At 40.4% G+C, this 72089-nt stretch overlaps 1 long non-coding RNA gene across 1 annotated transcript; it reads right to left on the bottom strand.

The window, feature by feature from the left end:
- Positions 1–6392: 6392 nt before the first annotated feature.
- On the bottom strand, positions 6393–39445 carry LOC143136778 (uncharacterized). The gene is made up of 4 exons (XR_012989452.1): positions 38947–39445; positions 19404–19547; positions 7447–7560; positions 6393–6605 (listed from the first exon to the last, which is right to left on the bottom strand). It is a non-coding gene; the product is annotated as an uncharacterized LOC143136778 (long non-coding RNA).
- Between the last annotated feature and the right edge of the window lie 32644 nt (positions 39446–72089).

A 72089-nucleotide genomic window follows, 5' to 3' on the forward strand; every position in this document is an offset into this window, starting at 1 on the left:
GTTCATTCTAACAACCTTTGCGGTGGTGAGCGACGCAGGCATAAGAGACACAAAACTTTGAAAGGTTTACGCCGACGTAAAGGCAACTGCATTGTGTCGACGCAGAAGCATAAATTCTATTCACCAGCACATCAGTGAGGGTGTTTACGTCGTATGCATCCACGCACAAATGTATGGGCGTACAAATAGCACTCGCTTTCAAAATAAAAACAACGATATTGATTTGCATGCATTATCTCTATGCTAAGCTCTTGACTATTGTTCTTTCACGGACCTTACGTGGGCCAGTCAGGCAAAGCCCACGGGCCGTATGTGGCCCGCGGGCCGTATGTTGCCCATGTATGGCCTAGGAGGTCCACCTTTTTTTTGTATGTTGGTCTTAAGGGGGCATGTCAACCCATCCCATTACCACTTATTTCATGTATAGCGCCACCTAGTTAAAAATTAAAAAGCAAAAAATTAGGTGTTTTCATCACAATATCTCTGGCTGACATGGTGAAAACTGCACGAAATTGAAAGTGTAGGATCATTATGACACCCTCCGAATGCATGCCAAGTTTTGTGAACTTTCGTTCATGGGGGGCCTTACAATAAAATAATTTATGTGTACATTTAGTGACCGTACACCAACAAGGATTCCCGGGACACTGAAAGACCGGGGTACACGAAACTTGGTGGGCATGTAACCCCACATGGATAGCATGGAACCGTCGTTTTTCGTTTTGATCTGTAGCCCCCCCGCTGTACTGGACCCCCCGAAAGGGCAGACACAGTTTTCTGTGAATATCTTGAGAACCGTAGGGCCTAGGATGACCAATTTTTTCCGTATGTTTGCCTCCAGGGGTCATGTTAACCCATTCCATGTGCACACATGTGCATAAACAGATACACACGCACACACATGCATTCACAGTAATCATACGTATGACACATACTCACACAGTAGACATATGTACGCATGCATGCACATGCACAAACACACATACACAGGCAAACACACAAGCACACACACACACACCCCCACACACATAAACATAAACGTGTACACGCACACATGCACACAATTCAAGAATTTCTCAGAATTATGAACAGGCAAGATGGGGGTGGGGTTGTATAAAATGAATTTTACATGTGAAATCTATGAACTAATCATGTTTTGGTACTTGTTGTCTAGCAGATACCAGTGAGAATTGAGTGTGGCTAATGCAATTTAGTGAGACAGTTAGAATCATACATGTATAGGCCTTTCAGCGTGATTTATTTTTGTGGAAAAAAGGTGCTGGACTGGGCGGCGGTCATATTTTGTACCGCTCTGCGGTACATCTAGTTTAATTGTGCTTTTGACATTAAATAGGCTATCCTAAACGTACGCATTTACACGGTCAGGCTATTCTCTGCCAAGCAAATCCCATCTGACATTAGCAGCTAACATTATGACTAGGCCTACTTTTCATTCAGTTTCATTCAGTTATTGAAACCTAGAGCTATATCTGGCCTAATCAATAGGCCAAAATCATAATTGTGTATCTGTGCCGAATTTCGTAATTCAAGTCCAGTGCAGAACTGAATAAGAAAATCATAAGGCTATGTATCTTGAACTTCCAGTATCAGCTAATAAGGAAATATAATTATTTAATTACAGTTTTTTCTGAATGCTTAAACACAACCGTAATTCTTATAGCACAATTTCTAAAACTATTAATACTTATAGCAAAACCACTCACTGAGTTCGCAAAACTAAAAGCACAAACAATGCTTTGCACTCAGTTTGCAATTTTGTAACACACACTTTGCACAACTGTAGGAACAATTCACTGCACAGCACTCTTTTTGCGGAACTGTAAACACATCTCATGCTTTACACTCAATTTCCAAATGATCAACACGCTCCTAGCAAATCTATACACATGTATGGCTATTATTTTCACTATTTTGCCAACTCTCTGGCACACTTTCTCATGTGAAAACTGTTTTAGTTAGTTCACTTTGCAATCAGCCTAAGCACTATAAATAAGCCACAAGTAATGTACAATGGGTACAATAGAGGGAGCAGGAAAAGTGAGAAGAGTAAGAATTAGAGGAAGCTGAAGAATAGGACGTGGAGATGAAGAAGTAGGAGGAAGAAGAGGAGGAAGAGGATGTGGTGGTGAAGAAGTGAGAGGGAGAGGATGACAAGGACAAGGAGGTGAAGTTAGAGGAAGAGGACAAGGAGGAGCAAGAGGAAGACGAGGGGGAAGAGGAAGGGTAAGAACAGAAACAAATAGCCCTTTTACAGGGAAAAAAATCAGTCTATATGTGGGGATATTGTCATGTCAGGCCTGGATACGGCATTCCAGAATATATTTTCCCCGGTGCCTTGGACTAGGACATTGCATGTGATGTAGACAAGATTTTGTGAGAGACGACCCAATGTAGACTGATTTGTTTTGTTGCTATTTTGTGTTTTGACTTGGAAAAACACACTTATGTTTGTTTTGATGTGTGTAAAAACACCTATACTTGAAGTTTGGATCCCTGTATGTTTGCAGAACTATGACAAAAGTATGACCTCAAACTGACAGTCTACCTTGTGCACAGAGAAAGCAAAAGAAAGATGTGTTTTTTATTCATACCATCAGTGTGTAGTTGGCACATTGTGTGCTTTACTATTTTGATGGCTTGTGTCTACTGTTTGATACGAAAACATCATTTTTACTAAGGTGTGAAGAGTTAAGCAAGGTGTGTTAGCTTTTGCAAGAGAACTACAATGTGTTGCTGATTAGGTGAAAGGTTTTCCTATTTGTGTGTAAAAGTTTTGCAAAAAAAGCCATAGTAGCAAAAAATGTGCTTAAGCAATCAGAAAAAACTGTAATACTGTATTTCAGCAGTTAGGGCACCAAAATGGCCAGCAGCGGCACTGTGTAGCCTATCTTGACATGTCTTTAAGTTTTGGGTTACAATATACAGGTAGTGGGCTCTCTGTTGATTTTAATGAGTAGGCCTAAGCCTAAAGTTACAGCATTTCTATCACAATTGACCAGACTTTGACCTTTGGTCTGCTTTTAACAAAATTCTGTCTATGATTGTTCCTTGTATTGCATCATGAGCCATCACTGCGCCTATTGCATTCTACTGTTGTTTGCCTTAAGCCTAGCTTGGTAAAAGTAACTTAAAAGTAATACAATAGTAGTGTAATGCCTTACAATTCAGATACAGTAATATTATAATGTAACAAATTACTTTGAAATGACAGTAATGAGTAATACATAATACATTACGATTTTGAAGTAACTTGCCCAACATGACAACCATCACTTTCTATGTGTGTGTGTGTGTGTGTGTGTGTGTGTGTGTGTGTGTGTGGAGGGTCAATCAAATTCTATAATTGCCACTGATGTGAATGATCTCACAAATCACACAAACCAAATCAAATTTAAAAAAATCGCAAAAGTATCAAAATCGAGATTCTTCACTTAGTATTGGTATTGAAACAATAATGTTGGTATTGTGACAACAGGAGTTGGGGGTGTGTCCCCACCAAAGCTGAGACCAAACCTTGGTAAATAAAAACCAATACTTGACGTTTGGATCTAGGGATGAGCATTGTTAAGAAATTCTTGTTATCGATGCCATTGTCGAGTCTGCTTATCGATGCGATTCCTTATCGATTCCCATATTGATTCCTGTACCATTTACTGAACACTTATAGGATGGCTTCGACAGTTGTTGGCTTTGAATGTCTAATTTAAAGTGGTTTTAGAGAATGAATATCAAGTGTGCTAATATCAATACAGAAGTTGAATGCTTTAAAATTTCTAATTCTAATTCTAATTTCTAAAACAAAGCTTTGTATTGGAATCGTTAACGTGTGGATGTGTACAATTCCAATGGATCGGAACGTTTGGAACCGATTCCTAACCGATACCTGGAACCAATTCCCAAGCCTATTTGGATCCCTGTATGTTTACAGAACTATGACAAAAGTATGACCTCAAACTGACATAGTCTACCTTGTGCACAGAGAAAGCAAAAGCCAGATGTGTTTTTTTGAGACCATCAGTGTGTAGTTGGCACATTGTGTGCTTATCATTGTGATGCCTTGTGTTTTCTGTTTGATACGAAAACATCATTTTTACGAAGGTGTGAAGAGTTACTGTAAGCAAGGTGTGTTAGCTTTTGCAAGAGAACTACAATGTTTTGCTGATTGGGTGAAATGTTTTCCTATTTGTGTGTAGAGTTTTGCAAAAAAAGCCATAGTTACAAAAAATGTGCTTAAGCAATCAGAAAAAAACTGTATTGTGATGGCTTGTGTTTACTTTTTGATTCGAAAACACCATTTTAATGAAGGTGTCAAGAGTTAAGCAAGGTGTGTTAGCTTTTGCAAGAAAACTACAATGTTTTGCTGATTGGGTGAAATGTTTTCCTATTTGTGTGTAGAGTTTTGCAAAAAAAGCCATAGTTACAAAAAATGTGCTTAAGCAATCAGAAAAAAACTGTATTGTGATGGCTTGTGTTTACTTTTTGATTCGAAAACACCATTTTAATGAAGGTGTCAAGAGTTAAGCAAGGTGTGTTAGCTTTTGCAAGAAAACTACAATGTTTTGCTGATTGGGTGAAATGTTTTCCTATTTGTGTGTAGAGTTTTGCAAAAAAAGCCATAATTACAAAAAATGTGCTTAAGCAATCAGAAAAAAACTGTATTGTGATGGCTTGTGTTTACTTTTTGATTCTAAAACACAATTTTAATGAAGGTGTCAAGAGTTAAGCAAGGTGTGTTAGCTTTTGCAAGAGAACTACAATGTTTTGCTGATTGGGTGAAAGGTTTTCCTATTTGTGTGTAGAGTTTTGCAAAAAAAAGCCATAGTTACAAAAAATGTGCTTAAGCAATCAGAAAAAACTGTAAATCTCAACAAGACTGTCCATTTAGATCTTAAAATCCATAACTTTGTTGAGATTTAAACAGCCTACAAAACACTGATTTGGCCCAAACTGTAATACGAATATGAGCCGAAAGAAACATTTTATCACAGCAGGCCCATGTGGTATTAATGACATAAATTAAGGGGCTGATTCTGCTAAATTGAACAGTGACTCCATTAGTAACACTTGTCCTTTCCCTACTTCATTGTCAACTGGTTGCTGTGGGAAAAAGGCAGGCTATTTTGGAATGGCACAAATTTAGAAACCATGAGGGTGCACTGTGTGCCTACTGGTCACTTCATTTCTTGAATTTCCCCTTGGGGATCAATAAAGTATCTATCTATCTATCTATCTATCTATCTATTTCTAAGGCTGGAAATTAAGCTATATTGTGATTTTGTTGCCTCAGTATTGCTCAAATGCTCAGAGTCGTTACTGTTTGTTCTTCTTCTTATTATCTAGCAGTGGTAAAAGTAGCCGATTGTTGTTTGTGTCAAATCTAACAGACATATATGAGACACCCCCATATACTTGCCATGCATGTAGAAATTCGAGCACTAATGTTGATCTTTGGTTTCCTCACCATCAATCTTTTCACATGATTGGCCTGTAGTTGACTAGTAGCCTATGCAGCCAGACTTTTCAAGGTTAATTGTAATAGCCTTTTAATTATTAACATATTCTTGTTGTTTGCTTATTTTATTGAAAGACATTTAATGAATAGTCTACTGCAGTAGTTGATTGGAAATGGAGAGTAATTCTTTCAACAAATTCGGTTATTAAGACAATATAGGCATAGTCACACTTTGTGTATATTTTTGCAGTGCCAGGACTTTCCTAATGACATTGCAAGCACACGTGGGTGCATACGTAGATTTGCATTCAGTTGGTCCACCACACCTACTCTCACTGTTTTACAGACATAGCCATATTTCCCCATTAAAAAAGGAGAACTTTACTTCATTGTTTGTCTGTATCAAAGGCGTTGTTCACTTTGTCTGAATGACGCTATTTTCTGCGTCTTGTTTATTCCAACCATGAGCTCTTTGGAGGAAAAACGAGAATGCATGTATCCTCAATTAGGCTACTTACACCTTCATTCCTACTCATCCTGGATTGGTGTAGATGAAACGAGTTGAGCTAGGATGACTCACTTATCTTGGATTTCTTAATTCTGCCTGTAAAATACCCATCAGATCTGGACCACGTCAGTAACACAGAGTAGCCTGTCATACGGAACTGGGCCATTGGCACCAGATCCGTCAATCGGATCCAGACTAATTTTGAACCAATGTGCGTTTGGACGCTGGATCGGGTCCATTCTGATCCATGCCGAATGTTGTGGTAGGTGTGGCCCGATCTGGGGTAGAAAACTCGTCACGGTTTCACTATTGAATTCTAATGCATACTGTAAATCACATTCCCAAACAAAGAAAATGCAAGGGTTCCTGGAAAGAATAAAATCTGTTTTATCACAATTTTTATAACCCACCATATTTACAAAGCTTTTCATGTTACTGAGTATTCTTAGTCACACTTAGGTAAAGTGTTTAACTAAAGTGTTCTTATTCACATATCTCCTGAGACTTTTAGTAGCCTAAGGGAAAGTAAATGATACAAGAAAGGCTCCGTTGCTTGCAGTGTTCACTGTGATTAGCTGATGAGTGACAGGTCTTGTGCTGATCCGTAGGTATGGTTTACTTGTGCTAAAGCAGAGAATGGAAGATAAATACATCAATAAAGAAGACAGGCTACAAACAGAAACCTTGACAGAGTAAGTTTGCAATGATTTAAAAATGCATTTTTGTGATGACATAACATGTCAATAACACAAACTTAACACAATAAAATGTTGCATAATAGTTAAGATTTCAACATTGATTGGGTTTAGGTTGGTGTCTCTCAGCTTTTGTTAGTGTCCTTAATTGTGACTGATTTTTTTCCCAGAGAGAAAGAAAGATAATAGGCTAGACTAAGACAGACAGGAGAACACTTGATAAATTATCTAGAAATGTGCAGGGTCAACCGCATAGCATTTCTTAGGACCTATACCATCTAGCTCACAACTGCTGTCTTTTAGTTGGGAAGATCCCAAACTCTATTATCATGTTCATGAAGAAGGTAATCCATTGTTTTAGGGTTGATATGCCATTCATTTAAAATCAGTTTTAAGGGTCATTCCGAGCCTGTCAACAGATTTTAGAAAAATTTCCCGCCTGACCATCTTGGATTTTCTTCAAACTTTAGGTCAATAATGGTGTTATACCCAGCAACTGTGCAAAATGTTAAGCTTGTATCTACTTTATTGTCTGAGATATGGAAGCTTAAAAAACAGGCTCATGAGTCTGAAAAAATGCTGTTTTTTAAAATGACTAAGCTCCTTCCGTCATTAATCTTGAACAATTCATGTTAATAATACTATGCTAATTGTCTCCAACTTCTGAAATTATTACCCAACAGTTGGATATTTGACTTGCTATGACTTGGAGAAAATATGCAAGACAGAGAGGGAGAAATACACATAAAGAGAGAGAGATGAACTCGAACCTCTGATGCAGGCGTGGATGGGCTAGGGCTTCCCTTTATGTTGCAAGTGAAGAGATAGATGAAATAAAGACATGTGGAGACCGAAAGGCCAACAACCATGCTCTTTGCTATGACCTTGGAGATACAAAAAAGACACACAATCGAAATCAGTTAGACAAATGCATATTTACAGTATTTAATTACAAGACAGGGCAAGCCAAAGCATCTTTTAAGGAATATTTATACTTTTTGCTGCTAATGTGAAAATATTACTTTTGCAGTCCATACTCATGATTAAAAATAAATAATAATGAATAAGCGTAGCAGAGTATGTACCTATTTTAGTGAGTAGTTTTTCATATTTTTTATACGGTTATGGTTATGGGATTTTTATGACACTTTTGTCCAAAGCAACATACAAATACAAAACAATATAATACTTAAATTTAACAGGGAACAATTTAAACATGTTGGTCAGACTACATTAAGGAGAATAGCAATAATAAACAACAATGTCAAATTAATCAGCAGCCTAATGAAAGTAAACAAGTCAAGTCAAGTTTTTTTTATATAGCGCATTTCATACACAGAGGTCATTCAATGTGCTCTACATAAAGAAAAGCAAAAAGTAATAACAAATAAAAACTTCAAAGGGTAATAGTGAAAGAATAGTTTATAGATCATAATAATAAATATTTTACAAATAATGAATAAATAAAAAGACAAAATAAAAGACACAAGGTAGAATAATTTTCAAGGCAGATTCAGAATTTGTAACTCTGTGCAGTTAGCAGAAAGCATCTGAGAACAGTTTGGTCTTAAGTCTAGATTTAAAACTGGCTACAGTTGGGGCCTTTGTCATCCGAAAGTTGGTTCCAGAGCTGCATGGCCGACTGATATATCGGGCCGATATTTGCGTTTTTTACGTGTATCGGCATCGGCTGATAAGCAGCTGCATTCGCAGATAGTTTTTTCCCGCATTATTTACATACAGGCGTCCACAGGCAGCTCTGTGTTGCTGGAGACGCTGCAATTCACGTGCAGACTGCCCCTCCCCCACGAGCAGAGTGCTGAAAGCCTGCTCTTCAAGACAACAGTAAACTTTAAAATTTCAAAGCATCTTTTAACTGTTTGACTTATTGCCGTACGGCAATATTGAAATATTGCCGTACACTTTGAAGGTGGAAGCAAGTTTGTGGGTCCAAATGGAAAACACGAATGATAGATAGGTAGGCTACTTTTTTTAATGCTAATGATCGTTTATAAAACTGCTTGCCATTGTAGCTGCAAATAGCTAAGTTGTAGGCTATCCATATTCATGCAGTAGCTGTTACAAACACTGGTCATATGATTAAGTAGCCTAATGCCAACCGTGGTATTTGTGGGAGTTTTATTCAGCGACCACCTGGCTGAGTGTTGGAGCGTGTGGTGTGTGTGTGTGTGTGTGTCTCCCTCCCTGAATGCCTGTTCTATAAAACATGCTTGCCATTGTATTTAGGGAGTTGCAAATAGCTAAGTTGTAGGCTATCCGTATGCATGCGTTAGCGGTAGCTGTTACGAACACTGGTCAATCATATGATTAAGTAATGCCGACGTTGTTCCGAGATATTTGTGGGAGTTTTATTCAGCGACCACCTGGCTGAGTTTTGGACGCGTGTGGCGTGTGCGTCTCCCTCCCCCTCTCCCTTCGAGCGGGGCGGAGTTGCCATATCACAGTGATATCATAGCTTTAATAATGAGAGACGTGTAGTTGAATATTAATTCGTGTTAACGTTTATCATGTACCAGACATACCGTGTATGCCTTACTTGTTTAGAGCCATTTGCTAACGTTATCATTATCAATCCAGTTCAATGGTGGTTCGTCAGCTACAGTACCAAACAGAAGTTTGTGTGTGCGTCTGGTCTGTCTCACTCAGTGGGACACACGCATCACAGCGATATGAGAGTGCTGCGCTACCTGAAGGAGAGATTTTAAAACTTTGAGGGATACGTTTTTATACCTTTTGACGTTGATGCCGTTTAGAACAGAAACATCTGACACCATGTTATTTCCACATTATTTTTCTCTGCTGATTTATGTTCTGTGGTTGACAAATCTGGCAGCTTTTTTTAGAAAAATATAGACATAGAAAAATTGAAACCATGCAGTCTAAAATGACAAATCAAGCACTTTATTGCAATAGCTACTTTTCAGGCTTATTGTTTTCTTAAATTATTTAAATGTGTTGACAAATGACATTTTGTGATGACTTGAATTATGTCTTATAATATGTCAGCAAGCAATGCATCATCAAGGCTGTGTTGTAAGATGTTGATGAAATCATTTTGCACAGTTAACCATATCCAGTGCACCCATCCATAAGTTCAATAAATGTTCCTTTTTTTAAATTGAGACTTATAACATTTGTTATCATCATTTGTGTAATTATGTGTCATTTGTATGATGTAAATTGGGAGCAAAATAAAAGCAGTATCGGCTCCAAATATCGGCTCAAGAAAGGCTGATGGAAAAAAATCGGTATCGGCACTAAAAAAATCCATATCGGTCGATCCCTAGTTTATAGAGCTGTAATAGAAACGGTAATATTATAAAACTATAAAACTTACTAATATTATTGCAAAACGTCTGCTCCACTATTTGACTCATCAAAGTGTTTCACATGCGATAAAGTCAGTTGTGACGTTAATTATGTACACTGCAAAATTGCATATTGCCTTAGTGTATATTTGTTATGTTTAGGCAGATCAAATATTAGGGGATGTAGCCTTACGTTGATTCGTAAAGGCTGGATTACACACGGTGCCTTGGAAAATGAGTGGAATGTGGGTGCAGTTCCAAGCACCCCAGGCATACATGAACGTAAAACGGTGTGGAGATGTCTCTCTGCTTTTCCTCGTTTGCCATAGCTGTAATAGTTGGGGTGAAGTGCAGCGATCAATATAATTTTCACTTATCTTCTACACAGGACGCATTCGTTGTAATGTTCTATTTGCGACAATTGATTGACTGATTTAATTTCAATAACACAAGTTGATGAGGTGATTGAAGAATCAGATTCCAGATTTCCTCAAGACTAGTTCACGATATATTGCAAAATTATTTGCGTTCTATCACTTTTAAAATTGACTTTACATTTCTGGGCCCAGTTCCCCAAAAGCATCTTAAGCCTAAGAGCGTCGTAAAGTCCCTCTTACGAACGTCTTAAGATTTGCCGACTGTTTCCCGAAACCATCGTAGCTTAAGAGCGTTGTGAAAACACTCGTAGATCTACGAGTGCTCCAGAGTACTCGTTACCGGCTAAGAGCGTCTTAACAGTACTTCTCACTGAGGTCACCAACAGGACATACAGAGGAATTACAACTTAGAATACATAATCCATTTTACGTTCCCATTCTTTATTGTGTTTACCTGTGATGAATCAGATTTTAGCGTGCAAAATAGCCTACATTTAATGGTCATAATAATGTGATGAAAAGTGGACAAAAATGCTATGAAACGTTATGAAACGAGACGTTGCCAGAATAGTTTGACATTATCTTTGCTAAGTGAATATTTTATTAGGCCTATGAGGTAAAAAGCAGAGAAAGCAACATGTGGTGTAGTCTGTAGCTTACTGCATCAAAATCTAAGCCTACACATTTCCTCTCTTTCTTACTCGACTTCTTTCTTATCTTCAAACGTGTTCTTAAGTGACACCGCGAAAAAATATAGCATGGTGCAACAATCTAATCTTAAAATAATTACAATTATTTATGTCTCTGTGTGGTATATAACCTACTTGGGATGCTTACATGCAGATGTCAAAGTGTTTCTATTTTCGTATTGATGTGAATTAATGTGTAGATCCGAAGTTTAAATGGTAGACCTATAGCTGTGACGTGTAGTCACCTGACATCACCGTCAAATCAGAGGATATTTCAGAACTATTAACGTGGACAGCTCCCCTTAAGAGCATCTTAAGAGCAGTGCACGCGCGTTCACGCTACGAGCATGTTCGGGAAACAGTCGGAAAAACCAAACGAACGATCGTAAGATGAATTGTAGAAAACCCTCTTAAGAGCGTGTCTCCGTCGTTATCGGGGAAGTGGGCCCTGTTCTGTAGTGTTCTAATGAACAAGGGCGTCATAGTGGGGGGACAAGTGGGAATAAATTACCCGGGCCCCAAGTGGGGGGAGGGCCCCTAAGGAGTTGAATTTTATTTTCCTTAATAATAAATAATTTCCTTAATTTAAAGATCTTAATAAATGTTATTAACTAATATAGATGCAAATATTTCAGGTAAATGCATCAGTTGATTGATGTATTAAATTGTGTCCAAGCCAACATTGTTTGAGGGCAGGCACCCTCTCCCTTGCACGAAATGGTTCAGTCCGCCTTCCCCTGCTAGGCGCATTTTTGAAGTAGGCCTAACGTTCATTCTGCCGAAGCGGCAATGCAGACGGTCACGGTGTAAAGATGTCTAAGTCTAAGAAAGCTAAATCCGGTTCCCAGAAAAGAAAAGAGAGGCAAGAAAGGGAGAAAAACAGAAATGAGGGAAAACAAGTGTTAACAGCCTTCTTTCCCAAGAAAGGTGAGCCCAATGTGAAAGCAATAGTCTACAAATGAAATGAACTCCTGAAGGTTACAAAACACTTCAATACCACCGCGAATCCGCGATTATCAGTGCTAAAACAGCATTAACACAAAATTAGAAATAACATGATGCCTGATTTATTGCCTACCACAACATTTCAATAGCATACTAATTCGAAAATTATTGTGAGCTAATAGCATAACTTAGTAGGCTCAATGTTATATAGGTTCATGAGGAAAGGCTGTCAAATTAGTAGCAAAGCTAACTTGTGAAACGCATCACACTCAGTTTCAGAAACTGTCACAGAGGGTGATGCAGCAGCAGCAGACCTCTCACCATCTGATGTGGACTTGAGACAAGGTGAGCCTATGGTTTAAAATGAAATCACACGAAAGGCTATACTGCAATGTATATTTAGCAACACTGTCATGCTCTGTCTTTCACTGTAGTCTAGTGTAATTAGAATAGACCATTTTTTTGCCACAACCATCAGAAAAATAAAATGTTCTTATGTTTGTATGAAGCTATGGAAGCCCGTTTGCGCCACATAAAAAAAAAATCTGATCTATTATATCTCATTATTGTGAGATACTATGTCATTATTGTGAGATAGTATCTCGTTATTGTGAGATACTATCTCACAATAACGAGATAGTATCTCACAATAATGAGATACTATCTCACAATAACAAGATACTATCTCACAATAACAAGATACTATCTCAGAATAATGAGATACTATGTCAGAATAATGAGATACTATGTCAGAATAATGAGATACTATCTCACAATAATGAGATACTATGTCAGAATAATGAGATAGTATCTCACAATAATGAGATATCATAGATCAGATTGTTTTTTTTTTAAATATATATATATATATTTTTTTAAATCTGATCTATGATATCTCATTATTGTGAGAAACTATCTCATTATTCTGACATAGTATCTCGTTAATTGTGAGATAGTATCTCATTATTCTGAGATAGTATCTCGTTATTGTGAGATAGTATCTCATTATTGTGAGATACTATCTCGTTATTGTGACACACAATAATGACATAGTATCTCACAATAATGAGATATAATAGATCAGATTTTTTTTTTTATGTGGCGCAAACGGGCTTCCATATGAAGCAAATGAAAAATGAAATTTGAGGAAATTTTACACAGAATATTTAAATATTAAAGCATGTTCAGTCACATCCATAAGGCTACATAAGCTGAAACTGGTTAAAAACTACCTGAGATCAACAATGAGTCAGGATAGATTGAACAGCCTTGCCCTTCTCTCCATTGAAAGTCAGTTGGCAAGAAAACTGGACTTTAAAGGGACACCAGGCAAGCCTGATGCTTTTTCTCTACAAAACTCCCCCTCGCTCGGTCTGAAGCTCTTTTCCTTTTCTTTGCATCTTCAGTCAAGGGTTTTCGCTGCTTCTTCGCCGGCTCTGCAATTATACACACGTTTGCAACAATCGCTAGCGCTTCGTTAGCCTGCCTCTGTGCTGTAAACTGATCCTGCTTCGGTCGGCGGGTAGGATACACCGAACTTGCAAGTGGGATATTCTTCCTACAGGCAGAAGGGGCGGGCGAGAGAGCCTTCATTCGCCCCGTAATGAGTCATTTAACCATATACCGACTTACGAAGATGATTAATTAACACGAAAACGTTGCCTGGTGTCCCTTTAAGGACCTCATCAAGGATTTTGCCACCAAAAAGACCCGTCAGTGGGCACTAACTGGAGTGTAAATTTCAGTGTTTAGCACTTTGTGGAAGTCTGTTTTTTTAATGAATTTTTTTTTTCTTTCATTGAAATGAAGCATTTTGTTAATGTGGCATTTTTCTTTAATATGCTCCTTGATAGATAGCTGTTCTCTTCAGCCAAAAGTGTTCAATTTGTATAGATAGCTGTTCTCTCAGTCAAAAGTGTTCAATTTGTATAGATAGCTGTTCTCTCAGCCAAAAGTGTTTTCATTCATTTCATGTTCTAGCTTTTAAACATTCTTCAAATAAAACAGAAATTGGGAAGTCTTGGGTAATAAGATTATTTTCTGTTATACAGTACATATAAGAGTTGTTAGATTAATTCAATGTGTGATTAGATAGTAGTTAGTTGTGAACCTCATGCTTCATGCTTACAGCCGGTGGTTGGTTGGTTGGGGGGGCATGGCCACCACTTGTGCATAGGGCCCAGAATTTGCTGCTACGCCCCTGCTAATGAATAATTGCGAGTGCAATGGACAGTGCAAGATTTCTTTTAAACTACTGGTAATTATAACACAAAAACTTTTATTTAGCTGCAACAATCATACATATTCCCCAAGATCCTGAAATGCATCCACCTTTAAGTTGACTGCATCTGCTGGGTTAAAATTCAAAATCAGAGTAGTTCTGGTTTAACCCGAGTTTAATTTGGAATTAGCTAATCCTGTGTGAGCCGTTACACAGCAATCATGTTCAACTTAGTGCTCAGCTGTGTGTTAAACTCTAAAACCTCGGTTTTAAGGATCGCCATGCTAACTGACAGAGCCCAATGTGAATGTGCTCAGCGTCAACTGAATCTAAACAAATCAGGTAAACTTTATTTGACTTTCCCATGTGCGTGACATTCCGGCACAGTAGGTGGTGGTATGCACTGATTCCCATTAGGTGTTTAAGAATTTGAACCTGCTTTCCATGTGACTGAACTGAACTGGCGTCCAAGAGGCAGATTTTGTACACTAAAATTCCAAGAATTCAAATGACCGTGTTAACCATTATTGAATCTAATAGAGTTAATCCTACTACATTTGGACTAACCTGACTCTCGCCAGATGAATTTCGTAGTGGAGCTAGGCGGAACGAAATTCATCTGGCGAGAGTCAGGTTACATTTGGACACCAATTTAGTAGAGACATTTCTTGGGATATAACTTTTGCCTAACTATTATTTGAATAATATTCATAAGGCTAAACTAGCCAAATAGTGCTAGTTAAGAAGTTTGGACCAGAGGTGGACATCTCAGAAAGTAAGATTGCTTCTGCCCTTAACAAAGATGATATTGCAACAAATTGGCCATTAGTTAATCTTACTTTATGAGTGTTAATTTCAACAATACAACTGAGTATTTATAATCCTCACGGCATAGTGATAAAGCAACACTACTGTAGACTTTATAATAGCTTAATGTTTCATATTAACTCTATCCAACACACAATGCATTTCCCAGAATGCCACAGCCCCAGTCCAAATATTCTTAAAGAGATGACATATTACTCCTTATTGAAATTGTATTTTAAAATGCAATATGATTTTTTTTTTTTTTGGGGCTTTTTTATGCCTTTAATTAGATAGGATAGTGGAGATTGACAGGAAGTGAGTGGGAGAGAGATTCGGGGTGGGATCCGGAAAGGACCACGGGGCGGGAATCGAACCCGGGTCGCCAGTGTACAGTGCAGGTGCCCCAGCCAGTCGCGCCACTGCTGGGGCCTGCAATATGAAATTTAACAGTATCAGAAGGTTTACCTACTGTAGCTGATATTTTATTGTCTATTTTAAACTGATTACACACAAACACCATCAAGTAGATGACTATCCACACAATATTCCCATGGGTAGAATTTTATAACTTTTCTGTTATGGTCAGAGAGTATAATTTCTCTGACAGTGTTGACTTTTCATGTTAAACTCGAAACTTGAAAGTTTCACTGCAAATCTGATGGATTATTCTTTTACGTACAGGAGGATTTCTGATTGCCCGGTAATGAGACATCCTTCTAAAATGAATTAGGTACAGCCAGAGCCATAGAAAAACAGAGTTGCGACACTCCCATAGACTTCCATAGGAAACAATGGCGGCGCTTTTTCTAGGCTACTTCCGCGTTATGCTGAGCTCATAAGTTCCTAACTTTGACATTCACGGCTTTAGCCCCATTCACTTTCATTGCTTTCTGCCTGATATTGTCAGTGGTAAGTAGACGAAGGTACAACGTTTTTTCAATTGGCATATGCATTTCCTATACCAACTGCACTAGTAGATACTGGTATTGTTCTTTGAGGATTTTGTGCTGCTTGTTTAACTGATATTTATAGCTTAAATGTTGACCGAAATTTCGAAGCTAAAAGTTAGCCTGCAAACCTTGATGTGGAGAGAGGTTAGCTTAAAGATAATGTTCCTACGTCAATAATGAATTTCAGACAAAACACATTTGGTTAGCCTATTGTAGTAGGGCAACTTTAGATGATAGGTTGGTTGTCAACAGGTTTTTATTATGTTTATAATGCTATATTTATCAAACCTGATTGATTGTGTTAGCTTACGTTAGCTAGTCAGCTCATTGACATAATAGTGTTAACGATAGACATGCTATGAGGGGGAACACGACAAATTACAGTTCATTCAGCATGGTAACTCTATATTTAGATGTGCTGGTTATCAATGGGTTTGTGATTAACGCTCTTCTGGTGAAAAATGGAGCAAATTAATGTGATTATTGTCTTTAAACCTGATATAGATTAGCTTGCTAGATGGCGAGTTTTATGGCGTTATGAACTGAACCGTGGCCTGAACATGACATGAAGCTAGTGTCCACGACTCGTGAAAGATTCAGTTATGAATTTCAGGGGAAGCAGTAGGAGCAAAACCTAGACTATTATAAGTTATTGTTGTTGTTACTGGTGCGTGGCTCTTGTGTCCCTTGCCAGCCCAGTCCTGTGCCACTATCACTGTTCCAAACGGGTGTGGCACAAGCGTGGTTGTGGGACAGTGGCGTCTTTATAGTAGCCTACAGTAGGAGTTTTTGCTCCAACTGATAATCGGTTTCAGGTTAGTTCCTTTAGTTTTCAGTAATTTTACATTTCGTGTTGGTGTTCTTGGTGTAATAATTTTGATTGCTTTGTCTGTCAAGTAATTTGTCAAATACATAGCGAAGTTTGCATGGAAGTGACTGACGTGACACGAGGGCATTGCCTTTCATTAGGTCAGTGATCTTTGTAAGTAGGACAAATGTATTTTTTTGGATAACTGAAAAGTGTAGTCAGGTTAATAGGGCATAGATCACTCTGAAAGTAATTCCCAACATTCTTCATGTTGTTATTGTTATAGTTGTTGTGTGGACTTGTGGCACCCCCAACCAGCCTTGCAAATAGTTGGCTGTGTATGGGTAGCCTATGTAAAACTCTTGCTGGCCTCTTGCTTAGGTTTCTGCTACTTACTTAATGTGTTGTCCCAAGTATACACTGTGCCTGTTCTGCTTATCCAGGACCAAGGATGCAGAGTAAAAGAAGGGTGTGCGATATATGACTGGAATGGACAGATAAGATAATTTTTTATGTTTGAGGTCCACACAATGGGGCCCTTACACAAAGGGAGTTGTGTTGATCCAGCATCTTCCACACCTCCCATAACACTCCTGACTCCAGACAAATGTGTTGCATCCTCCTTACCAGATAGATAGATAGATAGATACTTTATTGATCCCCAAGGGGAAATTCAAGAATGTCACCATGTCCCTCTTAGAGGTGTACAGAGTATATGGAGAGCTATCCATCCCTTCCACATTGTGTCTTTTGTGTAGTTCACACACAATTGTTGTTTAAACTTTGGATACTGAAATCTTTTTATTTTTTGGAAACCTAAATTAGTGTCAGACCTCCTTTTTATGTTGCAGTGTCACCATACCTTCCTCACAGTCTTTTTTGCATTTGTTCTTGTTCTTGTTTTAAACACATATTGAAAAATTCTATTGAAAACCTAACATCAGTCATCCTTTTCATGCTGTAGTCTCACCAGGCGGCTGAAATATAAGTTATAAGTATTTTATTGAAATAGTTGATTGCTTATTGCTTAGTGTGTTATTGAAACAGTGGGTGTCTTGCAGTATTGATCAAACTTTTCACATTTAAGTTGTTATTGATTCTTATTTAGCCTATGTGTTTTTGACATGTTTATGGCTAGTCTTAAAATGTTACTACCAAGGCCACCTTTATGCTATTTCTCTAAAAGAACTGAACAGATTTAATGCATTGATGAAACTTTTAAAATGTAAGCTGTTAGGCTACTGAATGCTATTTATATATTTGATAGACGTTTATTGCTAGTCTTACAATGATCAAAGCTGTAGATTGGGGGGGGGGTCTGGGCACCTTTATCTTCATCTCACCAAACGAACTGAGAAGGACACTGGATCTAATGTCCACACACAAAGGGATACAAAAGGCATAGCCTACATTTTGACAATGTAAGTAAAGTATATGTAGCGTGATACAGACAAATGTAGGAATCCAATAACAGCTTATGTCCAGCAAGGAAACAAACGTCCAATGTTAGAACTACCAAAGAACATATTTTAGATCGATGTTGCAGACCAATTATACTCGCAATATGTAATTGACACTATAATGTAAGCATGCTAACACGTAATAACACTCGTTTTTGTTTTGTTGTAATGTTTCCCGTCCAATAACGCACTTGCTGCTGTCTATCCCATTGAAATAACACTACACGCAAAGAGCTGTTTGGAACTGTTGAAGCGTACGTGAACCACGTGACCGCGTGGCGATGACTTCAAAGAGTGTCGCAACTCTCTTTTTCTATGGCTCTGGGTACAGCTATTTCAATATTGCTCCATCTATTTTATATAGTCAAAAAATGCTTAAATTGTAAGGCTTTGTGTGCTTTTATATTTGTAAACCTGCTCACAGTGATATGTTGACTACATGACATTTTTTCCATTAAAAGGAATATCAACCTCTAACTCTGGTAATGTGGAGACATCATTACTTCTTGAACTGGACTCTTATCCTACATAACCATGTTTAACGTTTACAGTGTCCACAGTATAGGCCTAATAATACCCTTTTAATAGGCATATCCAGATATTTTATTGTTCAAGATGTCATCACTGATTATAACATTTGGAAAATGTGTTTGAAAACCCAAACTAACAATAATACAGCCTAATGAAGGCAGGTAACTAAATGTTGCAATGCATGCTGGGAAGCAATTAAGGTTGCAAAGTTCATTTTAACTTTACTCAATAATGTAAACAACTAAAGTTAATGAAAACTTTCACCTTAACTTTACATGCACGCACATAAGGGTTATGTTAAACTTCACCCTAACATTAAGTGTCCATTTAATTATAACATATAAAGTTTATGTAGAAATGTACATTCACTTAATGTAATCAATTGTGATTTACCCAACATGATAGAAGCACATACCATTAAACTTTACCCTTTACATTATAATAAAAGTAATATAAATACATGCAAAATTGTCATCTAATTAAATTACATAAAGTCTTTGGCTTTATTGTTTAAAGTTTTTGGCTTGATTATTTGAGTGTATATATGTAAAATATACAAATATTCTATTTTTGGTGTTCATAAACATTTTGGAAACTAAAATGTACATACAGAGAGAGATGAACTCGAACCTCCGAAGCCTTGGGCAGCAGGTGTGGATGGGCTAGGGCTTCCCTTTATGTTGCAAGTGAAGACATGGATCAAATAAAGACATGTGGAGACCGAAAGGCCAACAACCATGCCCTTTGCTATGACCTTGGAGATACAAAAAAGACACACACAATCGAAATCAGTTAGATAAATGCATATTTACAGTATTTAATTACAAGACAGGGCAAGCCAAAGCATCATTTAAGGATTATTTATACTTTTTGCTGCTAATGTGAAAATATTACTTTTGCAGTCCATACTCATGATTAAAAATAAATAATAATGAATAAGCGTAGCAGAGTATTTGTACCTATTTTAGTGGTTTTTCATATTTTTTATGCGGTTATGGTTATGGGATTTGGCAGACGCTTTTGTCCAAAGCAACATACAAATACAAAACAATATAATACTTAAATTTAACAGGGAACAATTTAAACATGTTGGTCAGACTACATTAAGGAGAATAGCAATAATAAACAACAATGTCAATTCAGTCAATAGCCTAATGAAAATAAACAATGAAAATGAAGGAAAATACCAATAATAAACAATAATGTCCATTCAATCAAATATAATAACAAATATAGCTGCAAGCAGCAATGTGGGGGCCAAGCAGTAGGCCGGAGTAACCACGGCAACTCAATGCTGTTAGCTCAATGCTGCAATCAGACATATGGCCATAAGCTGTCAGAGCAAGTTTCATGTCTAGCACGTCAAAAAATACAAGCCAACTTGCATTTTTGCTATTTGCAGCGATCCTAGAGGTCAAAGGTCACCAAATTTCTTGGACGTCCTCCCGATGGAGTCACGACACCTTATGCTACAGTGGGCATCGCTTTCAAATGGCCACTTCAGTCGCGCATTACGAGGCGTGAAGCTGCGTGAAGCTTTAGTACCACTTTCAGCCACTGTGCGTCGCTCTGCCACTGTACATCGCTCTGTCAGTAGCCTGACTGCCGCCCCTTCTGAAAAAGCAGGAGGCTACCAAACATAATTGTTACCGAGAGGAATCCCAGCCTACGAATTCAATAACAAAATAAATCATGCATAATTAAACATTACCTCGATTAAGGCTACTTGGGTATGGCTTAAGGCTTGACTACACGGTGGTAGCGAAAATCGAAATCTGCTATGTTATTGTCAGTGTTGGGGGCAATGCAACTACGCAAATCAAAACAGTGTCTTAATTTACCCTACTTCTTGACTGCAATGTAGTCAGTTGACTGCTTGACATGTCATTTTTATTTTTCTGTTTCTGTACAATAAACAAATACATCTGCTTTATGCCGCAGAATTACATTCATATTTGGCTGACTGCAGACGCGCCACTTCCCTCCCGATATTCCAAGATTAAGATAGTAGCCTATACAAAAAGCATAGGCTACTATCATAAAAATTCGTTAAAACGAATAGCTATTTGCAATTTGACAAAACACTGGTCCTCATTTTGCGAATGCGAGGAAGATATGAGCCTGTTGCATTTAGTTAGATGTCCGAGTCACGCATGTTTGAAAACCACTGGCCCGTAGGCTAGCCTAATCACAATAATTTAACACACGACAGTTGGATAGCCTACTTCAACATGTCCCCATGCCTACATTTTTGTGAGTAGCATAGAGATCGTTAAAAACAATAAAGTAGCCTATGTCTCTCCGTTTGGGACATCGAAAACGTATAGCCTATTTTTAATAGGGTAGACTACCGTCGGAGATGCTGACTGGCAAAGGCCTCGGGATAACACGTTATCTCCACTATCATCAGTAATGCCCCTTGATCAAAGTGGGGAATTAAATAAAAGTTTGAGAACCACTGGGTTAACAAGTTACCTGCAGTCCAGAGCAATATTCTGATGATCGGCGATGATATCGGCAAATATTTGTTTTCCAAAGTAAGAATTTCACTTGACCATGCACCTTCGACAATGAATAGCTCATTACACTTGTTACTGTTAAACGTAGGCCTAACTGGTATCATTATAAACATTATTCTGTGTCCTAAAACTGGCATATTTTATGGCATTGTGTCATGTAAATTCGTTGCAAAATCTAGAGAAATGTGTGAGGTGGTCTGGTCAGCGGGGGACAATTGAGACACACATTGGATTGTGTTATTACTTGAACATTCCACACATATCCACAGCTGTGGTAGGCCTATCAGGGGCAGGATGATTACTGTTAGCGCAGGCTTTATATAAAAGTCTTCAACAGAAGGCCTCGAATGCAGGCTTGCCCTGTGGTTTGCGCAGCCTACAGTAAATAACAGACCCGCCACAATGTGCGGTATGATGCTTTTTTACGAGCAAGATGTTTTTGGTGCCCTACGCACACTGCATGTTCTTAAATAACAATGATCATCAGTAATATTCGACCATTCATTTGTGTAAATGGGCAAGCGTGACCACCTTGATTGGCTGATGATTGTAACGCGGGCATGATTCCAAACACCTCCCTTACGATAATGAGTGACAGGTGACAGGTCTCAGAATGCGTGCGCTACACAAGGACGGAAGATGATGAATAACTGGGGCCGTAGGCTATTCACAAAGGCTTTTATCTTACCACTAGGAGTAGGCTACTCCTAAATCGCACTAAAAGATTTTAGCTTGGAGTTTTCTCTTAAAAGTTATTCACAAAGCCTTTCAGACAACTCCTAAACTAGGAGTGAGTCTTCGTTGCTATAGATGACGTCATTACTCATGCACGAGCTTGACTGAAGTGACCACCTTGATTGGCTGACGATTGTAACGCGGGAATGATTCCAAACACCTGTCTTCCGATGATGAGTGACAGGTGACAGGTCGGAGAATGCGTGCGCTACACAAGTAGTGAGAAGGAAGATGATTAATAACTGAATAAAAAGGCCTAGCCTAAATGAATAATGAGTAAGGCAAAACAAATAGCCTAGTAGCCTAATGAAACATACGGATTGATTAAATTATTCTGTTACTATGCCTACGTTTGCAAAAGAGAACATTTTAATTTGATGCACAATAATGTTACATTTAATTTACATTTTGACAATGATTAGCCTAGTTTTGGTTGTTGTTGGTGGCGTTATTGCATGTTAGTTATCCTACAATGCAAAATTGCTTCCTCACTATTGAAAGCTGCATAGGATTTCAAAACACGGCAAAATGCCGCAGGTTTGTGAATAGGTGTGAGTTCTTTTAAGCTGTCAGAGGTGGGAAGGTGTGATTTGTTGGGGGCAGGGCCGAATTAACTGGTCACAAATGTCTGATGGCCCCCCAGCCAACGTGAATCGGGTGGTCAGTTAATAGGCTGAAGATTTTTCCTGCCATCTAAGGCAGCGTCCCCAAACACCGGGCCGCGGCCGGTACATTCCTAACCGGGCCGTAGCCTACGACATGAGTTTAAAAAAAATGCATGCAAACTAAACTCAATTTAATTCGCAATAATGTCACGTTTTTACATGGCATAGGCCTATATGCAGTTGTTTGATTGCACACATGTTTGCATTTTGCCAGGTCTATTTTCTTACGTCTGTCCCGCCTTCAACACTTTACATATTGCCTTCAGCGCTGCGCAGCCTCAGGTCAGCTCACTTCACTTGATCAGTTCTTGGCAAACGGTAGTGTAACACGAAGTTAGCTAAACTGCTAGAATGAGCATCAAAAAACAAGCATCTTTAGCAGACACTGGCCAGGGTGTTTAAGTTGCGAGAGCCGCTGCAGAGATTTCTTACAGAAAAAAAGTCACCGTTAGCTGCACATTTTAGTGATGAGGACTGGGTGTCAAAACTCGCTTACCTATGTGGCATATTTGGGTTGCTTAATGACCTCAACCTGTCACTCCAGGGGAGAATGACGACTGTATTTAAACTGGCAGATAAAGTCGCTGCATTTAAAGCCAAGCTTGATTTGTGGGGACGAATGGGGACGGGGTGTATTTGATATGTTCCAAACAGTAGTGGGGGTTTTGGGAGAGACTGAGGTAGGGCCCTTTCTCTTGCAGCTGGTGCGCGATTACCTTGTTGCGCTTTCAAATGAGTTTGAGCGTTAGGCTACTTCCCATCCTCCAAAGATCCACGGCAAACCAATGAGTGGGTCCGCAACCCATTTGTCAATATCCCGAATAGTCCTAACATGTCAGCGCAGGAGGAAGAGCAGTTGATCGAAATTGCAAATGACGGTGGTCTTAAGAGTGTGTATGAGGAAACCTCTCTGGCGGGTTTTTGGATCAAAACCAAAGCAGAATATCCCGAGATAGCCGTAAAAGCGCTGAAAACGTTGCTACCATTTCCCACCACGTATCTATGCGAGGCCGGGTTTTCTGCAATGACTGCAACTAAAACCAAATTGCGCAATCGACTGGACATTTCAAACACACTGAGGATGTCACTGTCTTGTTGCAGGGAACAAGCACAGGGCTCCCACTGATTATATTCATAATGCATGTTTAGTTCCCATGTTTTGTTCCCATATTTTGTTAAGCATGTTCACACTTGATAGATGTAGCTTCAAGTTGTTCAATTTTCATAGTTCATATTGTTACATTTTCACTTCTTCAAGTTCACGTTTTTCACGTTTTTAAGAGTTCGTTACCTTCACTGTTCATACATAACTGGAGCTAGTTCTTTTCAAGTAATGCATGCACAACACATATGGAACATGGAACCCCCGAACCCCCAATATCCCCCCCCCCCCCCCCCCCCACGGTCCGTGAAAAAAAAAATGGGAATCAAACCGGTCGTCGAATCAAAGTTGTCAACATTTTGAATATTAGTGTCGGGTGAATTGAAATGTTCTCAAAGTAGCCTTATGGCTGAAAGCTGCTTGGGATCCCCCCGTCAAGCAATATAACCATACAAACGCGCTTCCTGTTTCAAAAAACTGAACTGAAGAGCTGTGAACGGCACGGCACGGTATGCCCAATGAAAATAAATTAACGCAACGCAATGCAACACAACACAGACACCGCTTCTCTCGCGTCAGTCACTCATGAACAAAACACAGAACCCGCTTCTCTCACGGCAGTCACTGCAGTAGCCTAGAATAAATGCATGGGGAAAAACACTTCCCCATGACAAAGACATCGTAAAACACTGAAAGTTAATATTTTGTCACTAGCAACATATCGGAACTCCCCGTCGGTCCCGTATTTCCACCGTCTTGCGTGTATGTGTCACTTATATCCATTTCTATACAAACCAAGACAGCGGACTCCTAAAGAGACGCAACCACCCACACCATAGGTGTATCTAAATTAGCTATGTACCAAAAATGACATTTTACCGTGACTCAAAGAGCTGTAAACAGTGTTGTAAGGCTGCGTGTACACAACCGCTTGGAGCTCCAGTGGAATTTTAATTTCACGACAAGAATTCTCGGTCTAACCGTCCATGTGCCGTTAAGAACCAAACCAGATTTTGTTCAAATCTACACACCTATGGCTACTGAAAAATGTAAGGTTAATTTAGCAAATGTTATTTTGAAGTGTTAAAAAACATCGTTGTTTTAGAATTTCTGAACAAAAGTGGTGATAATTGGGGGTGTTAAGATACATCTGTCCTTTGTCAATGTGTTATGTTCCAAGTAGCCTATGCGTAATTCTGCTGTCTAAAGTTGTATGTTTATGACATTCAAGCAAGGAAAACGATGATTTGAAGACATCTGTTTCGTTGGAATGGCAAGGGGTAGCAACAGGGCAACACAGAGACAGGCCCGATGGCAGGGTTGTTATGAGAGTATTAAAATCTGGGATAGCCTATTCTACGGCAAGACAGCGGGGGAAAGTTAAAATACGTGATAAACACGGAAAAAGTTGGCATGCATTGTTTCGGTCCCCATGCACAGGGATTATTTGTCATATTATTAATCACATATGATTATTTGTGAAATTGTGCAAACAGGCGCAACATATTTGAAAAGGAAGGACTGGTAGCATGCAAGCTCACGAAAGATTGATTTAAGAACGTTATCACAGTGTGTGGCTGTGGCGCAAAGCAGCGCGGGCGGAAGACGGCAAGGGGAGGGTCATGTCTTTTTTAACAATTCTGTCGGAGGGTCATTGAACAATTTCTAGCAGGCAAGGGAGGGTCATGCAACTTTTGACTGAAGCACTCAAAATTCATCCGGTGGCCCCTTCAATAAATAACGAACAGTCCCTAGATTGCTGCTGGGCTAGGCTATATGTCTTGGTTCATGTCCGTTCACAACTCATTGCCGTCAAACGCGTAGCCTATCTCGCGGTTGCATCCATTACAAACAAACATGCAATGTGAACGTCTGGGATTGGGAAGAGCACTAAATGCTCTACTGAATAATCACGAAGTCAAACCTTTAAATGAAAAACACTCTTTAATAATCAAAAAAATAAACCGCTAATGAAGTAAACTTGTGACCTTAAAAAATCGTTTATGCCTGTAACTCCGTGATAACAGGACGTAACAGGAAGGCATTTGGCTGAGCAACGGAGGTTAATATGCTCTATATTTTGTCCAAATGATGTCTGTCTATCATCGTTGCACTCGGAGAAAACCAGAATGTTTAATTTGTCCTGCGTTTCTTCTACGGCTGCAAACGGGATTCACTCGCAGTTAACCAAATATTTCTTTATTAGGGCAGGGCAGGCATATTTCTGGCTATTAAATTATTTCTAAACCAGTCTGCTAAAGTCTGTAGTGAAGTCTGTGTAGGGTTTTCCAGGCTCCATTTCTTTTTACGAGACACCCTACTCACTTGAGCCATCTACCGGTTGTTTGGGTTGTTGCAGCGTCTCACTGGGAAAATACAAATTAAAGTCGCGTGATACCGCGTGATCCCACGCGCGGACCGCGAGTGAAGCTGGCCAAGTCGAAGCACTGCCCACTGTAAGTTTGATAGATGCTACGGAGGCTGAGATATGAGCTCACTTCCTGTTTGGCGGCTTCGCCACCAATTTCGATGGGTTGCTACGGGCAAATGCTTCCGTCAATTGTTACAGAAATCAATGCACTGACAAGGCATGGTCTGAAGATGGTCTGTGCCAATTTTGGTGAGGATCAGATGAAATTTGTGACCTTGGGAAATTTTTTAGTGTTTTTGATTAAATCCAATATGGAGGCCGAATCAATTATGTTGATGTCATAAGTTGCCATCTGTCAACATAAAGATGTTCCAGAGTATTACCAGACACCATTAGTACATTGTAATTCTAAGCACAACAGCAGCTACAGGCCAAAAAGCATGTTTCTGAATTACAGTGCATTGAAAAACAGTGCCCCCTAGAGGTCAAAGGTCACCAACTTTCTTGAGTGTCCTCTTGACGGCTTCGCCGCAAATTTCGATTGGCTGTTACGGGAGAACGGTAATAGTTCCGAAGACGAAAAGCACGAGCTGAATGAGGCTTGGTCTGAAGATGATCTGTGTCAAATTTGGTGGGAATCAGATAAAATATGTGACCCCTGATACATTTTAAGTGTTTTTGATGAAATCCAAAATGGCGGAAAATACATTATGACAGAAAATGACGTCATAGGGTGCGTTGAACTCGACCTGGTCCAAGGATTCCAATGGTACCTCATTTTTCAAAATCGGGCCAACGGGTCAGAAGTTACGTGCGTGAATGCATGTCCAACTTTGGCCTGTTGGTGGCGCTACAGCACTCGAGGTGCCGCCATGACACTTGGTGAAATTAATCATGGGACTGTCATCAATCAGTGTGCCAAATTTCACAACTTTTCACCAGACGGTTCTATGGGCTGCCATTGACTTCAATGGCGAAATAATAATAATAAGAAAACTGGTTGCCTCGCAGCTTCGCATGGTAAGACTACATTATAGCATGGTAAGACTACATTAACCCTTAGAACCCTAAGCTGTTTTTAAGGCATTTTCACTACCTTTATTCATAAGGATTTATTCTGGTCATTGTAAGTGCCACACACATATATTATATATTGTTTTTTTCAGGAGAGTTTAGGCTATTCAGATCTGCCATCATTTCATGTATTAATACTAGCATTGATTTTATATTGATTTTTAAAGAATTAAAATATAAAAAGTGTATTATAAAAATTCTTATATTTCGACATGTATCTCACCACTGCAAGCTCACAGCTCTACATGCATTTCATGTGTGTGTAGGGAAGACTGTCCTGAATCGGGCAATATAATTGCCATGTTGGAGGGATACTCTGGGGCTGAGCAATTTACAGAAATATTTGCTGTGTGATTTACGGAAATAAATGCCATTTTTTATTTAGTGATGAAAAATGACCTTTCTGCGCTCCATATCTGTGACACGAACTGATCTGACCTGACTTGACCCGAAGTTGCGTGTTAGCCTGCGTGCCTGTGTGTATGCAGTCATAATAATTCTCAACTCTTTACTGCATTGCCATGAACAAAGTAAAGGCAAAAAAGGTGTTTATTTGTTGAACAAATTGGGATGCAATGTGAGCCTTGAATTGGATGCCATGCAGGAATTTGCTAGGATCTCAAAACTGGAATATGAACATGCTTTGCCATAGAGAAACACATGATAGCATTGGATTATAAACATGCTTTGCCACAAGAACAGACACAAACGTGGGGTAAGTCCAGCTATATGAAGTTATTATTTTGCTGTCACTTCGTCTGTTTTATAACCCAGAAGGATGTACTTGGTATCAAATGATAGCTCTGAGTCTCCTCTTTCATCTGACATGCGTGGCATATCTATGCGATCACGGGTCCGCGAGTAATTCAAACGAGAGTAATGAGTGTGCAGCGTTGGTTTGTGTACATGACGTTATTATTTTGCAGTCACTTCGTCTGGTTTTATAAGCCAGAAGGATCGATAAACATGGTACCAATGGATAGCCCTGTGCCCCCTCTTTCATCTGATATGCTTGCCATATCGATGCGATCACGGGTTCGCGAGTAATTCAAACTAGAGTAATGTGTGTGCAGGTGAATGCAGAGAAGTATAGACTGTAAATATGATGCAATTTGATTTAATTTCATGATTTCTTTTAATTTTCATACTTGATCGTGCAGACAAGTGTGTAGTCTCGTTGGAAAGCCCCACTTCTGCTCTATCGTGCAATAAAGGTTTCATCTCGCTGCGATGAACCGTTCTGGAGCAATGTAACAGAGAAGAAAGGGTGTGTTTTTTGACGCACTTTGCGTCAATCGGGTTCTAAGGGTTAAAGAGAATATCAATAATAAACAACAATGTCAAACTAGACTGCATTTCCGGCGGGAACTGCAAAAGTGTGCTTGCCCTGGTCCGGACACCAATGTGAGCAGACAGTGGCATACAGTATGCTGAACCTGGCTTGATCCAAGCATTCTAAGAGTGCCTGTCAGTGTTGGAGCAGTGGCAATACCTCAAAAGCTCTAGGAGAGGGCTATTCAACTATTGGCTTGCAGGGTGAATGCGGTTCATTGGATTTTACCTGTGGCCTGTATTCGAATTTAGCTTATATGACTAAGATCAAATCAATAAAATAAAACGACAGCAGTGATTGGCCGCGTCTTGCGTCTCTCAAACTGGGCTATCAGGTAACCTACAGAAGAATTGAAATTATGAAATATGACCAAGGCATTAAATTGCTGCTTGTTTGTCAGGATACTTTTTCACTAACCTGACCCTAGCCAGATGAATTTCGCTCCGCCTAGCTCCACTCATCCATCTGGAACCGATCCATTGAAGTGTTGCTTCAGAAGGCTGGGCCTAATCAAAAAATGCTTGCGTATGATTGAATAAGCCACTTGTCCGTCATCTATTGACGTGCTACTTCAACCACTCACATCGAAGCCAACCCGTGACGCTAATAACAGTCTCACAGTCGCTTCTACGCTATGTCACATCTATGAAACTCCCGCCCTGCGTCCTGATTGGTTGAACCATAAAGTCGGTTGCAGAAATCACTCTCAATGGAAGAGGTCCCAGATGGATGTGAGTGAAGCTAGGCGGAGCTAAGCGGAACAAAATTCATCAGGCTAGGGTCAGGTTACTTTTTCACTGATTTATTTAAAAAATATATAAGCTATGAGTATGAATGTTATATATTCCATCCCCTAATTATGTTTTACTGGTTTATTTGACAAATAATCTATATGGATTTGCTCTAAAAAGACCTTATGTTTGTTTGGGATTGTTTTGAGAGCCTGGGATTGTTTTGAGAGCCTATGTATCTCAGATGTATAAAGGAATACTTCATATTACTCTAAACCACCTTCGGTAAATCAGCTGTATACTACTGTCTACATTGCACTATATTTCTTGACCTGTGTCTATTTCATCCCCTTTCTATACTTTGCATCACATTACGTATGCATCACAGCTAAAATCTTTGGTTGCTATGAAGGCCAGTCGTTCTAAATGGATGGTTGCTATGGCCAAAGGCCAGTTCTATCTCTGCCGTTTTCAAGGGGGCATATCCTAGAATTAACCTTATCTTATTTGAAACATCTCTATTTTACTTAGCCTACCCTACTTTCATACAGTGGGTCTCATTAAGAAGTGGCCACTTCATTCGCGCTTACCGTGATTCACGCAGCAACATTATTAAATGAATCTGTCACCATATACCTATGCCTACGTTTGCAAAGAGGAGAACATTTTAATTTGTTTCACAATGAAACATTACATTTAATGTACACGTTGACAATAGGCTAGTTTTGGTTGTTGTTGGTGGTGTTACTGCATCCCTTAGTTATGCAATGCAAAATTGTTCCCTCGCGATTGGAAGCTCCTGTAGACGCATTTCAAAACATCGCGACATGAAATGACACAAAAAACTGTTTCTGAATAGGTCTGACGGTACCGATCCACTTGCACGACACTTCATTTTGTCGTGTCGCATAGATGTCGCGCTGCCTCCCCACGTTCAGTCGTGTGTGGGCGTTTTGTTTAAAATGTCAGTTACCAGCTCATACTCAGTTCGTTTTAACGTATCTTAAGTGTTTTTCCACAAATGGACCACAATTTTAGGCATGTACTTAACAGTATACAACACATTAATAGCCTAAACAAACTATGCAAGCCATTTGGAAATCTTGTTTTATTTAAACTACTCAAGGCAATCTCAAATCCTCACCAGAAACAACAACAGTCAATATATTCATCCAAATCCTAGTTTCGTTTGTTTTATGGACTACTAGGTGGTCGTGGAAGAGATCGTTAAAACATTATTTGTCTTGTAAGCGGAACCAAAGTTTCACAGGCACCGTTGTGGTAGAACAAAGGACCTACAACCTCGTCCTTTCATTGGAGAGTCGCCTCGCGTTCAACGGATTCATTTGCATAAAGATGGGCTTCGCCCAGCTTTACATATTTTCAAATGCAGTGCTGCCTTCCCGGAATGCTTTGCGGGCACGTTAACCCTTAGAACCCGATTGACGCAAAGTGCGTCAAAAAACACACCCTTTCTTCTCTGTTACATTGCTCCGGAACGGTTCATCGCAGCGAGATGAAACCTTTATTGCACGACAGAGCAGAAGTGGGGCTTTCCAACGAGACTACACACTTGTCTGTACGATCAAGTATGAAAATTAAAAAAAATCATGAAATGAAATCAAATTGCATCATATTTACAGTCTATACTTCTCTGCGTTCACCTGCACACACATTACTCTAGTTTGAATTACTCGCGAACCCGTGATCGCATCGATATGGCAAGCATATCAGATGAAAGAGGAGACACATGTTTATCGATTGGTTTGGCTTATAAAACCAGACGAAGTACCATGTTTATCGATCTTTCTGGCTTATAAAACCAGACGAAGTGACTGCAAAATAATAACGTCATGTACACAAACCAACGCTGCACACTCATTCCTCTCGTTTGAATTACTCGCGGACCCGTGATCGCATAGATATGCCACGCATGTCAGATGAAAGAGGAGACTCGGAGCTATCATTTGATACCAAGTACATCCTTCTGGGTTATAAAACAGACGAAGTGACAGCAAAATAATAACTTCATATAGCTGGACTTACCCCACGTTTTTGTCTGTTCTTGTGGCAAAGCCAATGCTATCATGTGTTTCTCTATGGCAAAGCATGTTCATATTCCGGTTTTGAGATCCTAGCAAATTCCTGCATGGCATCCAATTCAAGGCTCATTGCATCCCAATTTGTTCAACAAATAAACACCTTTTTGCCTTTACTTTGTTCATGGCAATGCAGTAAAAAGTTGAGAATTAATGACTGCATACACACAGGCATGCAGGCTAACAAGCAACCTTGGGTCAAGTCAGGTCAGATCAGTTCGTGTCACAGATATGGAGCGCAGAAAGGTCATTTTTCATCACTAAATAAAAAATGGGATTTATTTCCGTAAATCACACAGCAAATATTTCTGTAAATTGCTCAGCCCCAGAGTATCCCTCCAACATGGCAATTATATTGCCCGATTCAGGACAGTCTGCCCTACACACACATGAAATGCATGTAGAGCTGTGAGCTTGCTGTGGTGAGATACATGTCGAAATATAAGAATTTTTATAATACACTTTTTATATTTTAATTCTTTAAAAATCAAAATAAAATCAATGCTAGTATTAATACATGAAATGATATATAATATATGTGTGTGGCACTTACAATGACCAGAATGAATCCTTATGAATAAAGGTAGTGAAAATGCCCTAAAAACAGCTTAGGGTTCTAAGGGTTAAAGTCGCTTGACGTCACCCATAGGACTAGAGTGGAATGCGACACGACAAAATGAAGTGTCGTGCAAGTGGATCGGTACCGTAAGGAGTCCTCGCGACTTCTTGTAAGCTGTCAACGACGTAGGTGCTACTTTTAGGGTTAAAGGAAAATTCCGGTTTTTAGCACTTTAAGGCCCTTTTCTGGTTTGTTTTGGATGAACTAGAGTGGTGGACACCGAAATTTTGACGATTGGTCCTATCTCGACTTTTCTGACTCATTTTGAATCGCCTTTGACTTTTACTCAGAGTGGCTGGCAATGGGCATACTGTAGTAGGCTACTCAAACATGTCCTAAAACAACCCTTAACGTTCGTTTTCAAAACTGTGCAACTCACCGAGTGGTTAGTGGTGTTCATTGATTATTAAAAGCAAATATATCGGCGCAATGTATGATTTCCAGCCGTCTTATTTGCTATTGTGGAACTATTCACAACTGCTCAATATTTGAACCTGAAGCATAGACGGTGGCGCAGCTATCAACGTGCAATAAGTCTTCCAACAGAAATCAATGGGATTTTACAAAATGCCAAATAAAACACGACAGAAACTGTATTTCGCTACGCTACTTGTTTTGGAACATCAACGAACACCACTAACCACTCGGTGAGTTGCACAGTTTTGAAAACGAACGTTAAGGGTTGTTTTAGGACATATTTGAGTAGCCTACAGTATGCACATTGCCAGCCACCCTGAGAAGTCAAAGGCGATTCAAAACGAGTCAGAAAAGTCGAGTAGTCTAGTCGTGATCCCCATAGGCCCAATAGTAAACCCAGAAATGTTGAGTACCCTAAAGTTTTATTGCAGAAATGTCATCTATAGGCCTAGTGGGTGGAATTCAACTTGGTTGCCTAAAGTTGCACTTTGGGCAATTTGCATAATTACCATAAATAGGCAATTAAGGCGAGGCAGTACAGGTGAATAGGGTAAAAAAAATAAATAATAGATATCACCATGAAACTTTCTGAGTTGATTACTTATGTTAAGATGAGAAAGAAATGTATTGCATGTTTTTTATATTTTAATGTTTACATATGCAAATGAGGCCCTATCTCATTAAAAATGCTCTAATTTGCATACACACAAAAGCAGATAGTGTGATAAAGCCAGGCTCAAAATTGTTTTTCCAAGGTAAACACGTGTACTTGGTTGGGTGAGTTGGTGAAAACCTTTAAGAAACTTGGTAAGGAGGCAGTGTAGACCTATGGACAGACAGATATTAAGTGTGCCATGCAAAACTAGAAAAGCACTCCGAGAGTGCAGACCTCCGCCAAGCGAAAACATAACCGCCTCCTGGATCCAGACGGTGATCCGGATCACTCCCAAACTTTTTGAGTTATCTTGCGAACAAACAGATGAACAGACAAACAAACAAACAGACAAACAAACCCTGATGAAAACATAACCTCCTTGGCAGAGGTAATAACTATATAACAGCATGCACACACAAACCCACTATATACAATATGCAAAATAACCATATCCAGCATGCACACGTACACAAATGCACAATAACTATATACAAGAACTATATAGAACATGCAACGCGCGCACGCACACACACACTGTAAACTATATAACTATATACAGTATGTACACACACACACACACACACACACACATTTAACAACAACCACACAATCCCACTCAATAGCCTTCACCATCTTCATCATTTCTTTCTTCATTCCCTTCAGTCTCATCATCTTCTTGATCTTTATTATTGTATTGTGAATGGGTTGCAGCATCGGACCTCACCCCCTTCACACTTGCAATAGTCAGTACAACTGACTGACTGCAACTGAGGCTCTCTCTGACCTGCAGCCTTCCACAACATGACCTGAAGATAAGCACGCAGTATGTGCATCATCAGGTTGGCATCTGTTGGAGGAAGCTTTTGAAGCTTAGGAGGCTTTTTGCTGCGACTGTAAATCTGGTAGCGAGTGTTGTTCATCGACTTGGCCTTCTTCTGCCCATACAGTGCAACAAAGAACTCAGTCCCAGTATCTTTTAGGTCACTATGAGTGGCATCAGGTTCCCCAAGCACTGTATTGAGACCAGGAATGGTATTTCCTAGAAGTACTTTCAGCGCAGATGTCTTGCCCTTCCCATGGGATGTGACACTGCCTCCTATCCCTGTGGGAAGGGTAAAACATCTGCGCTGAAAGTACTCCTAGGAAATACCATTCCTGGTCTTAATGAACAACACTCGCTACCAGATTTACAGTCGCAGCAAAAAGCCTCCTAAGCTTAAAAGCTTCCTCCAACAGATGACAACCTGATGCTGCACATACTGCATGCTCATCTTCAGGTCATGTTGTGGAAGGCTGCAGGTCAGAGAGAGCCTCCTGCAGAGGCCAGAGACATCACACAGTTTGGGTGGGAGGTTGCTAGTGAAGGGGCTGTCATGCCCGCTCTTGCCATTCAGGCAGTGGCTCCAGTAAATTTGCTTGATGTCACCAGCTGTAGCTGCAGCACATTGAAAGCCTGCAGCAAAGGAAACTGCAGCTGCCATGCTGCAAGTCTCAGTTGCACTGACTATTGCAAGTGTGAAGGGGGTGAGGTCCACTGCTGCAACCCATTCACAATACATTCAGATAAAGATCAAGAAGATGATGAGACTGAAGGTAATGAGGAAAGAAATGATGAAGATGGTGAAGGCTATTGAGTGGGATTGTGTGGTTGTTGTTAAATGTGTGTGTGTGTGTGTGTGCATACTGTATATAGTTATATAGTTTACAGTGTGTGTGTGTGTGTGTGTGTGCGTGCGCACGTTGCATGTTGTATATAGTTTTGTATATAGTTCTTGTGCATTTGTGTACGTGTGCATGCTGGATATAGTTATTTTGCATATTGTATAGTTCTTGTGGGTTTGTGTGTGTGCATGCTGTTATATAGTTATTACCTCCGCCAAGGAGGTTATGTTTTCATCGGGGTTTGTTTGTCTATTTGTTTGTTTGTTTGTCTGTGTGTCTGTTCATCTGTTTGTTCGCAAGATAACTCAAAAAGTTTGGGAGTGATCCGGATCGATCACCGTCAGGATCCAGGAGGCGGTTATGTTTTCGCTTGGCGGAGGTCTGCACTCTCGGAGTGCTTTTCTAGTTTTGCATGGCACACCTAATTTCTTAATCTGTCTGTCCATAGGTCAACACTGCCTCCTTACCAAGTTTCTTAAAGGTTTTCACCAACTCACCCAACCAAGTACACGTGTTTACCTTGGAAAAACAATTTTGAGCCTGGCTTTATCACACTATCTGCTTTTGTGTGTATGCAAATTAGAGCATTTTTAATGAGATAGGGCCTAATTTGCATATGTAAACATTAAAATATAAAAAACATGCAATACATTTTTTTCTCATCTTAACATAAGTAATCAACTCAGAAAGTTTCATGGTGATATCTATTATTTAAATGTTTTACCCTATTCACCTGTACTGCCTCGCCTTAATTGCCTATTTATGCTAATTATGCAAATTGCCCAAAGTGCAACTTTAGGCAACCAAGTTGAATTCCACCCACTAGGCCTATAGATGACATTTCTGCAATAAAACTTTAGGGTACTCAACATTTCTGGGTTCATGAAATCACGACTAGACTAACGGTGGGGCAGCTTCGACGGAAAGGCCCTCTGAACTTTAAAATGTTTGGGTGCGTATGAGAGGCACAGTGCTGTGTGGGCGCCCGTTCTAGTTGGCCTGTTGGCCGGTGCCAGAGAAAAAAAAAAAAAGGTTTGCTGTGTTGGGAGATAGCATGAGGCAGAAGAAGGGGGTCCGAGGACGGCAATAGCTCGCGAGGGGGCTGTGTAACGTCGGTGTCTTCCGGACTGAATGCTAGCCTCCCAGAATGCAATGTGTGTGAATGCTGGTTTGTGTAATGTCGGTTTTAGTTAGTGTAATTGCGTTTTCCTTGTCATGTATGTGTTAGCTTGTGTAGTCTTTCTTTAGGTTGTACCTCATGTGTTTTGCCCGGTGTATTGTATGTGACTACCCTGTTTGTGTATCGTGCTTGTTTTATTGACATCTCTTGTGGTTCCTCTGTAATGGTGTCTAGTCTTGGTCTATGTGTTTGGCTGATTCCCGCTTCTGCATTAAACCTTTGATTGGACAACTGTGTGTGTCACATCAATCGTTACAATATTAATCTTTCATGCATGAGGCTCATATAGCATCACAATGAATATGAAGATCATGTTAAAAGTTTGCTGGCAAAAACATAAGGTTAGGCTACATACCTGATGTCACTGAGCTGTCAAAGAGGCTACAAAACCATTTCCGTACGTTAAACTCAGCTGACTGATGTTAGCACATAGCCATAGTTGCTGTTAAAATGTCTACTAGGCTAGCGCTGGGAATCTAAACACTTCAACACCGACATGTAGCCTAACATGTTCAAAACTATAGCGTTTTATGGGTTAAGACATGAAATTTCTTGAAGCATTTGGAAACACACTGAATTAACTGTTAGTCCCTGTTCCCAGTTAGATTAGCTTGCTTGCAAATGCCGTTGTCCATGGCCTGGCAGTTCTATGGCAAGCGGTTTTAAAGAGGCCCTATGCAACAATTTTAGCAAAAATGACCTTAATTATGCAGGTTGAGAGTCGTTCTGATGGTTCTACAACACTTTTTGGGTCGTTTGGTGGGTGCTTCGTCTCCACCTAGTGCTTCTCCGCGGAAAAACCGAATATGCAACTTTCTGGTCACGGTCGGAACACATCCGGATGTAACTCGGCGGAAATACTCGAAAATGTAGTCAGATTGTAGTTTCTAAGAAGACTGCAAAACGGACTCCGACTTGGGTTTGTTGCTGTTGAAATTGTAAGTAGCCTACCTTTGGGTGAACTTCGTTTTTGTAATGTGATTTTTGCTCGACCGTTTTATTGTGAGCCCTATGTGTTTAGCTTGGTTTATTGATGCTAGCTCGCTAGCTATTTGGGGTTTAGCGTAGCAGTCACTTGCTACCGAAGCTGCAGGGGGAGCTATGTCGTGAATAATGCAAGCTCAAATCAGGTGAAAACCCAGAAACAGCGAAGGAATAACCAGACCTGCATAGGGCTTCTTTAACATAGGCTACCTTATGGCAAACCGCCTACACTGGGTAAAATTGAAAGCAGAGCTTACCATTGTGTGTGCATGCATGGCAAGCTGTTTTAACATTTAAATCTACTATTCGTAGGAGCAATAAGATATTGATAGTAAATTGAATATAACAGTTCAATTTCATGTTCAAGCAATTAATGCGTTTTAAAAGTATCGATTTAGCACCGGTATCGGATAAAACCCAAACGATACCCTACCCTATTCATGTCAAAACTGACTGGGAAGAATACAATTTTCTGTGTGTTCCAGGCCTTGAAAGTTTCACTGCAAATCTGATGGATTATTCTTTTAGTATGGAGGATTTCTTATTGACCGGTAATAAGACTCACACAACCCTTTAAAGTGAATTAGGAACAGCTATTTCAATATTGCTCCATCTATATAGTCAATAAATGCTTAAATTGTAAGGCTTTATGTGGTTTTATATTTGTAAACCTGCTCACAGTGATATGTTGACTACATGACATTTTTCCTATTATAATGAATATCAACCTCTAACTCTGGTAATGTGGAGACATCATTACTTCTTGAACTGGACTCTTATCCTACATAACCATGTTTCACGTTTACAGTGTCCACAGTATAGGCCTAATAATACCCTTTTAATAGGCATATCCAGATATTTTTTTGTTTAAGATGTCATCACTGATAATAACATTTGGAAAATGTGTTTGAAAACCCAAACTAAGAATAATACAGCCTAATGAAGGCTAACATGAATTGTGCACCACCATGCTTTACTGTCTTCAGTGTACTGTGGCTTGAATTCGGTGCATATGGGTCGTTGGACAAACTGTCTGTGGACCCCATGCACTGAATTCAAGCCACAGTACACTGTGAAGACAATAAAGCGTGGTGGTGCACAATTCATGTTATGGGGATGTTTCTCACACTGTGGTGTTGGACCTATTTATCGAACACCAGAGATCATGGATTAGTTTCAATACATCAAAATATTTGAGGAGGTCATGTTGTCTTATGCTAAAGGGGAAATGCCTTTGAAATGGTTGTTTCAACAAGACAATGACCCAAAAGTCTTGGTTCCAGACTAACAAGATTGATGTTATGAAGTGGCAAGCCCGATCCCCAGACCTCAATCCTATGGAAAACTTGTGGGGTGACATCAAAGATGCTGTTTCTGAGGCAAAACCCAGAAATGCAGAGGAATTGTGGAATGTAATTCAATCGTCCTGGGCTGGAATACCTGTTCACAGGTTCCAGTAGTTGGTCGACTCCATGCAACACAGATGTGAAGCAATTCTCAGAAATAATGGTAATGCAACTAGATATTAGTGCAGTGATTCAAAGTAAAGCAAAATCTTGAGACATTTTTCAGTTTATACAGTAAATGTTTGAGTTTGTAAAGAAAAATGCAAACACTGCTATTTCTTTGAACAGCCCAAAATACCGAACATTCCTTTTCCTTCACTTTCTGTAAAAGTATAACACAAGCTTAATACATTTTGGTCATGTTTTGATTTGAAATTGGATGTGCAGTGTTCCCAATGCATTGATATTATGGAATTAACAGCTATTCTAAGGATTTTGAGCTTCATTTTTTTTAAAACACACTGCTATTATTTTGCACATAACTGTACATGCAAAATTGTCATCTAATTAAATTACATAAAGTCTAAGTTTTTGGCTTGATTATTTGAGTGTATATCTGTAAAATATACAAATATTCTATTTTTGGTGTTCATAAACATTTTGGAAACTAAAATGTACATACATTATAACGATTGCAGTGGTAATAAAACATGTGTCATACCTTAGACTCTTTGAACAGATCTGTAGAGAGCCTTATCATTGTTGCGTTGTAAGGTGAAGGTTCGCACCATTTGAAGGGTTCACCGGAGGGGTTTCCGGGTTCACCGGAGAAGTTTTTCCAATGACCATACCAGATAGACTCCTGGCATACGTAGTACTGCCCGTCATCGAACCACAACGTGAGCCAAGCAAACGATGAGATACACAGCGACAGAAACATAGCAGTCATAGTCTCGCAGCAGCTACGGTTACCTGGCTTATCTACCATGTATTGAATTATACAGAGCACTGTGATAATTGCGATAAGTACACTGAAACAAAATGACATACTATAGAAATGGTTATAATTATAATAACATGGGCAATAGAAATCATTTTCCACCATTTTTTCTACCAACATCTGGGCTAAATTGACGACAGGATGCGCTTGTACAACTTTCTGAACTGTATCATGGTAAAGAAATCTCTTTAGAGAATCCAAATCTATCAACATCGTGCAACCGTTGTGAGAGAGTCTGTGTATCAAATGGGTTTTGCTTTCTCTTAGAGATGTTTAAATAAGCTGCAGTGTTATTTTACTCTGTTCTGATTGGCTTATTCAGCAGTTGTAACCTGATACTCAATATTCAACAATGTGTGTGTGTGCGTATGTGTGTGCAGGTGCGCCTGCAGGAATGAATGTTATGCTACACCAGTGTTTTTCAACCACTGTGCCGGGGCACAGTGTGCCTTGAGAGATCATCAGGTGTGCCGCAGAAAATTCCCCAAATGTCACTCACTGGTCCAGATAAGGGAATTTTCTGCGGCACACCTGATGATCTCTCACGGCACACTAGTGTGCCCCGCCACAGCGGTTGAAAAACACTGGAATAATTGGTAATATAGGCAACAATGGTTTATGTTTATCGCAATCAGCTAATGTGAGAACAGCTGTGTTCAACGACACTCACAGCTTTTCAGTGACGGCTATATATATATATAAATATTAAGTATAAGTATACTCTTTTGATCCCGTGAGGGAAATTTGGTCTCTGCATTTATCCCAATTCGTGAATTAGTGAAACACACACAGCACACAGTGTACAGTGTACATACAGTGAGGTGAAGCACACACTAAACCCGGCGCAGTGAGCTGCCTGCATCAACAGCGGCGCTCGGGGAGCAGTGAGGGGTTAGGTGCCTTGCTCAAGGGCACTTCAGCCATGCCTACTGGTCGGGGTTTGAACCGGCAACCCTCCGGTTACAGGTCCAAAGTGCTAACCAGTAGGCCACAGCTGCCCCGGCTATTGCTGAAGCATCAGCTCTGGTCTGAAGTATTATGCTACTGGTCGGGGTTCGAACCGGTCGGGATTCGTACAAGTACAGATGAGCAAGTTTACCTGTGCAAGATCACATAAGCACTCTGACAAAGGCAACAATGTCCTATTGTCTCCATGCCAATCTTTAACAGAAAAAATGTCACATCTCAATGAACCACAATGACATCAATAGATGGTAAGGTGTTGAGTGTGTTTGAATTCTCTTCCTTGTAGCATAATTATCTGCATTCCACAGTGGGGAGAAGATCACCTTGTTTACAGTTTTTTCTGATTGCTTAAGCACATTTTTTGTAACTATGGCTTTTTTTGCAAAACTCTACACATAAATATAAAAACCTTTCACCCAATCAGCAAAACATTGTAGTTCTCTTGCAAAAGCTAACACACCTTGCTTAACTCTTCACACCTTCGTAAAAATGGTGTTTTCGTATCAAACAGTAAACACAATCCATCACAATATTAAGCACACAATGTGCCAACTATACACTGATGGTATGAATAAAAAACACATCTTTCTTTTGCTTTCTCTGTGCACAAGGTAGACTATGTCAGTTTGAGATCATACTTTTGTCATAGTTCTGTAAACATACAGGGATCCAAACTTCAAGTATTGGTGTTTATTTACACACATCAAAACAAACACAAGTGTGTTTTTCCAAGTCAAAACACAAAATAGCAACAAAACAAATCAGTCTACATCGGGTCGTCTCTCTCAAAATTTCGTCTACATCACATGCAATGTCCTAGTCCAAGGCACCGGGGAAAATATATTCTGGAATGCCGTATCCAGGCCTGACATGACAATATCCCCACATGTAGACTGATTCTTTTGCCTGTAAAAGGGCTATTTCTTTCTCTTCTTACCCTTCCTCTTCCCCCTCCTTGTCTTCTTCCTCTAACTTCACCTCCTTGTTCTTGTCAAGGGATATGCATATGCCCATGTTAAAATGTGATAGCACCAGTTAACATGGGCGTATATTTCTCACATGTTAACCTGTGTTAACTTTGACTAAAAGTGTAATATATACATACAAATCCGGCATCGAAGTATGTACGACTCGTAGTGTAGTGTAGACGATATTCCATTATATAATTTTTTTTTTTCAAATTCCACGTTGTCACTGTTAAACAGAGCTAAAACGTACTGATTAGGCTACTCGTTAGGCTACTCAATGTGTAGCTCTCTATCGTTTTTGGCAGATGTAACCGAATATGAATGGGAAAGACTTGCCTTTCAGGACACGAAAGGTCAAAAGCAAGAACTTTTAGAAATATCCTGGCGTCATTTTACGGACCAGGAGAGGTTTTCCATTGGCTTAGCAGTACTTCCGCCGAAATTCATTAATTATATTCAATAGACCTCTCCAGAATAAGTCCCGCCTCCGTAACTTCCGTATCCATCCAACTTCCTGGCGTCGATTGTCTATGGGAAATAACATGGCGTTTCGAAATATCATACCGGTAAAACATCTGTAGGTAGCGAAGTAGAAAAAGCTGGTGGGCAGATTGGCCTACACACTTCTGCCATCTAGTTTCCACTGGATTTTTTGATTGTCGGTGCCGTTTAAGTAGTATACTATAGACTATACTACTTAAACGGCACCGAAAATCAAAAAATCCAGTGGAAACTAGATGGCAGAAGTGTGTAGGCCAATCTGACCAGCAGCTTTTTCTACTTTGTCACCTACAGAGTTTGACAGGTACGATCTTTCAAAACGCCATGTTATTTCCCATAGACATTTGACGACCGAAGGTTGGATGGATACGGAAGTTAGGAGGCGGGACTTATTCTGGAGAGGTCTATAGTGACACCTTAGATGGAAAGCTTAGTCAATGGCCGTTCATGTGAGCACATTAACTTCATTTTGTAAATTTTACCAAAACAACGTTTTGCCTTGCAGGGTCACATACTTACTAAATTAACCACATTATAATCAATAGGCCAAAATCATAATTGTGTATCTGTGCCAAATTTCGTAATTCAAGTCCAGTGCAGAACTGAATAAGAAAATCATAAGGCTATGTATCTTGAACTTCCAGTATCAGCTAATAAGGAAATAGAATTGTTATTTAATTAAACAAGGTGAACTTCTCCCCACTGTGGAATGCAGATAATTATGATACAAGGAAGGGAATTCAAACACACTCAACACCTTACCATCTATTGATGTCATTGTGGTTCATTGAGATATCTGACATTTATTCTGTTAAAGATTGGCATGGAGACAAGCACTTTTGAGCTTAATGGACCGGGTAAAACAGTCTGCTCCTGATGCAGTTCCAAATTCCGAGGTGTTGCTGCGTGACCAGTTTACTGAGCATGTGTTGGATAGTGCATTGCGTCGAGAGCTGAAACAATTTGTGCGAAGGGAGCCAGTTTCCACTTTATTGGAGGTGCGTGCAGAGGCAATGCGCTGGGAGCGTGAAGGTCTCCCAGGGGGCGCTAGAGGAAGGAGTTATTCCCTCCCAACTGCACACGTTATTCAATATGGTGTCCAGGGGGCGCCCCGGCCATCTGCGGATAGTTATTCTGATAAAAATGTTTCAGAAATGAATGAAATAAAGCAGCTGCTGAAACAACAGCAAGAGCAATTGACCCAGTTGACCCAGAGCCTTGCGCTGATGCAAGGGCAGACTCAGTCACGTCGTCCTTATCGTGCCCAGCAGCCAGTGATTTGCCGCCGGTGTCATCGTCCCGGTCATTATGCACGGGAATGTGGGGGGGAGCGTGTTTATCCTCGTTCTCAATCCCTTGCCCCGTTTGACAGGGTCTCCCAGGACGGCCCCCAGTCCTCCGCTACCTTGCCGGAAAACTAGTACCCACCGAGCTGTCGAGCCACAGTTCGGGGGGGGGGGAATCGATAGATTTCCGGTTCCGGTCCGGTCGGCGTGCTCCGTATGTAACTACCTAAACTTCCAAACTTATCTATCTTAAAATCTCCTTGTTACTATCTACTTTCTACGGATTTACTGGCTACCGATTATATCTCGTGAACAAACTGTTCCATAAACTGTTGTTGCTCGAGGCTTTGGATTATCGGACTCTATAACCTTGATCGCCAAACTTTTCTGTCAAACGTTAACGTGAAACGGTTAAGCCAGCATCAAGGGCTGCAAATAATACCGGGCCAAGGAAACGCTATCTGGAAGAAGAAAGCATCAAATTCCTTCTAACGTCTCTCAAAACTAGTGACTCAATATAAAAGTGAGTAATCTCAGATTACTCACCCGCTACCTGTGTTCGAGTTATCAAGGAACTGCACGATATCGCTGTTGCTAGCCAACTAGCAAACAAACGTTTAAAAGAAAGTTGACACCGACGAGCCCTCGCCGCGACACGATGCCTCCCCTCAGCTGTGCACCAGGCTGCGACTCCTGCGTCCTTCTCAGCGAAAAGATAGTGGAACTCGAAGCCAGAATAGCGACCCTCCATCAGATTGAGAAGGATGAACAGTTCCTCGACACCATTCTCTCCGTAAGTAACGTTACCTCTCTTACACATACTAATGCCAGATGCCCTGATTTCACTCTGTCCTCCAATACTTTAACCATGCCATGCACTAATGCAACTTCTGTCCCTGTTGCCTCTCCCCGGCCTCTGCTGAGAACCAAGCCTGCTCTGCTGGCCAGCTCCACTCCACATCAGCCTGAGCCATGGCGTAGAAGCAAGCATCACAAGCACGGCAGACGGTCCGGACGGCACTCAGGCCCAGCCCAACCTATACGACTGGAAAACCGCTACGCCATTCTGACCGAGGATGAGGAGCCCCTCCTGCCCCGAGACAACCATCCTGGTCCCTCCTCAAAGTCGGCGCCCCCCCGACCCCCACCTCCCCGGACCTCATCAACCTCCACCCTGGTCATCGGCAGTTCCATGGTTAGAGACCTCTGCATTCCCCCATCATGTAGCGGTCCCTCCAAGGTCTACTGCTTCCCTGGTGCCAAGGTCCTTGACATCCAGCAGAAACTCCCAAGCATCCTGGCCTGCCACACCAAGGTCAACAACATCATCGTACACGTGGGCACAAACGACATCAGAGATAAGCAGTCAGTAGCACTGCAGGAAAACTACAAAACTCTCATCACCACCCTGATGGGCACAGAAAAACGCTTTGTCATCTCTGGGCCTCTCCCTACCTACAGAAAAGGTGCTGAGAGATGGTCCAGACTGTTCGATCTCCACACCTGGCTCAAACGCTACTGCGCTTCCCTAAGCATCCCCTATGTCAACAACTGGGGCTTGTTCTGGGAGAGGCCCAGTATGCTGAAGCGTGATGGTCTCCACCCAAACCAACATGGAGCCAGGCTACTCTCTGACAACATAGCGTCCACACTGAGGCATTGACATTCTGTAGAAAATATTACAGATTCACGCCCCCCAGGTATTGATTCGAATGGCATTATACATGTGGATGGGTCTGAGAATGTTTTCTGCAGGGTAACATACAATACTACTACCATAGATCAAGCTGCTTCATGCAATAGCATGACTTATGCTTATAGTTCTATTCCAACGTTGATTTCTACCAAACGTATAGTAAAAAGAAAAGACAAATTTAAAACTAGAAACCTAACAAATATTCTTTCCATACCTCAGCATATTCCTCAAAAGCCAGAGGCATTTTCAGCTAACATGGGTTTACTGAATATAGGTGCACTTACTACCAAAACCTTTGCAATCAATGATTTTATTAGTGAAAAACAATTGGATTTTCTGTTTCTTGTTGAAACCTGGCTGACTTCAGACAGCGAAGCTGTTCTTGTTGAAACTTGTCCCCCAAATTATAATTTCTTCCACTCAATTAGACAAGGCAAACGAGGTGGTGGAATTGCCTCCATTCTCTCAAACAAATATAGTTGCACTAGAGTCAACTTTGGTGAATTCGCTTCCTTTGAGTACATTGCCCTCACTCTGAAGGCTGACCCAGCTGTACTTCTATTAACCTTATACCGCCCTCCTAAACTATGGGCTGGCTTTCTCGACCAGTTTTCTGAACTTATGTCGCTCATCATCACTAGCTATGATCGGATAATTGTAAATGGCGACTTTAATATTCATGTCAATAAGACAACTGATGCTAAAGCCAGTAAGTTCCTTAATGTGTTGGACAGTTTAGAGCTAAAGCAGCATGTTACAGGACCCACCCACAACCTTGGCAACACCCTCGATCTAGTCATTTCTAGAGGGATAGAAGTCACAGACTTATCAGTAAATGATATAAATATGTCTGATCATTATTGTGTATCTTTTAATATAGTACTACATACTCCAAAAATTCATCCCGAAATTGCAATCAAATCGCGACTCTTGGACATTAGAGCAGAACAGCAGTTCATAGCTCTTATAGACTCCATAAATTTAGATATTTTACATCATCCCATTGATCAAATGGTAGAGGCTCTCAATCATGAATTAGGCGCTATGCTTGATAGAGTGGCACCCTTAAAGACTAAAAAAAGGCCCTGTAGCAAACTGACACCTTGGATGAACGAAAATATCCATGATCTAAAAAGATCATGTAGAAAAGCTGAGAGAACATGGAGAAAAACTAAGTTACAGGTTCACCGTGCCATTCTAAAAGAAAAAATAGCAAATTATAATAGAGCTATTCGGAATGAGAGAAGGAACCACTTCTCTAAGGTAATTGCTGAAAACAGTGGAAACTCTAGGGTGTTGTTCTCTACCATTGATAGGCTATTGCATCAAACACCTTTTGATACACTCAGTCAGGCATCCTCTCTAAGATGCGAAGAATTTGCAGACTTCTTCGAAAACAAAGTAATTTCTATAAGGGAGGCTATTGGTAATACAAGTAATATGTTTGATAGTACACCCAAAAACAGCCCCCCAAAATTAAGGTCCTTTAGCACTATTACTCAATCTGAGCTTGGTAAAATTATAACTCAAACCGGCTCCTCAACATGTGTTTTAGATCCAATCCCTACTAGATTCCTCAAAAAACTATATGATAGCTTAGCTCCCTTTATTCTCAAGGTAATAAATACCTCATTAGAAACAGGTATATTTCCAACTGCTTTTAAAACCGCTGTTGTGAAACCTTTACTTAAAAAGTCAAATCTTGACCATACCAATCTGAGCAACTACAGGCCTATATCAAATCTACCGTTCCTGAGCAAAGTACTTGAAAAAGTTGTTTGTAATCAGTTAAATACCTTCCTCAACGAAAACAGTATCCTTGAAAAATTCCAATCAGGTTTTAGATCAAATCACAGCACAGAAACGGCTCTAGTAAAAATAGTCAATGATCTCAGACTGGCTACTGACTCAAACAAAGTCTCAATCCTTATTCTTCTGGATTTGAGTGCGGCATTTGACACCATTGATCATAGCATCCTAATTCACCGCCTTGCGAAGTGGGTGGGTCTCTCTGATAATGCTCTAAACTGGTTTCAAACCTACATTACTGGCAGAGATTTTTATATCAGTCTAGGAGATCATGTATCTGAAAAACATGACTTGCCTTTTGGTGTGGCCCAGGGGAGCTGCCTTGGTCCCCTGCTATTTTCCCTATATATGCTTCCATTGGGAAATGTCATAAGTCAGCATAATGTAAACTTCCATAGCTACGCAGATGATACCCAATTGTATATTTCTGTGGAGCCAACTAACCCAGATGGCCTTTGCTCCCTCACTGCATGCCTAACCTCCATTAATCAGTGGATGAGCAAAAATTTTCTGAAACTAAATGATGACAAAACAGAGGTACTTTTGGTGGGACCAAAACTAAAGCGAGATATTGTTCTTAGTAATCTGGGGAACTTGGCACACCAGGTCAAACCAAAAGTAACAAGCCTCGGTGTCATCTTAGATGCAGAGTTAAGTTTTAAGCCCCATATCAGTAAAGTTACTCAAACAGCCTATTTCCACTTGAGAAACATTGCCAAAGTGCGGCCCTTTTTAACTCAACAAGATGCAGAAAAACTAATTCACGCCTTTATCACTAATCCAATCCAATCCACTTTATTTATATAGCACAGTTTAAACAAACACAAGGTTCCCAAAGTGCTGTACAGCAAGATAAGAAACACACAAGACACCACAGAAGCACAATAATAGGATAAAGTATTACAATTTAAAAGATAAAAAAAAAAAAAAAAAAAAAAAATAACCAAAAATAAATGTAAAAATAAATACAAGTAAGAAGACATAAAAACTAAAATAAAAGTAAAAAGAGATTAAAAACCAACTCAAATCCAATAAATAAAATAAAATAGAATAAATAAAGTATACTGCACACATAATACATTTACATACCATCAACACACTACCTGGGGTTAAAAGCCAGAGAAAAGAGGTGAGTTTTTAGATGGGACTTAAAAAGAGACAGTGAGGGGGCCTGTCTGATGTGAAGGGGTAGATTGTTCCATAGTTTTGGAGCTGCAACGGCAAAAGCTCGTTCCCCTCTACATTTTAGCCTGGCTCTGGGCTCTGTCAGGAGCAGCTGGTCAGCTGACCTGAGACAGCGGCTGGGAGTGTATGGGTGGAGCAGCTCAGAAAGGTAAGGTGGGGCAAGCCCATGCACGGCCTTAAAAGCAAATAAAAGAGTTTTAAAATGAATTCTAAAATGGACAGGCAACCAGTGGAGTGAGGCTAAAATAGGTGAAATGTGCTCATACTTTCGTGTACTAGTTAAAAGACGAGCAGCAGCATTTTGTACCAGTTGCAGACGAGCAACGGAGGACCCGCTAACCCCCATATAAAGTGCATTGCAGTAATCCAGCCGGGTGGTCACAAAGGCGTGGATTGCTGTTTCAAAGTGCTGTTTTTGAAGGACTGGTTTAATTTTTGCCAGCTGCCTCAACTGGAAAAAGCTTGATTTTACCACAGATTTAATCTGGCTGTTAAATTTAAGGTCAGAGTCCACTTTTACCCCCAAATTTGTCATGATTGGCTTGTGGTACTGTGCTAACAAACCCAGATCAACCAGGGGGGTCACAGAAGTGCCACCAAAGACCATGACTTCAGTCTTTTTTTCATTAAAATTTAAAAAGTTAAGAGACATCCAGGCTTTAATGTCATGTAGGCACTCTAGCAATGGCTTAATACTGTAAGCATCTGACTTTTTAAGAGGGACATAAATCTGTGTGTCATCCGCATAGCAATGAAAAGAAATGCCGTGTTTTCTGAGAATTGAACCAAGGGGGAGAAGATAGAGAGAAAATAAAAGAGGGCCAAGCACAGAGCCTGGTGGTACCCCATATGAGAGGGGGACAGTGGAGGACACAGAGTCACCAACACTAACACAGAAGGTTCGATGTGACAGGTAGGACCTGAACCATTCCAGAGCTGTGCCTCTGATGCCCACCCACTGCTCCAAACGGGCAATCAGAATTTCATGGTCCACTGTATCAAAAGCAGCAGTCAGATCAAGCAGTACAAGGACAACGCAGTGACCAGAGTCAGTAGCTAAAAAGATGTCATTAAAAACTCTTAAAAGCGCTGATTCTGTGCTGTGCAGGTTAGACTACTGCAATGCAGGTTAGCAGGTTAGACTACTGCAATGCACTTTTCACTGGTCTTCCCAAAAAACATCTAAAGAAATTGGCACTCATACAGAACTCTGCGGCTAGACTTTTAACTAAGACTAAGAAGAGAGAACACATCACCCCTGTGTTGGCTGAACTGCACTGGCTCCCTATTTCCTATAGAATTGATTTTAAGGTTATGTTAATTACTTACAAAGCTCTGAATGGCACAGCACCTTCATATATCTCTGAGCTTTTAATATCTTATCAACCACAAAGGAAACTTAGATCATCCAATTCTAATCTTTTAATCGTACCCAAAGTGCTCCACAAACAAAGTGGAGAAGCTGCTTTTATCCATTATGCCCCCAAACTATGGAACACCCTGCCTCTGTACATCAAGCAGGCGAGTTCAGTAAATATTTTTAAAAAAGATCTGAAAACATACCTGTACAGGAAAGCTTTTAGTTAACTCGTCTTATCCTGTAGACTACTTTTTCAGATTATTCTACATCTGCTGCTATTGGAGGGCGCAGCCAGCCAGAAGCAGATGGGCTCCCCCTATTAAGTCAGGTTCTGCTCAAGGTTTCTTCCTGGAATATGGGAGTTTTTCCTTGCCACAGTTGCCATATGGCGTGCTTGTGGGGGGTAAGAGGGTTAAGGCTGCCAGTCTTATGACATGTCATTTTCTATATTTTTGATATGTTGCTGAGTGGATCATAAACGGCCCCAGCAATGAAGAAATGTGATTGATAATGACTGACTGACTATTATTTTGTTACATGCTTCAAATGTAAAGCACTTTGAGCTGCATTCTGTGTATGAAAGGTGCTATACAAATAAAGCTTATTATTATTATTATTATTATTATAGACTCAGAGGGGTCTGGGAGTCTGGGTGGGATCTCTAGCTTGATGTCATCTTGCCCTCACCTGGATGTTTGTATTGGGGGGGTTCCTGTACCTTGTTTAATTGACACTGGTTCCATGGTAACTACGGTTACAGAAACCTTTTTTCGTAGATATCTCGAGAACCAGGAGCAGGGCAACCTGCGGCCATGTCAGTGGCTGCAACTCCAGGCAGCAAATGGACAGGCCATTCCTTATCTCGGCTATGCCGAACTGGGGGTAGAGCTCTGCGGCAAGCTGCTGCCCAACTGTGGCATACTGGTTGTAAAAGATCCTCCCGGCAGCCAGGGTTCTAAGGTCCCAGGTGTACTGGGAATGAATGTTCTCCGTAAGTGTTACCGTGAATTTTTTGGTCAATATGGTGGATCCCTGTTCGAAGTGCCATCGATTTCGCAAGCCCCATCCATTTTTCAGGCCTTCCAAAGCTGCCATCGGGCAGAGACCCAGCTTCCTCACAGCCTGGGCCGGGCTAAGGTACAGGGTAGAAGGGCCTGCCGCATTCCTGGTGGCACTGTGAAGTTTGTTTCTGCCACTTGTTCGACTCAGTTGGCTGCTGGTATTGTATTGTTCGAACCCTCAGAGTTCGGGCTGCCTCTAGGATTGTTGGCTTCACCTTCTTTAGTACCAGTGGTCCATGGCACGGCATCCATTCCTGTCGTCAGTGTTGGTACTACCGATGTTTTGCTGTATCCCCGCACTTCCCTAGGCGTGTTGCAGTGCGTTCACATAGTAAGCTTGCCCGCAGGGGTGACAGAGGTTTCGCCTATTACTGCTACGGTGACCTCTCAGACCGCCCAGGTAGCGAAACCTTCTATCCAGGAGCAGATAAAGGCTATTGAATTGCCATCATTGGCAGGCTCTGAACAAGAACAGATTCGGGCATTGCTTGGAAAGTATCAATCAGTGTTCTCAGCGCACGACAGTGACTTGGGCTGCACTAGTCTGTTGTCACATGCTATTCCTCTTTTGGATGAGATGCCCATAAGGCAGAGATATCGTCGTATACCGCCCTCCGATTATAAAATGGTTAAAGCACACATAAATCAGTTATTAGAGTCTCAGGTCATTAGGGAAAGTTCAAGTCCGTACGCCTCTCCAATCGTCCTTGTCCGCAAGAAAGATGGCTCTTTACGGCTTTGTGTGGATTATAGGCAGCTTAATGTTAAAACGCGTAAGGATGCTTTTCCTCTACCGAGGATTGAGGAGTCTTTGGATGCCCTGACTGGAGCCAAGTGGTTTTCCACTTTGGACTTAGCCAGTGGCTATAACCAGGTCCCAGTCACAGAGCAGGACAAAGCGAAGACAGCCTTTTGCACACCGTTTGGTTTGTTTGAGTTAAACCGTATGCCGTTTGGGCTTTGTAACGCCCCCTCAACTTTCCAACGGTTGATGCAACGGCTATTTGGTGACCAGCAGTGTCAATCTCTTTTATTGTACCTGGACGATATTGTGGTGTTTTCATCATCAATACAACAGCATTTGGAGAGGCTGGAGTTGATGCTTGGTCGGCTACGGGAACAGGGCCTCAAGGCTAAGCTGAGTAAGTGTAGTTTTCTTCAGCGTCAGGTTAAGTACCTGGGCCATGTCGTGTCAGACCAGGGTGTTGCCACTGACCCAGGTAAGATTGACGCAGTAGCTCAGTGGCAGCAACCTAAGACCGTCACGGAGTTGCGGTCGTTCCTTGGGTTTGCCAGTTACTATCGGCGGTTTGTGGAAGGGTTTGCCAAATTGGCTGGGCCCTTGCACAAACTGGTGGCAGAACACACCAGCCAGACAGCAAGAACTGGTAAACGGGGGCGGGTTGTCAGGTGCTTCACCAGCTCCTGGACTGAGGCTTGTCAGGCTAGTTTTGAGGCCTTGAAGGGCAAACTTGTTGCTGCCCCAGTACTCGCCTACGCCGACTTTTCTTTGCCATTTGTCCTGGAGGTAGATGCCAGCCATGGGGGATTGGGGGCTGTCCTTTCCCAGGAACAGAACGGTAAAGTGCGTCCGGTAGCCTACGCAAGTCGAGGCCTTAGGCCTACTGAACGAAATATGACCAATTACTGCTCTATGAAGCTAGAATTTTTGGCACTTAAGTGGGCGGTAACCGAAAAATTTAAGGAATACCTGTGGGGGAATAGCTGTGTCGTGTATACCGATAACAACCCCCTCAGCCACCTTAAGTCGGCTAAATTAGGCGCCACTGAGCAACGCTGGGCGGCACAACTCGCTTCTTTTGACCTGACGCTCCGATACCGGTCTGGGAGGAGCAATCGGAATGCCGATGCCCTCTCACGGCAAAATTCTGTTTCTTCTGGAATGGAAGACCTCCTTCCTGCTACTACTATCCCAGGTATTCTTACACAAGCTATATCTGAGCAGCCCACAGCATTGGCAACTCAAGGTCTGGTGTCTGTCTTTGCCAGTCACACTTCTGCAGATATGAGATCACTGCAACAGGCCGACCCCATCATCAGCAATGCCCTGGTGTTTTGGCACCGGCAACTTCGGCCTGGTCCAGAGGAACGCCATAAGCTCACCAAGGACACCTTAATACTGCTAAGTCAGTGGAAGAGGCTGGTGGAGCGAGATGGGTTGCTTTATAGGCAGGTGTTCCGCTAGGATGGTGGTGGTGAAGTGTTACAACTTGTGCTTCCCAGTGTGCTGCGGCAATAAGTCCTCACCCAAGTCCACCAGGGACATGGGCATCAGGGCATTGAGCGGACAACTGAACTGTTACGATTGCGTTGCTATTGGCCGGGTATGTCGGCAGACGTAGCTCGGTGGTGTCAGCAATGCGAGCGGTGCCAACTTGCCAAGGACAGCCGGCCAGGAGTGCACAGTTTCATGGGTCATTTGTTAGCCAGCCGCCCCAATGAGATTCTAGCCATTGATTTTACTGTACTAGAACCATCGGCGTCGGGTCAAGAGAACATCTTGGTCATGACTGATGTGTTCACGAAGTACACCATGGCTGTGCCAACTAGAGATCAGCGTGCTGCAACAGTGACAAAGGTGCTGGTCGGGGAATGGTTCTGTAAGTTTGGTGTGCCGGGTCGTCTCCATTCAGATCAGGGCCGAAGTTTTGAATCACTCCTCATCCAGCAGCTCTGTGTCCTTTATGGCATGCAGAAGTCTCGCACCACTCCCTACCACCCGGCCGTGAATGGCCAGTGCGAGCGCTTCAATCGCACCCTCCACAACCCTGCCAGCCTCTACGAAGCGGGACTGGACTGCTTATTTACCCCAACTTCTGTTCTGTTACAACAGTACCCCTCACCAGGTAACTGGGGAGTCGCCATTTTTTCTTATGTTTGGCCAGGAACCACGGCTTCCAGTCGACTTTCTATTGGGTCGGGTCGTAGAGCCAACTGCTGGAAGCGTGTGTGAGTGGGTGCAAGAACACCAAACCCGGCTCCGACTGGCCTTTGAGGGCGTGCGAGAACGACTTCAGGTGGCAGCTGATAGTCGTAAGGCCCGCCACGATGCACACGTTCATGATTGGCCACTAGTGGAAGGCCAGCGAGTGTGCCTGCGCGATATGAATGTAAGGGGCAGGCACAAGATCCAAGATCTGTGGAGTCCAGTCATGCACATGGTACTGAAGGTACCACCAGAGGGGGGCTCTGTGTACACCATAGCAGAGAGTGATAAGGGACACCTTATGTCAAAAATGATGGATGACCCAAAGGTCAAAAAGGTCAGGTTCATGTTTGGGTCAGTGGGCGTGTCTAGCAGTGGGCGTGTCTAGTATATTCTAGAAGATTCTGGAACATTCCAATAAGGTCACATGATGTGGGTGTGTCTTATGACATCACATGAGGAGGCGTTACTTTGCAGATGATGACATCACATGAGGAGGCGTTACTTTACGGATGATGAGATGTGATTTAACAATTTAATGGTTAATTAATTAATTGTATAGAATCAATAGAATTCTTTGTTCATGCTTGTGGAGATAGACGGTGAGAGTGTTTGCTGACATTTCACAAAAATCAGGCTCCCCAAAAGTCAGGCCGCCCTCTCACAGCTAGGGCTGGGGGCACACACACACACACACGCACGCACGCACACATACACAGAGTAAAATGGTAGAATGAGTGCTAAAATGCTAAAAAATACCTCGGGGTGTAAAAAACCACAAAGTACTGAGGAGATTCTGTAGGCAAAGGCCTGTGAGAGACAGAGTCCGTGAGAGAGACAGAGTCCTGAGGAGATTCTGAAGGCAAAAGGTCTGAGAGAGACAGAGTCCGTGAGAGAGACAGAGTCCGTGAGAGAGACAGAGTCCGTGAGAGAGACAGAGTCCAGAGGAGATTCTGAAGACTGCGACCGTTCCCTCCGGGCGTATGACTGGAAATGAGTCGAAAACGAGAAGGTGGGAGGGCGTGGTTGTCCCAGATTTAGACTAGTATTTCTCGTACCAATGGGATCATTGGGTGTGGCCAGCCTGTTAACCAATGAGCTTCCTTGAACTAGCGGTCATGTTCGGGTCATTTTCACCCATCCCCGGGTTACTTTCGGTCATCCAGCCACCCTCCCTGAGCCCCCCCGGCCCACCCTCACTCTGCACCCCCATGCAGACTCATCTGTAAGACATTAAAAGCAAAGAAAGTTTTTACTAACCGTAGGGGGTAGACCTAACTAACCCTAAAGTTCATGAGAGAGGTCATACTCACCCAACCCAGGGGTGTGAGGTTACTTTCGCCCACCCACCCTATGTGAACAACCCCGCACCCCACCAGGTGTGAGCATCCCCTGGGAGTCATAGGACAACATGAACATCCTGGACCACCAAGTTTTAGGGGGTTTGTAAAAAAAAGAAGTAGGAGGAGTTGCTTAGAGTTGATGACCCAATGGTGGAAGAAGTACAAGAAGAAGAAGAAGAAGCGTTTGCCGGAACGTCTGGAGGAATCGTCACTCCTCAAAATGCTGTTTCTGAACCTGACGAGCGTTTGCTGGGAGCTCCTAGGAGAAAAAGACTCTTAGGATATCAAGAACCTCATCCCAGCGAGTTAGGAGGAAAAGAGAGATGGTGTAATCTAAGTTTAGGGTACGACTTTTATTTTCATTTGGGGCAACTGGGTCTGTATACTGAGACCGAACCGACGGCGGGAGCTCCTCCCGACACCGTCATGACTTTGAGATCTTACGATTGGAAAATGTGTCAAGAGATCGTCAGTAACTGCATCAAAAGTAAAATGCCTGGGAATGAGAGTATTTCTGTAATGTGGTGCACGGTGCCTACCGATTTTGACAAAGTGTACATACGGTTCTTCTGCTGCCTGAAGAATGAACCCCCTTTGTCTTTCATTACACTCTCTCGTCAAGTGGGTGAGGATGTGGAAAAGGCTACACTGTAAATTGTGATTAGTTCACTTTATTTAAAAAACTGTGGAAACCCGTTGCCTTAGAAAAAGTAAGTAAATTAACTTAAAGTTTGTTGTACTGTATATTGTACATAAAATTCTGAGTTGTAAGTTCATACAAAAGTTGTTGTTACTCACACACTCACAAACACACACACACACATACACACACACATTCAACAAAATGTAGTCATTCAAACTAACTTGAGCTTCAAACTAACTTTCTTGCTTAAAGATTATTAAGTAATTATTCCAGTTGTTAATACAACTTATATTGCACATTAACTTCCACAATAACTGCTTTTTGCATTGACATAGAATGTAATGCTAAACTGTTTTCATTCAAATAATGACAAGATTTACCACAAACATTACAGAGTGTGCACACTGCATGTATGAAACTCAGGCTTTTATACACATTTGTAGTTTGTGCAGAAGGTGATGTTGGAGTTAGCCTTAAGGGGTTGCATGAGAAATGTATGTTAGATCATGTAAAAGACCTTATAGGTCTTATAGGCATATAAAGGCCTGTATCTGCAATGTAATCTGCATAATCTAGGAGGTCAAACATCAGTCTATATGACGATTTTTCAGATTTTTCATGAAGCCAGATTGTATTTGAGTATATACTGTAGACATATCAGCCTCACCACTTTAACTAAAGCAAACATTTTATATTCAATAGTTAATATTGAGATTGGATGTCAGTTGTCAATAAAAGATTGTGTCTTTACATTCCTTGTGTCACTGATTCCTTGTGTCCTTGTCTTCTGCCTCACACATTCTTTATACATACATAGCACCAAACCCTCATTATAGCCCCAAAATGAACACGGAATTCTACTAAACATAAAATTGTACCTTTTTTTGAAGGGGCTGATTGTTTTTGAATGGTCTGGCACTTGCCTAAAGCTAGCCTCTGGCGTGAATTTGGTGAGGTTTCACATGTACTCTTCAGTTTTTGAGATTGAGGTGTCTGATGCAGTGTGTTTCCGTGTGATAGTGAGACCTTGTTGTTCCGGACAGTATTATTTGGCGAGCTTCAACATTTTATCCATACCTACTTATGATAATAAACTGTATAAATAAACTCTCTCGTTCAATCATTTAAGCAAAATAATATGGCTCATTTCCATAATGTTACACTTTCTTCATGGAATGGTGGGCATTTCATTCATTCATCATTGCTCTGTAAGCATTTTTGCATGCGTTAATTGTTTTGTTACAATTTCCTTACACTCCAGAAGCAAATTGACAGATTCACATTGTTTTTTTATGTTTTCACGAGTGAAGTGAACTGAGTAATACTTACTTGACTTGCCTCACTTACTTAGTATAACTTCATCTAGATAAGTTCCTTTAATTGTCTTTTCCAGGCAAGCGGTTTCCAAATTTTTGCAAGTATAGTTAACACATCAGATTGTATAGTGTACATTTCTGTGTGTACATGATTCAAGTGTTATCAGATCATTTGGTGTGTTTGTGATTTGACAACAAAATAGATTTTCATTTTAAAACAAGTGTTTCATTTTGTAAAAGATCCGAGGGATTCTGTTTGGCCGTGGCGGCTGTGTGTTAATTGTGTTTTTTTGTTTTTTTTAAAATTGAATTTGAAATGTCAAAATTCTGCTAAAGCAATGGAAGGAAAAATCTGTAACAACAGTTCTGCTCACACGTTCTCTAACCATTTGCTCCATGATCTTACAAAGCCCCCTTTAGTCAAATAAATCCCCTCAGGTTGTAATATTCTCTTTTGACAACTCAACTGTTTTTACAACAACTTTGTTTTCTGGAGATTTTAATCATTTTACATCTCTGAATGACAATATATCTTGTTTTATACTTTGAGAACCCCCCCATTTTTGTCAGAAAACAGGATCGGAAATCAGTTTCCGTCCTTTAATAGAGCATTGTTCAATTTCCAATAACCTCATAGCGATGGAATATCTGACGCATCTGTTTATCCGGACAAATAGCAGACTGGGGAAACGTAAGACATGATCAATCCACGATTTGAGCGTTAAGTTTTTTATTTGACATAGTGACGTCCAAACCTCCTGCACATAGCTGTACAGTATATCTGTCTATATGGTTTTCTTATAATAATTTCTTATAATATATTCTGTTAATACGCTGCATATATCTATATTATTCTTACTACTATTATAAAGTTACTGCTACTTCATTGCACATATATGTAGCCTACATGTTGTTCATACGTTGTTCATATGTTATATACTGCTAATACGCTGCACATATTTACCTTCTGTAAACCAGCTATTCTTGTCAATTTCTTGTCCTGTCTGTCTATGCACCACCCGTCTATACTTTGTATATCACATTTCACTTTCCTGCTTTTTTGCACTTCTGCTTAGACGCAAACTGCATTTCGCTAACTTTGTACTTGTAGTAATGCCAACAAAGTTGGATCTAATCTAAGACCCAGCAATTCAAGTTGAATCTAATCTAAGACCTATACGTAAGTCAAGCACCATGCATTTGAGTCCTACTACACTCTTTGTGTTGCACCCTGTGCATGTAAAATGATAAATTACTTGTATATTACTTAACAGAGCGCACAATACTTTCTTTTCAAAAAGCTGACACAGAGCGCACAAACTTTCTTTTCAAAATGGCGGACATAGCATTTTTCTCATTTTATAGCGACGCAAGGGGTGATTGATGACATTTTTGGGGGGTTTTGGGGGTGTGTCTTACATAGGCATGTTACTTTTTCACAGTGTTTCATTGGTTGATAACAGTTCAGGGGGGAGTGTTGTAACATAAAGACATAAAAAGCATCGGGTAGGTGAGTAACTAACTTTCAAGACAGTCAAACCAATAACTTGTCAAGAGTTTCTGGACCTGTATTTACAACGATGGCTGAATCACATACACCAAGAGTATCCGTTTCCAAGAAAAGAGTTACGCTCACGTCGGTTAGCAACAGGCTAATGGATCCTGAAATAACTTTTGCCATCCTAGAGTGCCCCCACACTCATCTCTGTGGTCCATCACACAGAGGTCAGGGGTCAGATTCAGACTGTGAGGGTCCCTAATACAGTTCACTGATTCTTGGGAAATTGTATAAAACAGGTTTTAATTTTGCAATGTACTGGTGCAACCTCCTCATTTTATATTTTCCAATAAGTAAATTTAGATATTATTATATGGGAGAAAAATCACTTTCACTGACATTATACACAATACTCCGCATGCATGCAGGTACAATAAATGCTAACATTAAATTATGTTCATATTAAAAACACATTCATATCAAAACATCAAAGTATCTTGCGTTCATATCAATATACATATTTATGTAAAACATGCTCTTTATGTAAGTGTAAATAATAAAACACTTTGATTTACAATATTTTGCCAGAGTAACCACATTGTGTTTATAAATGCAGAAGGAAAAAAATTATTAACTTGCATGATAGGTGGTCAACACTAATAACACTTTTATTTTATCTATATTACAGCAATATTTGACTTAGTAACTTTTCACACAAAAAACCTTGCATGCTTTCAAGTTTATGTCAATGAGTGATGAAAATACAGTATCTGCTTACCGTCACCGTTACAAATGCATTGAGAATGTTACAAGAGAAAAGCTCCCAGCAGTATTGCATCTTGTGCTTGTCACTTAAGGTTTTACAAAATTAACAAAGTCATTGCAGTAACTTGCAGAAGCTATTATTTAAGAATTTTCATGTTTGGATTCATAGTGCATAGACCATAGAATTGAGTGAACAATAGCGTCTTTAAGTATGATGTAATGAGTCATTTAGCAACATTTAAGAGTAGTATCTCAGAAACAATGCACAAGCCTTGGGAAATATGAGCAAGCCTGTAAAAACATGCAATATGTTCATACCATCACCAATAAATAAATAAATCAGAAAACACACTCCAACCCTTCCAACTAGTCATCATCGGTGACTTTACATCATTTGAATACCTGTGTGTGCAGGGCCGGAGTGGGGCCACTTTTCAGCCCGGGAGTTTCAGGACCAAGACCGTCCCATGTTTTCCATAGTGGTGGAAATTAGATCGATCAATGAAGCAACATTTCAGCTTTTATCCTGTAGTTTTTATTAGTACCATGGTTCAACAAATGTGTAAAGGTTATAATTCACTTCAACTGAGAAGTTAACAAAATATATTCCACTATTCCACAAGTTAACAAAAACAGAAAGAAAGAAAAAAGAAAGAAAGAAAGAAAGAAAGAAAGAAAGAAAGCCTTTGAAATGTAGCCTATCCCACGCTTCCCACGAAGAGGTAGCCTAGAAATCTAGACGCACCCTAGCGGCGGCAAATTAATTTGCTCAGCCTGTACGTCTAGTAGCAAACCATAGGAATTTCTATTGGCTGACGCCGTGGACGTCATCCAATCACAGCGCTCTATTTTGTTAGAGAGTCTCAAGGCGGGCTTAACAGGATGACGACAGTCCTACGACGGTGAACAACAAGGAAGGTGGCTATGGCGAACGAAGAACGGTTGTTTGAATCGGCGTTGGCGTCAACTTTGGAGGAGTTGGACTTGTGCTTTTCTTTGAAAGTTGAGCAACATAATGCACTTAAGTCATTCCTTTCGAAGAAGGATGTATTTGCCGTTTTGCCGACCGGATACGGATATGGTCGTAGCGCTGGCCTATTGCATGCAGTTTGAAAGACAATTCTCTGCCCGCCCTTTGGATTAAGCGAGGTGAATGGGTCGATTCCAGACTATACATTTCAATGATATAGGATGGCCCGCCAGGCTAACAAAGAGGCATATTGAACTAATGTTTAGGCTATGTTTTTGCATGGGTAGGCTATAATGTTGTTTGGTGATTTAGCCTACTCCTTTACTACACCCTCTTCTGAGCAAACAAGGCATATATGTTTATCATGTAGCATAATTGCTCTTTCTTACATTAAATAGCTTTAATTTATCCTCTCTACTTGTCCCTGTAGTCATGGCCTCCTCATCACTAATTTCGGGCTCATTTTCAGTGGTCGACTGGTTGATCTGCTGCTCAGAGGCTACAATTGTTATTGCATAGGCCTACACAGATCATGCTTCAGTTTTGTTATCAATATTTGCATACTGAAAAGTCTATGAATCGGATACAAAAGGCTAATTTTAAAGTAATTTAATATGTTGCTTGCGAATAGCTTGACAACGCTACAAACGTCCAATAGGCCCTATTAGCCCAATAATTACATTGTCAATAGGCTAATCATTGCCTATAGGCTATCTCTCTTTACCAGTTGCCACTTTTGTCTGTAATCTGGAAGCTTGGCACATTTAGCAGCATTCTACCTGGCCGTTTCTACTTGGCCGTTTCATCCCTCCTGGCCTCTTTCTACATCCATCCTTCCTTACGCTTATGGCTACTGTAGGGCCGGCCCGGCTATCCGTAAGCTATCTGAGAAAACTTTTTGGAAAAGACGGGCGACATGGACCCAACCAACTCTTTTTGGGAGGGGAGAACTCCCTCACATGGTAGGCTACAACCCATACAGAGGCAACGGTGTCATGCACTGAAAGCGGAACGTGTATAGCCTACTTTAAGAGAAGATAGACTAACGTGACAAATGTCAATATTTTTTTCCTCGACCGGCCCAAAAGTAAAGCGGCCCACCGGGAATTCTCCCGATTACCCACCCCGGGCCTGTGTGCACACATTACTGTAAGTTTTCTCCTCAGATTTTATTAGTGACTATTTACATGTCTTCAATACAGTCAGCTAAAGTCTTTCTTGAAGAGCTAGGTGATAGCCTATGCTATCAGTCATTTGCATAGAGTTTGACTGTCTTATTATATCAGAGGATCTAAACTTACATGCGGATAATCCTGAAAACAATTATGCCAAGGAATGTACAGGGGGCCAAAACACTCTCTTAGCCATACCCTCGACTTTGTTATCACAAAGGGTCTCAATGTCTCTTACTGTTGAAGACCTGGGCTTTCCCGATCATTTCTGTGTGTTCTTTAATAATGTGTCTATGTTCCCACACACTCAGAACATTTCTATGATGACAAAAAAGGAGAATCATAAATGAACACACAAGTGCTCTCTTTGAGCAAACACTTTCACAGACGTCAAGTCTACTGTCAGACGGTAGACGACTAATTGGATGACTTTTAACACAAAAATGGCAATCATTATGAATGACATTGCTCCATTACAATTCAAGAAAGTTAAGGACAAACAAAGAAAATGGAAAAAATGAGACTTTTGTGTAATTATTCCATATTTTGTGTAGCCATTCTATATCAGAACCCCTGATATACAATCCAAATAGTCTACAAGAAACTTCAGAGTGTTATCATTCATTTGAGACCAAGATTATGCTTCTGCACAAAAGGGGTTCATTTGTATGTAAGCATTTGATTGTCAGTATGCATTTTGGATAACCAATAGTCCAACGGGGAGTTTCCATAGGGCATTTTATAAAACGCATGAGCATGTCTTGGCAAATAATAGTCTAAAGTACCCATATTTTCATTCTATATTGATCTACTGTTGCACACAGCTTCACAAGACCTGGTGCTAGGGCTTAATTGTGTTTCTAAGTCATATCAAGTGAGCTAGAGGGCTGAAACGTGGTCAGTTCAGAGATGCTTGTAATCCGACAGAAAGAAAAATCTATATTCTAGCCTTTGTAACTCTGTGTCAGTACTGTACATCACACAGTTATTCTGATTGTTTCCAAAGAAACTACAGTGTCTCTGCCTGACTACAATGTCCAAAGAGGTCAAGCATTGGATAAGCCCAACTAGGTGGCCTCTGAAGCAGGCGCTGTGCAATTTCAGGCAAAAATTTGAAATTGGTGTTGAGAATGAGGCGGTTCATTTTTCTTATACGCATTGTAAGTCAGTTCATATATTTTTGAGTAAGTAGAAGATGTGCTGAAGATTTTGTTCCACTAAGATTAAATTCACGTTTAGTTCATATTTCTACGTTTTTAAATTAGAGTACGTTCAACTTTATTGTCATTGCACGAATGAAATATTATTTTACAACTAACCAGTGGTGCAATGAGTAGGCTAACTGACATGTCAAAAATTTGGCAATATTTATGAGGCAACACTGTTATGAGGTGGTAAAAAGCTGATTTACAGTAGTTATTGCTTTTATGTGGCTGTTGAAATTTATATCACTGTCAATTAATACACCTAGATTTCTAACAGTATACTTTGCTTTCAACCCTTTTGTGTCAAGGAGTGTGGCAACCCAAAGTCTTTCCTCCATTTACCAAATATAATTACTTCCGTCTTGTCTTTGTTCAGCTGAAGAAAATTTTGAGACATCCATTTGTTGATTTGTTCAATACACTGACAAAGAGATTCTAGGGAACCATAGTCATTTGGCGATAGAGCTGTACCGTTTTTTTCAAGTGTTTTGTAGTCTATCAAGCTGAACTCTGACATCAATTTAAGTTCCCTCTATTTGTAGCTGGAAATTCCTAATGTTGAATTAGTAATTGAGCAGATATGTTGACTCTGATTTTGTCAATTTTACCTTTGAAAAAGATGACTAGTTGAGAGAGAAGTTTAGGCGTTAATTTTGAGGGGGGATTTGTTAACTTCTCGACAGCTGAAAATAGCAAATAGTGTTATTTTAACTTCTACTGATGATGTTGGAAAAGAAAGTCTATCTTGCTTTGCATTTTTCAGCTGTCGAGAAGTTAACAAATCCCCCCTCAAAATTAACGCCTAAACTTCTCTCTCAACTAGTCATCTTTTTCAAAGGTAAAATTGACAAAATCAGAGTCAACATATCTGCTCAATTACTAATTCAACATTAGGAATTTCCAGCTACAAATAGAGGGAACTTAACTTGATGTCAGAGTTCAGCTTGATAGACTACAAAACACTTGAAAAAAACGGTACAGCTCTATCGCCAAATGACTATGGTTCCCTAGAATCTCTTTGTCAGTGTATTGAACAAATCAACAAATGGATGTCTCAAAATTTTCTTCAGCTGAACAAAGACAAGACGGAAGTAATTATATTTGGTAAATGGAGGAAAGACTTTGGGTTGCCACACTCCTTGACACAAAAGGGTTGAAAGCAAAGTATACTGTTAGAAATCTAGGTGTATTAATTGACAGTGATATAAATTTCAACAGCCACATAAAAGCAATAACTACTGTAAATCAGCTTTTTACCACCTCATAACAGTGTTGCCTCATAAATATTGCCAAATTTTTGACATGTCAGTTAGCCTACTCATTGCACCACTGGTTAGTTGTAAAATAATATTTCATTCGTGCAATGACAATAAAGTTGAACGTACTCTAATTTAAAAACGTAGAAATATGAACTAAACGTGAATTTAATCTTAGTGGAACAAAATCTTCAGCACATCTTCTACTTACTCAAAAATATATGAACTGACTTACAATGCGTATAAGAAAAATGAACCGCCTCATTCTCAACACCAATTTCAAATTTTTGCCTGAAATTGCACAGCGCCTGCTTCAGAGGCCACCTAGTTGGGCTTATCCAATGCTTGACCTCTTTGGACACTGTAGTCAGGCAGAGACACTGTAGTTTCTTTGGAAACAATCAGAATAACTGTGTGATGTACAGTACTGACACAGAGTTACAAAGGCTAGAATATAGATTTTTCTTTCTGTCGGATTACAAGCATCTCTGAACTGACCACGTTTCAGCCCTCTAGCTCACTTGATATGACTTAGAAACACAATTAAGCCCTAGCACCAGGTCTTGTGAAGCTGTGTGCAACAGTAGATCAATATAGAATGAAAATATGGGTACTTTAGACTATTATTTGCCAAGACATGCTCATGCGTTTTATAAAATGCCCTATGGAAACTCCCCGTTGGACTATTGGTTATCCAAAATGCATACTGACAATCAAATGCTTACATACAAATGAACCCCTTTTGTGCAGAAGCATAATCTTGGTCTCAAATGAATGATAACACTCTGAAGTTTCTTGTAGACTATTTGGATTGTATATCAGGGGTTCTGATATAGAATGGCTACACAAAATATGGAATAATTACACAAAAGTCTCATTTTTTCCATTTTCTTTGTTTGTCCTTAACTTTCTTGAATTGTAATGGAGCAATGTCATTCATAATGATTGCCATTTTTGTGTTAAAAGTCATCCAATTAGTCGTCTACCGTCTGACAGTAGACTTGACGTCTGTGAAAGTGTTTGCTCAAAGAGAGCACTTGTGTGTTCATTTATGATTCTCCTTTTTTGTCATCATAGAAATGTTCTGAGTGTGTGGGAACATAGACACATTATTAAAGAACACACAGAAATGATCGGGAAAGCCCAGGTCTTCAACAGTAAGAGACATTGAGACCCTTTGTGATAACAAAGTCGAGGGTATGGCTAAGAGAGTGTTTTGGCCCCCTGTACATTCCTTGGCATAATTGTTTTCAGGATTATCCGCATGTAAGTTTAGATCCTCTGATATAATAAGACAGTCAAACTCTATGCAAATGACTGATAGCATAGGCTATCACCTAGCTCTTCAAGAAAGACTTTAGCTGACTGTATTGAAGACATGTAAATAGTCACTAATAAAATCTGAGGAGAAAACTTACAGTAATGTGTGCACACAGGCCCGGGGTGGGTAATCGGGAGAATTCCCGGTGGGCCGCTTTACTTTTGGGCCGGTCGAGGAAAAAAATATTGACATTTGTCACGTTAGTCTATCTTCTCTTAAAGTAGGCTATACACGTTCCGCTTTCTGTGCATGACACCGTTGCCTCTGTATGGGTTGTAGCCTACCATGTGAGGGAGTTCTCCCCTCCCAAAAAGAGTTGGTTGGGTCCATGTCGCCCGTCTTTTCCAAAAAGTTTTCTCAGATAGCTTACGGATAGCCGGGCCGGCCCTACAGTAGCCATAAGCGTAAGGAAGGATGGATGTAGAAAGAGGCCAGGAGGGATGAAACGGCCAAGTAGAAACGGCCAGGTAGAATGCTGCTAAATGTGCCAAGCTTCCAGATTACAGACAAAAGTGGCAACTGGTAAAGAGAGATAGCCTATAGGCAATGATTAGCCTATTGACAATGTAATTATTGGGCTAATAGGGCCTATTGGACGTTTGTAGCGTTGTCAAGCTATTCGCAAGCAACATATTAAATTACTTTAAAATTAGCCTTTTGTATCCGATTCATAGACTTTTCAGTATGCAAATATTGATAACAAAACTGAAGCATGATCTGTGTAGGCCTATGCAATAACAATTGTAGCCTCTGAGCAGCAGATCAACCAGTCGACCACTGAAAATGAGCCCGAAATTAGTGATGAGGAGGCCATGACTACAGGGACAAGTAGAGAGGATAAATTAAAGCTATTTAATGTAAGAAAGAGCAATTATGCTACATGATAAACATATATGCCTTGTTTGCTCAGAAGAGGGTGTAGTAAAGGAGTAGGCTAAATCACCAAACAACATTATAGCCTACCCATGCAAAAACATAGCCTAAACATTAGTTCAATATGCCTCTTTGTTAGCCTGGCGGGCCATCCTATATCATTGAAATGTATAGTCTGGAATCGACCCATTCACCTCGCTTAATCCAAAGGGCGGGCAGAGAATTGTCTTTCAAACTGCATGCAATAGGCCAGCGCTACGACCATATCCGTATCCGGTCGGCAAAACGGCAAATACATCCTTCTTCGAAAGGAATGACTTAAGTGCATTATGTTGCTCAACTTTCAAAGAAAAGCACAAGTCCAACTCCTCCAAAGTTGACGCCAACGCCGATTCAAACAACCGTTCTTCGTTCGCCATAGCCACCTTCCTTGTTGTTCACCGTCGTAGGACTGTCGTCATCCTGTTAAGCCCGCCTTGAGACTCTCTAACAAAATAGAGCGCTGTGATTGGATGACGTCCACGGCGTCAGCCAATAGAAATTCCTATGGTTTGCTACTAGACGTACAGGCTGAGCAAATTAATTTGCCGCCGCTAGGGTGCGTCTAGATTTCTAGGCTACCTCTTCGTGGGAAGCGTGGGATAGGCTACATTTCAAAGGCTTTCTTTCTTTCTTTCTTTCTTTCTTTCTTTTTTTCTTTCTTTTTTCTTTCTTTCTGTTTTTGTTAACTTGTGGAATAGTGGAATATATTTTGTTAACTTCTCAGTTGAAGTGAATTATAACCTTTACACATTTGTTGAACCATGGTACTAATAAAAACTACAGGATAAAAGCTGAAATGTTGCTTCATTGATCTAATTTCCACCACTATGGAAAACATGGGACGGTCTTGGTCCTGAAACTCCCGGGCTGAAAAGTGGCCCCACTCCGGCCCTGCACACACAGGTATTCAAATGATGTAAAGTCACCGATGATGACTAGTTGGAAGGGTTGGAGTGTGTTTTCTGATTTATTTATTTATTGGTGATGGTATGAACATATTGCATGTTTTTACAGGCTTGCTCATATTTCCCAAGGCTTGTGCATTGTTTCTGAGATACTACTCTTAAATGTTGCTAAATGACTCATTACATCATACTTAAAGACGCTATTGTTCACTCAATTCTATGGTCTATGCACTATGAATCCAAACATGAAAATTCTTAAATAATAGCTTCTGCAAGTTACTGCAATGACTTTGTTAATTTTGTAAAACCTTAAGTGACAAGCACAAGATGCAATACTGCTGGGAGCTTTTCTCTTGTAACATTCTCAATGCATTTGTAACGGTGACGGTAAGCAGATACTGTATTTTCATCACTCATTGACATAAACTTGAAAGCATGCAAGGTTTTTTGTGTGAAAAGTTACTAAGTCAAATATTGCTGTAATATAGATAAAATAAAAGTGTTATTAGTGTTGACCACCTATCATGCAAGTTAATAATTTTTTTCCTTCTGCATTTATAAACACAATGTGGTTACTCTGGCAAAATATTGTAAATCAAAGTGTTTTATTATTTACACTTACATAAAGAGCATGTTTTACATAAATATGTATATTGATATGAACGCAAGATACTTTGATGTTTTGATATGAATGTGTTTTTAATATGAACATAATTTAATGTTAGCATTTATTGTACCTGCATGCATGCGGAGTATTGTGTATAATGTCAGTGAAAGTGATTTTTCTCCCATATAATAATATCTAAATTTACTTATTGGAAAATATAAAATGAGGAGGTTGCACCAGTACATTGCAAAATTAAAACCTGTTTTATACAATTTCCCAAGAATCAGTGAACTGTATTAGGGACCCTCACAGTCTGAATCTGACCCCTGACCTCTGTGTGATGGACCACAGAGATGAGTGTGGGGGCACTCTAGGATGGCAAAAGTTATTTCAGGATCCATTAGCCTGTTGCTAACCGACGTGAGCGTAACTCTTTTCTTGGAAACGGATACTCTTGGTGTATGTGATTCAGCCATCGTTGTAAATACAGGTCCAGAAACTCTTGACAAGTTATTGGTTTGACTGTCTTGAAAGTTAGTTACTCACCTACCCGATGCTTTTTATGTCTTTATGTTACAACACTCCCCCCTGAACTGTTATCAACCAATGAAACACTGTGAAAAAGTAACATGCCTATGTAAGACACACCCCCAAAACCCCCCAAAAATGTCATCAATCACCCCTTGCGTCGCTATAAAATGAGAAAAATGCTATGTCCGCCATTTTGAAAAGAAAGTTTGTGCGCTCTGTGTCAGCTTTTTGAAAAGAAAGTATTGTGCGCTCTGTTAAGTAATATACAAGTAATTTATCATTTTACATGCACAGGGTGCAACACAAAGAGTGTAGTAGGACTCAAATGCATGGTGCTTGACTTACGTATAGGTCTTAGATTAGATTCAACTTGAATTGCTGGGTCTTAGATTAGATCCAACTTTGTTGGCATTACTACAAGTACAAAGTTAGCGAAATGCAGTTTGCGTCTAAGCAGAAGTGCAAAAAAGCAGGAAAGTGAAATGTGATATACAAAGTATAGACGGGTGGTGCATAGACAGACAGGACAAGAAATTGACAAGAATAGCTGGTTTACAGAAGGTAAATATGTGCAGCGTATTAGCAGTATATAACATATGAACAACGTATGAACAACATGTAGGCTACATATATGTGCAATGAAGTAGCAGTAACTTTATAATAGTAGTAAGAATAATATAGATATATGCAGCGTATTAACAGAATATATTATAAGAAATTATTATAAGAAAACCATATAGACAGATATACTGTACAGCTATGTGCAGGAGGTTTGGACGTCACTATGTCAAATAAAAAACTTAACGCTCAAATCGTGGATTGATCATGTCTTACGTTTCCCCAGTCTGCTATTTGTCCGGATAAACAGATGCGTCAGATATTCCATCGCTATGAGGTTATTGGAAATTGAACAATGCTCTATTAAAGGACGGAAACTGATTTCCGATCCTGTTTTCTGACAAAAATGGGGGGGTTCTCAAAGTATAAAACAAGATATATTGTCATTCAGAGATGTAAAATGATTAAAATCTCCAGAAAACAAAGTTGTTGTAAAAACAGTTGAGTTGTCAAAAGAGAATATTACAACCTGAGGGGATTTATTTGACTAAAGGGGGCTTTGTAAGATCATGGAGCAAATGGTTAGAGAACGTGTGAGCAGAACTGTTGTTACAGATTTTTCCTTCCATTGCTTTAGCAGAATTTTGACATTTCAAATTCAATTTAAAAAAAAACAAAAAAACACAATTAACACACAGCCGCCACGGCCAAACAGAATCCCTCGGATCTTTTACAAAATGAAACACTTGTTTTAAAATGAAAATCTATTTTGTTGTCAAATCACAAACACACCAAATGATCTGATAACACTTGAATCATGTACACACAGAAATGTACACTATACAATCTGATGTGTTAACTATACTTGCAAAAATTTGGAAACCGCTTGCCTGGAAAAGACAATTAAAGGAACTTATCTAGATGAAGTTATACTAAGTAAGTGAGGCAAGTCAAGTAAGTATTACTCAGTTCACTTCACTCGTGAAAACATAAAAAAACAATGTGAATCTGTCAATTTGCTTCTGGAGTGTAAGGAAATTGTAACAAAACAATTAACGCATGCAAAAATGCTTACAGAGCAATGATGAATGAATGAAATGCCCACCATTCCATGAAGAAAGTGTAACATTATGGAAATGAGCCATATTATTTTGCTTAAATGATTGAACGAGAGAGTTTATTTATACAGTTTATTATCATAAGTAGGTATGGATAAAATGTTGAAGCTCGCCAAATAATACTGTCCGGAACAACAAGGCCTCACTATCACACGGAAACACACTGCATCAGACACCTCAATCTCAAAAACTGAAGAGTACATGTGAAACCTCACCAAATTCACGCCAGAGGCTAGCTTTAGGCAAGTGCCAGACCATTCAAAAACAATCAGCCCCTTCAAAAAAAGGTACAATTTTATGTTTAGTAGAATTCCGTGTTCATTTTGGGGCTATAATGAGGGTTTGGTGCTATGTATGTATAAAGAATGTGTGAGGCAGAAGACAAGGACACAAGGAATCAGTGACACAAGGAATGTAAAGACACAATCTTTTATTGACAACTGACATCCAATCTCAATATTAACTATTGAATATAAAATGTTTGCTTTAGTTAAAGTGGTGAGGCTGATATGTCTACAGTATATACTCAAATACAATCTGGCTTCATGAAAAATCTGAAAAATCGTCATATAGACTGATGTTTGACCTCCTAGATTATGCAGATTACATTGCAGATACAGGCCTTTATATGCCTATAAGACCTATAAGGTCTTTTACACGATCTAACATACATTTCTCATGCAACCCCTTAAGGCTAACTCCAACATCACCTTCTGCACAAACTACAAATGTGTATAAAAGCCTGAGTTTCATACATGCAGTGTGCACACTCTGTAATGTTTGTGGTAAATCTTGTCATTATTTGAATGAAAACAGTTTAGCATTACATTCTATGTCAATGCAAAAAGCAGTTATTGTGGAAGTTAATGTGCAATATAAGTTGTATTAACAACTGGAATAATTACTTAATAATCTTTAAGCAAGAAAGTTAGTTTGAAGCTCAAGTTAGTTTGAATGACTACATTTTGTTGAATGTGTGTGTGTATGTGTGTGTGTGTGTTTGTGAGTGTGTGAGTAACAACAACTTTTGTATGAACTTACAACTCAGAATTTTATGTACAATATACAGTACAACAAACTTTAAGTTAATTTACTTACTTTTTCTAAGGCAACGGGTTTCCACAGTTTTTTAAATAAAGTGAACTAATCACAATTTACAGTGTAGCCTTTTCCACATCCTCACCCACTTGACGAGAGAGTGTAATGAAAGACAAAGGGGGTTCATTCTTCAGGCAGCAGAAGAACCGTATGTACACTTTGTCAAAATCGGTAGGCACCGTGCACCACATTACAGAAATACTCTCATTCCCAGGCATTTTACTTTTGATGCAGTTACTGACGATCTCTTGACACATTTTCCAATCGTAAGATCTCAAAGTCATGACGGTGTCGGGAGGAGCTCCCGCCGTCGGTTCGGTCTCAGTATACAGACCCAGTTGCCCCAAATGAAAATAAAAGTCGTACCCTAAACTTAGATTACACCATCTCTCTTTTCCTCCTAACTCGCTGGGATGAGGTTCTTGATATCCTAAGAGTCTTTTTCTCCTAGGAGCTCCCAGCAAACGCTCGTCAGGTTCAGAAACAGCATTTTGAGGAGTGACGATTCCTCCAGACGTTCCGGCAAACGCTTCTTCTTCTTCTTCTTGTACTTCTTCCACCATTGGGTCATCAACTCTAAGCAACTCCTCCTACTTCTTTTTTTTACAAACCCCCTAAAACTTGGTGGTCCAGGATGTTCATGTTGTCCTATGACTCCCAGGGGATGCTCACACCTGGTGGGGTGCGGGGTTGTTCACATAGGGTGGGTGGGCGAAAGTAACCTCACACCCCTGGGTTGGGTGAGTATGACCTCTCTCATGAACTTTAGGGTTAGTTAGGTCTACCCCCTACGGTTAGTAAAAACTTTCTTTGCTTTTAATGTCTTACAGATGAGTCTGCATGGGGGTGCAGAGTGAGGGTGGGCCGGGGGGGCTCAGGGAGGGTGGCTGGATGACCGAAAGTAACCCGGGGATGGGTGAAAATGACCCGAACATGACCGCTAGTTCAAGGAAGCTCATTGGTTAACAGGCTGGCCACACCCAATGATCCCATTGGTACGAGAAATACTAGTCTAAATCTGGGACAACCACGCCCTCCCACCTTCTCGTTTTCGACTCATTTCCAGTCATACGCCCGGAGGGAACGGTCGCAGTCTTCAGAATCTCCTCTGGACTCTGTCTCTCTCACGGACTCTGTCTCTCTCACGGACTCTGTCTCTCTCACGGACTCTGTCTCTCTCAGACCTTTTGCCTTCAGAATCTCCTCAGGACTCTGTCTCTCTCACGGACTCTGTCTCTCACAGGCCTTTGCCTACAGAATCTCCTCAGTACTTTGTGGTTTTTTACACCCCGAGGTATTTTTTAGCATTTTAGCACTCATTCTACCATTTTACTCTGTGTATGTGTGCGTGCGTGCGTGTGTGTGTGTGTGTGCCCCCAGCCCTAGCTGTGAGAGGGCGGCCTGACTTTTGGGGAGCCTGATTTTTGTGAAATGTCAGCAAACACTCTCACCGTCTATCTCCACAAGCATGAACAAAGAATTCTATTGATTCTATACAATTAATTAATTAACCATTAAATTGTTAAATCACATCTCATCATCCGTAAAGTAACGCCTCCTCATGTGATGTCATCATCTGCAAAGTAACGCCTCCTCATGTGATGTCATAAGACACACCCACATCATGTGACCTTATTGGAATGTTCCAGAATCTTCTAGAATATACTAGACACGCCCACTGCTAGACACGCCCACTGACCCAAACATGAACCTGACCTTTTTGACCTTTGGGTCATCCATCATTTTTGACATAAGGTGTCCCTTATCACTCTCTCATAGCACCTGTTGACAATTTCCAGCAGGCCAAACAAGTCCATCGGACGCTGCTGAAGGATTGGGTGGGGAGTGAACCCCAGGCTGACAT

This window comes from Alosa pseudoharengus, unplaced genomic scaffold (genome assembly GCF_046254945.1).
Source record: "Alosa pseudoharengus isolate Yale_2024_CS ecotype anadromous, Long Island Sound unplaced genomic scaffold, YU_APseudo_1.1 YU_APseudo_1.1_scf_20, whole genome shotgun sequence".
In the NCBI taxonomy this organism is placed as follows: Eukaryota; Metazoa; Chordata; class Actinopteri; order Clupeiformes; family Clupeidae; genus Alosa; species Alosa pseudoharengus.